The sequence below is a fragment of the Leucopleurus acutus genome (assembly GCF_964270905.1).
Source record: "Leucopleurus acutus genome assembly, chromosome: 11".
NCBI classification, from domain to species: Eukaryota; Metazoa; Chordata; class Mammalia; order Artiodactyla; family Delphinidae; genus Leucopleurus; species Leucopleurus acutus.
Window position 1 is genome coordinate 44,374,990 of NC_139152.1, and position 62,228 is coordinate 44,437,217.

General features: G+C 44.3%; 3 protein-coding genes across 7 annotated transcripts; 1 reads left to right on the forward strand and 2 right to left on the reverse strand.

Moving 5' to 3' along the window:
* Positions 1-10,317: 10,317 nt before the first annotated feature.
* CBX5 (chromobox 5) lies at positions 10,318-43,671 on the reverse strand. Of its 2 annotated transcripts, XM_082849871.1 has the most exons (6): positions 43,562-43,615; positions 28,479-28,583; positions 26,743-26,921; positions 21,908-22,094; positions 18,787-18,887; positions 10,318-17,132 (listed from the first exon to the last, which is right to left on the reverse strand). In XM_082849871.1, exons 3-6 carry the CDS (start codon positions 26,877-26,879, stop codon positions 16,982-16,984), a joined length of 576 nt encoding a protein of 191 aa, XP_082705997.1. In that variant the 5' UTR covers positions 26,880-26,921; positions 28,479-28,583; positions 43,562-43,615; the 3' UTR covers positions 10,318-16,981. The 2 variants fall into 2 exon arrangements, with proteins under 2 accessions (XP_082705997.1, XP_082705996.1); XM_082849870.1 differs by lacking the exon at positions 28,479-28,583 and having other exon boundaries at positions 43,562-43,671.
* A 611-nt stretch (positions 43,672-44,282) lies between these two features.
* On the forward strand, positions 44,283-50,703 carry HNRNPA1 (heterogeneous nuclear ribonucleoprotein A1). Of its 4 annotated transcripts, none has more exons than XR_014326584.1 (11): positions 44,283-44,389; positions 44,949-45,065; positions 45,333-45,479; positions 45,625-45,835; positions 45,919-46,011; positions 46,098-46,190; positions 46,436-46,510; positions 47,398-47,553; positions 47,824-47,889; positions 50,287-50,354; positions 50,567-50,703. XR_014326584.1 is itself a non-coding variant. In XM_082849863.1 (11 exons), the coding sequence occupies exons 1-10, from the start codon at positions 44,375-44,377 to the stop codon at positions 47,877-47,879; spliced, it is 1,113 nt and encodes a 370-aa protein (XP_082705989.1). In that variant the 5' UTR covers positions 44,283-44,374; the 3' UTR covers positions 47,880-47,889; positions 48,124-48,837. The 4 variants fall into 4 exon arrangements, 3 of the variants coding, with proteins under 3 accessions (XP_082705989.1, XP_082705988.1, XP_082705987.1); XM_082849863.1 differs by lacking the exons at positions 50,287-50,354; positions 50,567-50,703 and adding exons at positions 46,714-46,863; positions 48,124-48,837; XM_082849862.1 differs by lacking the exon at positions 50,287-50,354.
* Positions 50,704-53,020: 2,317 nt separating this feature from the next.
* On the reverse strand, positions 53,021-60,021 carry NFE2 (nuclear factor, erythroid 2; the record flags this gene model as incomplete). Its single annotated transcript, XM_082849271.1, has 3 exons — positions 59,953-60,021; positions 55,206-55,374; positions 53,021-54,022 (listed from the first exon to the last, which is right to left on the reverse strand). Exons 2-3 carry the CDS (start codon positions 55,317-55,319, stop codon positions 53,021-53,023), a joined length of 1,116 nt encoding a protein of 371 aa, XP_082705397.1. The 5' UTR covers positions 55,320-55,374; positions 59,953-60,021.
* Positions 60,022-62,228: the final 2,207 nt, after the last annotated feature.

Below are 62,228 nucleotides of genomic sequence, written 5' to 3' on the forward strand. Positions count from 1 at the left end.
TCTTTACCTTTAGCCTTGTCTCCTGCATCATAGCCAGACCTAGGCACACAACAGCGTGTGCTTCAGTTACACAAAACTGCAGGAGAGTCATTAAACTCCTCAGGAGCTCTCCTCCTCTGCCTGGCCTTTACCTGCTCCTCGTTTCCACCTAGACTGCCCCTCCCTCTTGTCTGCTTGAGTAACACATCCTTAAATCGGTGCTAAAACGTCCCCTCCTCTGGGAGAAATTAGTTCCCTCCCTCATTTCTCTCACCTTTGGCAATTTGTGATGACATCTGTTAACACTTACAGTATAAACGTTTGGTCAGTTGCACCCACCAGATTGCTAAGACAGGGACTATGTTCGTTGCTGTGTCCCAGTTCCCAAGTTCCTGGCCCTCCTGCCCAGGAGATGTTCAGAAATACTGAATGAATGAATGAAGCTGCAATTGCCCCAGGCACTCGGAGTAGGACACAGCTGAGACACCGTGCTGGTCCCAAGCATCCTTTACATGACATCTGTCAGCCCACAGGAGAGTTCCTGCTCCCACCCTATTCCCTTTTGGTCCAAGCACCTCTCCAAGCAACAGAAAGATTGTGGGGAGTGAGAAACCAGGATTCTGAGAGGAGAGCCAGTGCAGTGAAAGAGCAGTGGACTCAGAGTCATGAGGCCTAGGGTCAAACTCTAGGGCTGCAAGGCCTCAGCAAGTAACTTCCTCCCACTGAGGCTGTTTCCTTAACTGGGAACAATAGGAATAATATTGACCACTTAATAGAGACTTCATAATGATTGAACGAAGTAGTTCATGAAATGCTTACTCTGTGTTAAAAAGTGTTGGATTCCTTGATATTCCAGGCAGATGAGGCGAGGATCCATCTTGTCCCTTCCCTGGGGAAGAGAGCACATTCGCTAACAATCTAAGCCAAGAAGCTTAAGGGATGGAGGTTTCCAGAGCCTCTGACTTCACCAGTGTGCATTCTGCAGGAACGCTTGGGACAGCAAGACCTTCGGCGAAGCAGGGTGGAGGTCATACCAGCCTGTCTGATGAGGGCCCTCCTCACTGCTGTTCCCCTAATGGCTACCAGGGGGCAGCACAAACCCCCAAATCACATCAGGCTGCTTGACTACTAGAGGCAAGTACCCTCCCGGGCTAACCTCAGAACTGAGTCCTGGTCCCTGACTCTCTTGTCTGTTCTTACCATCCCCTCTCCTGTCTGCCCCGCCCCTCTCCCGGTGCCTCCTGTCTTTTTTGGTGGTTTCATGCTCTCTTGGTCAACTTACAGCAGGCTCCCAGGCCCCCTAATTGCCCGGCCTCCCCTTGATCATGGCCAATCTTGCCCTGAGTAGGCATCCCAGGACTGAGGAGGGCACAACTAAAAGCTCTGGGAACAAAACACAGCATGAAGTTCCGGGGAAGACAGACCTGGGTTCCAGGCCTGACCCTATCACTAATCAACTGCGACACCTCAGGCAATTCACAAAGGGCTTGGTCTCCTCTCAGAGTTGTGAGGTGTCAATGCATTCATTGCATGGAAAGCTCTACTTTGCTCTGTGGGTATCTTGTTCAACAACCCCTGGGCAGAGTCAGAAGGATCCCTCATACCAGCCCTATTTCCTGTCTGGTCTCAACTTCCTTGAACTGGTGACAAGACCCATCATCTTTCTGACATCATCTTGCATACACATTCCACAGACAGGACATTTGGCGAAGTTGTCCCCATCAAGACTCTCATCAACTTTCTTTTATGGCGATGGTGTCCAGGAGGTGCTGGACACAACTAATGTGCCCCTCCCTCATGTGGTGCCTTTCCTTCGCTCTCCACCGTACCTCATCCTTCTCACCTTTCTTTTTACTCTTTTCTTTTCCTCTCCTTTTATACACCCACTTTTCTATTTCCTCTCTTCTCTTTCCTCTGGGACTTAGTTTCGACTTAGTTTCTTCCCATCCTCTAGAAAGCCTATCCTCTCTCCATCCCAGTGTTTCCCCTGCTCTCCTAGGGGAGCTCTCCATCGTCTCCCTCCAATACCCACCTCTGTCCTCTGTGCTTCCCTTCCAGGCCTGAGACACCACCAGGGCACTAAGGATTTAGGAGCCATTTTGGGAGATTCCAAACTCAGAAACCAACATTTTCTGGTGCTTCAAGGGACACAATGTGCAACCTCACTGCTGGGACAGCCTCACTGATAAGGGTATTGAGACCGAGACAGTCCCATGCAGAAAGCAGCAGGGCATGAAGGAGGACTGGAGCTGGGGCCAGACAGTCCAGGCAGTGAGGGTCTTGCAAACCACGATGGTGTTCTTGGTGAGTTTCACACTTGCTGGTGACGATGGAGACAAATCCAACCCACCTCGATGTCATATCATGTCATTCGTTAAATTATGTTCACATCCTGTTCACTGTCCATCTTTCAGAAAGTCAGTGTGTGATGACCATCCTCCAGCACCAGCCGTGTCCTGGACTGTGAAGTCAGAAAGCAGGGACGACATGTACTCCACCCGTAGAGCTCTTTGCTTTGAGAAGCCTCCGGGATACTCAGGAGGAGGCAGCAGGAGGCACGTGGACACAGAGGGGACAGAGAAACAGTTGAGGCCCAGACTTATAGGTGTGGGGCTCACGAGCCTTATCATAAGTAATGGTTGAAGTTATGAGAGTGCTTGAGCTATCTCAGGAGGAGGAAACAGATGAGAACAAGTGTTGAGGGTGGAACACGGGAACCACCACTAGTTCGAAGGTACGAAGCTGAGTTGAAGCAGCCAGAGAGGTAGAGAGGGGCCTTCCAGACCCCAGGTCCTGATAGAATTCATATGTAATACATTCATAATCATTTTATTTTTATTTATTTATTCTTAATTAATTAATTTATTTTTGGCTGAGTTGGGTCTTCGTTGCTGCATGCGGGCTTTCCCTAGTTGCGGCGAGTGGGGGCTACTCTTTGTTGCAGCGCGCGGGCTTCTCATTGTGCTGGTTTCTCTTGTTGCAGAGCACGGGCTCTAGGTGCACGGGATTCAGTAGTTGTGGCATGTGGGCTTCAGTAGTTGTGGCTCGCAGGCTCAGTAGTTGTGGCGCACGGGCTTAGTTTCTCTCATAATAATTTTAAACAATAATTGTTAAGAATACATAGTGCTATTTGCATCCCACCTGGGCTACCAAAAACGAAAAAGAAAAAAGAAAGAATACATAGTGCTATGGAACTATTTTATGATAAGTGAAAACATATAAAATGGTACACAATGTAAAAATAGGAATTTGTCTCCTATGGACAAAGATCTGATCAAGCGCACAAACATAGAAATACGTATTGTATTAACGTGATAGGATTATGCTTTTTCCACTTTTTTCTTTTATCAACTTTCTGTTATGATTATAAGAAAAGATAAACTATTTAGTGAAAAATGAAATAATTATTCAACATTTCAGCTGACTCTTCTCAGGAAACTGACACCTAGAAGGGAAAATTAACTTAACCAATATCACACAGCCTGTGAAAGACAAAGCCTGATAGAACTCTCACCTAATGATTTTTTTCCAGTGCCCAGGCTGTTCCTAGGCTGGTGCTTTGGCCCCAGAGCAAGGTCAGTTGTGAGCTTCTATTGCTTCCTAACCTCTCTCAATCCACACTTTATCCTGCCACTCTCTGTGCCCTTGACCTTCCCACATGCTTACTAGCCTTGCACTAGCATGCTGCCCCTGAGGCCCTTACTGGCCTCCTTGCCTTTCCACCTGAACAGACTCAGTGCCTGCCATTTTCTGCCTCTGATCTGTATGGCTGTCCTGGTGCAGAGCTAAGAGCAGCTTTCCTTTGCCGCGATTAATGACTTCCTCCTCTTGGCCCACAAGGCACCTTCCAAAGCCCGTCCCTAGCACAGTCCAAAGCACATTTCAATCATATTCATAAATGGTTTGGGGGTTATCTGCTGCCTGGAATTACCTAGGCCATTGCTTCCCCGCCGTTAGAGTGACTGAAGTTGGACGCCATGGAATTTAACACCTTCAGATGAGCAAAAACATATATTCAGAGAGTTATACTCAAATTAACACATCCCCCCAACTCTCATACACACACAAACCTGCCATTTCCTTGGGGGCAAAATTGGAGCTGTTTGCCCCATCCCTTCTTTGGAGGTGATAGCAATAGCTATTCAGTTCTGAATCTCTAATGAACATTAGTGCACCCCTATCTGCAGCCAATGGGGCCCCTGTATGGCCAACCCCCGCCCCCCCACCAGCGCACTCTCCTCTCAGACCCTTCCTGGGACCGCCTGAAGCAGGATCGGGGATTGAAGGGAGGAATACCAGGATTGCAGGCCCTCCACCTCCCATGCCAGTGTGGAAACAGAAGTCATTCGGGGTGCAGAAGGGCCTTCCGAAGTAACTGAAAACATTTTCAGGGTGGTCATCCAGTCTAGAGCAAAGACTGTTCTAACTCAGAACACACGAGGGTAAACACTACATTGATTCACTGCCCAGAGCTCTTCAGAAGTGAAGTTCCAGCCAGCTGCGTCAGAGCGAAGAAGACGATACGCCTGGACACAGGAGATGCAGCTTCGGAGGGCCTTGCAGGCCCCTCTGTGAGCATCCACATTCCTCGCATCTGTTCTGGCACATGGCACATGCGCCCCCTGCACATCATGTTTTTCCAAGCCTCTCATCTCCCATCCTTCCTCATTTCATTCCAGTCTCCCAGTTTTTCACAAGGACAGCCTTGTACCCGCTTCTCTCCCTCCCTCCCTCTCTCTCTCTCTCTCCCACCTCCTCCATCCAAGCTTGCAATTTCACCCCCAACCATCCCTCCTAGCCCAGCTCCTTAATCCAAACCAGAAACCCTCTTCTCTGATCCAAACCCTCAAATTCTCAATGACTGAAAGAAGCGTGGGGTGAAGTAAAGGGAGGGGATGAGAGATCAGATCACTGCTCCTCGCCTCCCTCTACAGGCAGACTGGGCTGCCTTTTAGGGTGAGGAAGGGAAACTGGGAACCGATCTGGGTTTGACCTGCCCCATGATCCCCTAGGCTGAGGAATGGGGCAACGGGAGTCCCCCAGGAAGAAAGTTTTTACTCCCATGCTGAAAGGCTGCAGCAAATTCACACAGAAATAAGGATCCAATTGGCTTAGCTGGACACTAAGAATCAGTGACTTCCTGCCTCGTTACAACACCCCAGACTCCAATCATCTCAACAGGGTTATGAAATTCTCAAAAGTGATCATCTTAAACATTCTAACGGAAACATATCACACGGGGAACTGACTGTAAGGATGGCAAGGTTTTCGCTCATCTACAAAATCATAAAGAAACAAATAAAAATAGAGACTGTTTTTCAAGGTTAGGAATCCCTGTTTTAGACATCATTGCTGAGAAAATCAGAAGGGCTGAGGGTGGAGACATGCTTCAATCCCCAGAAAGAGAAAAACGGGCGATATTCTTCATCCCCACACCTCCAAAGGGGAAGTGGAAAAAAAAAACCTGTGTCCTTTTCTTTCCCTCTCAACCCCTTTCCTCAAGCCCCCTTACTTCTACTCTTAGTAACATGGAAGTAAAAAACAGAGAAAAAAGGGAAAAGGAACTGATGATAAAAAAGGGAAAAACAGGAACAGAGAAAGGATCAACAGGAGAAAAAGTCAGAGAGAGGCAGGTAGTTGGGGAGAGGAGAGAAGGGTAGAGAACACATGGAGAGAGAGCATCCTGTGTCCTGGTCTAGGAGCCGATGTGCCTGCACCCTCCCCATCCCCTCTGAGGAACAGGTAGCCCCAGCCCTGCTCTCTCCCAGGGCTCAAAGCAGCAGCTCCATCCCCTCTACCACCCAGCTTCTCCTGCAGAAGGGACTGGAGTGGTAAGGCAGGAACTAGAGAAAGGGTGTGTGTGACAGAGGACAAAGGAGCACAGTCAGGCTCAGGTCTCTGAGAGCTGGCTCTCCAGGCTTTTGCCCGGAAGAGTTGAAACAGAAAGGAGCAGAGGGTTACAGCAGGGGTGAGAAGTTAGGGCGGAAACAGGCTGCATAGAGAGGTGCTGCATGGTATTGGAAGTAGCAGGAAGGAAGGGTCCATGCCGTTCCCACACAGCACAGGCAAGGGGCTTGGCGCCCCTGCCCTCCTCCCCTTCCCTACAGAGCTCACCTGCCCCCACTCCCACCCTTGCTGCAGATGTAGATGCAGAATTTCATAAGCTGCAGCAGCTGTGGCCAATACCTCGGCTCCCCACCAGCTTCCTTCCCCAGAAGACAGCAGTGGCAGGAAGGGGGAGGGAGAGGAAAGGGTGCAATAATAACCCCAAAAACCTTTTCATCTCAGCAGCCCCCATATTTACCAGCAAGCTCAATTCTCGGCAGCTCTTTCTCTCTCCTTGGCTCATAACCAAATGATCGCACAAGGCTCTGCTGAGAAGGGGCATGAGGCCGCTGAGCCGGCCTCACCTCCCCCAGTCTGGGAGGGGGCATCACATTATACGGAGGGAGAGATGCACCTGTTTCCAGAGGCGGTGTGGGGTAGAAAGAGCTCGTAAAGAGTCCCAGCTTGTTGCAAGAAAGATAATAATTTGATGGGGTTGAAATTAAATGTCCAAATTGAGGCTGCTTATGGACTTTGAAGGGGGTGGAGAGAACATGGGGTGCGGAGACCAGAAATGAGAAGAAAAAAAGACAAAGAGAAAAACACACACGATGGGGACAAAGGGGAGGAACCATAAAAAGAATACAGACGCACAAATAAAGACAGAAGCTGAGAGAGGAGGGAGCTGGCACCTGGAAAGCAAGATGTTACAGCTGCAGAGGCGGTGGGGGAAGCAGGAGAGCAAGGGGGAGGATAAAACAAAGGCTGAGGAGCCACGGAGCTGAGAGCCAGACCCTTCCATTCACGTGTCTTCACCGTGTCCACGACTTTAAGCAGGGGAGTCCGTGAGGGTTCTCACTCATCCTTTACCCCCGCTCTGCTGGAGTAGCAGAGGGCACCGTACTGTGTGGCACGCTCGAACACCAGTTGGCCCAGCTTTGCTTTGTTTATCCCCCATCCACCCCGCAGGTCACACCCCAGGCTCGGGGATCAGCTCGGCGTATCCACAGGCTGTAATGGGCTCCCCTCTGCGTAGCCGCTCTCAACAGTGGGGCTCTCAGCCCCCAGCTCACACTTCCTTCCAAAGGGCGGAGGCTGCCTGGGGGGCTGCTTCCTCCTAGCAGGGCGATTTCAAGCCGTGCGCTAAGCGCAGACTCCCACACTGCAGCCCTCCATTTAGGCTGCCTGGGCCTGCCTGGACTTCCATGAGCTCTGCGAACCTTTAGCGGAGACAAAAGGGAAGGCACAACTGGCTGGCGGGGGCCTGGCCCAGCACACAGAGGCAGGGTTCCCGGGAGAAGAGGAGCGGTGCGGAGCTCATCTGAGTGACGGCCAGGCAGGCATACCCCCTGACACGTCAGAGGGAAACAAAAACCAAGACACAGTTGCTTAGGAGTGGGAGTGGGTGTCAAAACCCCAGAGTCGTGCTTCCTGATGAGCCCAACGCAAAGTGGCACAATGGTGAGAGGACTAGAAAAAGATGGAAAGGGAAGGGGGTGAGCAGTCCCAGGCTTCAGAGTTAGGAAATAAATAACGTTCAGAAAGGTCTGGCTCTGAAGTGGACCAAATGGCTCTCCTGTCCCATGTTTATGGGGTCATGGACCATTAAACTAGCCAACCTACAGATGTCTTCATAAGACTTTACGAGATTAGACTGGGGAGACCCTATAACTCAGCAGCAAGAAGGGAAAACAAGAGGGAGAATTGCAGATAAGAGATGGTGGAAAACGAGCGGAGGTGCCTCCCGGGAGGATGTCTGGGTTCTGGGATCCCTCCGTCTTCACTTCTCACTCCTCTGTGAGTTTTTGCCCACGTATCCATTAGATTCAGAACGGCATCAGGCTTGTATCACCCAATAAATGCTTGACTATCCACACACTCTTTTTCCTTCCTAATCCAACCTCCAACTGCCCCCACCATGACCCACAGTCACTAGATCCTCAGTTTCTTTGGTATTTGTGAAATCAAAATCAAATCAAAAGCGTAACAGCTCATAAACATAATTCACATGTATTGGGATTTTCAAACCTGATTCAGATTGTTTGTCCATGTGGTTTTCCACAAATTCTAATAACCAGGGGCTGACTTTTCTAGGGGTCCCCTGGGTTCCTAAGGGTTAATGTTTATTCTCTGAGCCATTTCGAGGAGACACCAGCTCCAAGACCAGGAAGGCGTACAGTCTGAAGGGGTTACCGGAAGGAGCAGGGAACAGGATACACGTTCTTATTCCCTCAGGCTTGCGCCACCCTGTGGCTATCTGCCAAAGTCAGAGACCGACAATCCTCAGAAAAAAGCCCTTGCTCTCCAAGCCTCCCAGCTCTTGTCACAAACGCATGCGCAGCCACTGGATGACATTTGGGGCCCAAATTAACCAGAGTGTAAGACCCAGACTTTGGAAACCACCACTCAGTATCCGTATTTGAAAAGCAACCATTTATTAGAACCAATACAAGAGTATGAAAAGAGGGAAAAGAGGAGAGTGGAAGAGGGGGAGAGAATGAGGTCTGCATCAGATGTCAGTTGTGGAAACACATAAATTGCCTACTTTTAAACATTTACATTTAAAAGGCGAACATATATATATATATATATATATCACTTATCCTAAAAAAAAAATCAAAAGCAGACATGTTTGGCTGAAATAAAACCCAGAAACACAACCAAAACTCCCCCACAAACCAAAAAGGTCCATAGAGAATTCAATTTCCCATTTTACCATTCAGAAATCTGGCTACAAAGTGTGATCTGTTTTGCTACTCAGGATGGTACCGAGTGCTGAAAGAAACCCAGCCTCTGGAATCTCTCAGATCCCATCCTGTGGGAAGGGGTGAGAAGGCCTGTGGCCGTGGGCAAATCAACTCCTGGCTACTTGGCAGGATGGCAGACCGTGCTCTCTCCATCCTCCAGGACTCCACAGAACCGCCTGGTGCCGCCAGTGCAGTCAACAGAGGAGCAGAGTTCCACTAAACACTGAGAACCAGAATGTGACCGCAGCAAGGGGCCAGGACCTTGTGCTTTTTCAGGGGTTACACATCTAGGGCCAAGGAGAGGGAAAGGAGAAAGAGCCCTGTTGGGGACAGGAGCCAGCCGAGCCCCTGAACTGAGACGGAGAGCAAGGCTCTTGGGCCCACACCTGGGCAAATACAAAGTGTCCAAAGCTTTCCCAAACCAGAGGGAAGAAAGGTCAAAGTCAGGTTCAGACAGTGGACACCGAGAAAGAGATGACAGATGCTGAATACAGTGAACTGGATGAAGCTTTCAGGAGCATCACTGCCCAATTCCGAGTGTTAAGCTTATCTCTAGAAAAAAAGTTTTCCAAGATGTGGCTCTTTTTTGGTGGGGGATGGAAGAAGTGGTTATGCTTATTGAACCAGCTGGTTCCTACGGGGAGGCAAAGGCTCGGGTACAGATACCACAAAGGGGTGAAGTGACCCAGCCGTCCTGGGATCGGTTCAGGGAGCAGCAAGCCAAGATATAAATCAAACCCACTGCGTGTGCTCTGCTCCCGAGACAACCCAAGTCTGTCCCAAGCCCATGGGGTATGGGACCTTAATTCCCAACCAGCAGAGAAAGCAGCAGCAGCATCCCTGATTCCCTAATCCAATGCTCTTGGGTCTCAAACAGCCTCTCTTTGTGGATGCAAGACATAAAATAGACTAAGTGCTTTCCCCCGTAACATCCTAAGTTAAGTCTGCACTATTAGGACTTCAACATTCATGGAAACACTGTCAACATCTGAACTAGCAGCTTTGATGAGGGGTGGGGGGCAGAGAATTTGCCAAGGTCACTAAGTAGTTCCAACCTTGGGACAGCTCAGTGAGGACAAAAGCCTATGGCAGGCCTAGACCTCGGCTCAGGGCATCCCCCGTCGAGGACCCTAAAGTATTCTAGCAACTTTGATTTACAATGCCTCACAACACCCCTGTGAGGTAGGTCAGTATTATTATCCCCATTTGACAGATGGGGAACTGAGGCATTGAAAGGAGTGACTTGCCCAAGGTCAGCCATTATGAATCAGTTGAGGAGGTTGGCACCATAGTCAGCATCCACTCAATTCTTGTCCATCCCCGGAGCATTTTACATCTTAAGAGTGCACTTGGGAGCAAAAGGAAGCCAGTAGCACACCTCACCCTGCAAACCAGATGAACTCAATCAACCCACAAGTATTAACTGATGGCCCATTATTTATCTAGCACAATGCAAGGAACCTTGAAGAAAGAAGTTGCTTCTGAAAGTCATGTGTTAATGGGTGTCTTGAAAATAAAATTACAGTTTAAACATTAAGGGCATGAATTCTTTTTTTTTTTTTGTGGTACGCGGGCCTCTCACTGCTGCGGCCCCTCCCGTCGCAGAGCACAGGCTCCAGACGCGCAGGCTCAGCGGCCATGGCCCACAGGCCCAGCCGCTCCGCGGCATGTGGGATCCTCCCGGACCGGGGCACGAACCCGCATCCCCTGCATCGGCAGGCAGACTCCCAACCACTGCGCCGCCAGGGAAGCCCAGGGCATGAATTCTTTTGTAAAGAAATACTCACTTTACCTTAAGAGGTGAAGGACTAAGTCACACCAATTTCTCAAAGTTCTATACCGAGTAACCCAAATTCCTAAAATTCAGAGTGAAGCAAGACCACACTCAAGCAGAAAGCTAAGAACAATTTCCTCAGTGGTGGTCTGGGTAGTGATCTGAGCTCCAAGGTTGGTGGGGAAAGGCCAGCCACTGCGGTGGCAGCAGCAACATTCTCTACAGGCTAAGCTAGGAACCCTAGCACCACCAAACTCCCCCTGCTGCTACTCATCCCTCCCCACAATACCCAGGGCCAGCATCTTTCCAATCCTTCTGCCTCAGCTCAACCTCAGGAATTGCAGTATCTTCAAAAACAGTTAAGGATATAGATGGTGACACTTATTCTTCCATTCAGGGAGAGGGTATAAAGTGATCTCTATAACTAGTCAGAAGACACTTGTCATATTCTTACCTCCTGCCAGAGGCATAAATTTTTAACAAAAGAAAGGCAAAAGAAAAAACATGTTCCCCCCTCCTTAGGATTTACACTGGATTCTGGGAGAAATCACTATGACCCTTACCCTAAAACGAAGGGGAAAAAAACTTAAAACCACAGACAGTCCTGGTTTAGAATCAAATCCTAAAGCTCCTGGAAACTGCAAAACAGTGACTCGAGCCTTAAAAGGGCCGTGACATGATGAAACTCTATCTCCTAAGGTCTTCTGGAAGGATCTCCAGGCAGGAAGCCCCTCCTTTCCTCCATACCTACTTGCAGTAGCCAGAGCAACAGGACCCTACGTACCTCAGGAGCTCGAAGAATGATTAATCAACACACACAGTATAATGTTCACCAGGGATGCTCTAGTTCCAGGAAGGACCAACCGTTCCAAGACCTAAATATAAACCTTTTTTCATTGATGGCTGATCACATTGGGTGAGACCAGGTGATGAGAAAGTTCAAGACTGATTAAAGCAGCAGTGACAGTTCAGGTTCAGTCTGTGTTGGAATTTCTCAGAAATCATGACAAACTGGCCACTGGGGCCTGGGTCAACTGTGAGGGTCACACCTGCCAATGCCAGGGGACATCGCCAAATTAAAAAAAAAAGAAAAAAGAAAAAAAGGAGAGGAGAGAGAATGGCAAGAACTTCATTGTATTCAATTTGGCCTAATTTCTTGATAATAGTTTCCTATTAGATTTTCTGATTAATACTGATGGCTCTTACCTAGGCAGTGATAATTAGGTTTTGATCTATTGTGACATTAATGATCACAATCAGTTGACTTTGAAATTGTTTTAATTAATGGTTCTTCCCCTGTCGGCTGCCTCCAGTGCAGGTTCTGTCCCTTCCCCCACCACCTTGTTTTAACTCCTTCTCTCACTGACCTCAGAGACAAATATAGCATTGGAGGGTCTCTTTCTTCCCATGAACCAAGATTTTAAACTATCTTAAAATATTTCTCTGACAGAGGAGCAACATGTGATGATGTTAGGTGAAATGAGGACCAGGATAAAAAGCAAGAAAACACGCTCTCAACGAATAGGAAACATTCCATCTTAGAAAACCACCACAGTCAAGCATGATGTTAAAGTGGCAACGACAAGCTGAAGTAACTCTAAAAAGACGAGATGAGGTAGTTTAAAATCCAAGAAATCCAGCGCAAGCAAAAAGAAACTAGAATTTTTATGAAGCTATCCAAGGAACCTTCACACTTGAGTCAACTTTCAATTATCCAACTCTCAATTATGCAGGCAAAGTAGCATTTTTCCTGTGATCACATGGTCAGAACTAGGACATTTCTTAAGGCCAGACTGTTTCTTCACAGGGCTAGGCCTCACCCTGGACCTCCCTAGGCTGATTAAATCCGAAACTCTGGGTCATGTGTATTTCTGGGAGAGGTTTCCACATAAGTGCCACAAGTCTCTGCTTAGAAATCCCCATCTTGAGGTGTTAAATAAAACTACACTGCCCAGAATAGATGCCCAGGTGTTACCAGATGTGCCCCAAGCCTTTTTTTTTTTTTCTTCTTGGCAAATCTTCTGTCATTGGAAAGCATGTCCCTGTTTTAGGCTTCAAGCCAGCCTCATATTAATTCCTTCAAAAGGGATGAGAAACTGAAAAAGGTGTGAGCAACACTGATGAAGTATCCATAAGGAATACATTTTACAGAACCCACAATACAGCAACAACACGTAACTGGATCTGCAACATAGTTAATACCTTCCACAAGCAAGGATTAACTACCTTTAAATACTTTGGCAAAGAGCCTCAAATAGGGACTGAAGCCAGGGGTTCTCAACCTCCACTCACCTTTCTCTTGTAGTAGCATTTCTAACCAAACCTGTTATCTTTATTTTCTGGAATAAAACAACCCTTTGTTGTGGTCCATCTATGGCCAGTTAGTTCAATTCACCCAAGATCACGTCTTTTCTACACACGAACCAGTTGCCACCCTCCTACTTTAGGGCCACAAACTATACCAACCAGTCAGTTGTCTCTGCCCTCAAATATAAAATGTGTGCCCATTTGTAGCATTTACTACAATGAACTGGTAGTAGTTCATCCCACACCTGTATGAAAATTCTTTGCGGTCAGGGACTGCATCTGTTTGAACTTGGTATCCCCAGGGCCAAAAAACGTCCGTTGAATGAAATGCATGTTGATGTACACTAAGGTGGCCGGAATGTGGATGGCTCAATAGAAATCCACCATGATTAATTGGGGGGCAGGCAATTCCGAGCATGTGCTCTTGGGGGCAAGGCTGGTAACATCTCTATTTTTGAAAACTTTTATGATTAGTGGTAAAGCCAAAATGAAACAAATACACTGGGTCCAGACCTTTCCTCTCTCTGACCTGACACAGGTATGCTTGCTTGGTGGTCTAATTACAAAGGTACAGATCTCAACACTCTAAAAACCTAAACCAAAAGGATGGAGTCATGGGTGCAAAATGAGCTTTTCCTTTGACCTAATTTGTGAGAAACCATTTCCACATTTCAAATCTAATGATATAACCCTTCCTGAAGTTCTCAGGTCACTGTAAACTTATTTTAGGCCCTCAAATTTGAACCCTAAAGGCAAAAACAATCACTCCCCAGCCCAAACACGGATCCCTCACTGTACCTTAGGTAAGCTGGGCTACACACAGATCAGACAAAACCACAAGATGAAAATCACAGGCACCTTCCCTGAGGCCAAAGGATTTGGCCTAAAGATAAGGAAATTGGATTGCAGGGAGGCTACAGCACAAGTACGGAAGAGTTAAGAAGAATCTAAAACTGCAGGAACTACAGGAAAAAGACCAACTTTTCTTCAACAAAAAAAAGTAGTACGGATATACGGCTGGGGGCCAGCCGAGGACCATAGACTTTCGAGCATTAAGGAACACCACAGGTCCAAATGCTCCCTTGAGCAGATGAAAACCGGACTGCAGGAGGAAAAATGATACGGCTCTCTCCAGGTTAAAAATGGGTGCTTCCATCAGGGCTGACGTTCTCTAACAGCTGATCTTAATGTGAGGGGATCCGCCCAGCCCAGGGCTCAGAAAAGCAGCTATGCTGACCTTGGTAGACTCTGCTGGTCAAAGCTCTGCTACATTCTCTGGAAAGAGAAATCCTTGAATGCTGATTTCAAGAAAAAATTCAGCATTAGAAAGATGTTTTGAAAGAGGACTTAACATAAGAAAAATATACTTTGAGCACCTGAGACCTAGATGTTTAAGAGTGCTTAGCCCAGGGCCACTGACTTTTCTGAGAGGAGAAAGCCCCATGAAAGCAGGTTTCTCTTTGAGGCTGCAATCCTCCAAGGGCCTGGACAGCTACTCAGCACTAACAAATGCCAGAAGAACAGGCAAGCATCCGTCTCCTTTCTGCTGAGGGCTGAGATCAGTATTGGCCTCTGGCTCCCTCTGTTCCTACAGAAGTAGCAGTGGGTAGGCAGCGAGAGAACAAGTTGTTTGGGCAGCACTCAGTACAAGATCATGATTCAGTAAACTGTGGACAGAAAAAGATGAATGGAGCGAAGACTGGGGTGATGAGTAGTAGACGATACTGGGGTTTTTTTGTTAAAAGAAATCTGATTTTGATGAATGCCTTACGTATTACCTACAACCCTGGCAACCATGTGTCCCACGTTTCTCAAGACCAGTCTTAGTACCAAATAATTCGGTTGTGTTCTTTGTCCACAGGCTAGATTTGGGCTCTAAAAATATGGTCACTGTACTTTGCTTACATACCCACTGCTCCTGGGAGACACACTCTGGCTACATGGATAAGCTATCATTTTCTCCACCTGCCAACTTAAGAGACCCGGATTACCTCCTCCGTGGCTCTGGCCTACTTCTGTCCTATTCTGGTATACCCTAATTGATATCCTTAGTTACTTGTATGAAAAATCTCTTTTCTGACTATCCTTTCTTTCAGATGCCCATCAGATTAAGTACTAACAACTGTCAACTATCCAGCACTTGACCTAGGCCTTTAATTCCTTCAGAGTTAAGGAAGATGGAGATAAAACCCCTACCCACCTGAGGTATGGGTTATGCATTCTCACCCAATCACATTACCATTCAGAAGGATTTTCCTGGATGGCTGAAACCAAAAGCTTCATTGTTCCAGTCTGTCATGTCACTGCAGCAACAGCTGTCTTCTCAACCATGCAGTATAATTTTTGACATAATTTATACAACCACACAGAATTCAATCAGCAGCTGAGGAGGGAAGCAATGTTAACAAATGCTATGAATGGGTATATGATTTGCATATTATTCGGCTCATCTGTGGACTGGAGCAATCTCTCCATTCCCCTCGTTACTCTGAATAATCTAGAAATGGTTGAATGCTCCTGGCCAGACAGCTATATATGTTTTAAAAATCAAAAGCAACCACAAAAACCTCAATGGCTGGTGAACTCTAGAGTTAAGGCTATTTCAAGCATTTATTCTTATCTCCTCAGCTTTGGGCTGGGACAAGGATGCTCAAAACCCTGCTATTTCTTTACTTTTAGTCTTGATTCTCTAGCCCCCTTCAACTACAAGAAAAAAAGGTAACGAGAAGTAGGGTGTTTCCTGGGGAACAAAGGCAGAGGATATAATCAGAAAAATAATCTCTCAATATAATGGTAAAGCAGGAAGAAGCCAAAAGGGAAGTATTTTGCTGAGTAGGAAGAGGTCGTGTCAACATGCTACTGCCGGGGCCTGTCACTCTCTGAGGTTGATAGTCTTCCATGGAAATGTATTTAAAAAAAAAAAAAGATACAACTAAGAGTTTGAAGGTGGAGAAAGGGAAGAGCGTTAATACTTTGGGGACTCTTGGTGGCAAATCCAGGAGTCATCAAAGCAGGACATTTATGATTATAAACACTATGAATACTTAAAATTGATACTGTGGCCAATGGCTCCCCTCTAAGAATTCCCCACTGAAAATGGCATGGAGGGAAACTTGGGTCCACTGAGAAGTGAGGGTCAGGTTTGAAGCCTCTTTGGTAACAGGAATGCTTTGGGAGGCCACAAAAGTTGGCAGGGCTGGAGGGTGCCTAGCACCTTGGCACAAGCAAGCACCAGGCAGTCACTCACACCTACATAAATAGATAATCCAAATGGGAGGGATGGAAGGAAATAATACATATATACCATATGTGATCATAAAGACAATTGTACCCTACCCCGTCATCCTCATGTACTAATAGCTACAAGTCTCCACAGTCAATAATCTTGTCATTTTATGACAGCCTACACCAACTTGCAGAAGCAGAATCAGGGATCGCTGAGAGACAAGGCCAAAAGTCCTGGGGCTAAAAGGAGTGCCTTGACAAATCTGAATGTAAAATTTCAAGCCCTCCAAAGGATGGAGCTATTCTGGGAGGATGGGTGAGGATGAACAACAGAGGGTGGCCCAGAAGACCACACGAGGAACCCTGTATTCTCCTGGGTACAGCTGAATGAGGCTGGGGAAGCCCCAACACGTAGGCAGTTGCTACTGGCTTTTTAAAAAGATGGGCAACATCTTTTCCAACCCAACATCTCAAAACAAAGCCTAGCTGGTCATCAACATGTTCCAACAGCCAAAGAAAGAAACCAAAATTCATCATCATTATAGCAAAATCCCCCACTAAAAAGCGACCAACCCTGAAAAGATCAAGACTCTAAGGTGATTAAAAAGTTATAACTCATCTTGAGGTCACAGGGGAGCAGAAGGAAGAGAGCAGGGCAAAGGAAAAACTGGTGAGAATTACACACAGTATGTAAATGCCTGGTCTTCACAGAGAGACACCTATCATGAATCAGACCGTCAGTTATGTTACAAGAGAACCAATACCGACATTTCTCCTGTGGAGCACAGTGATAAGCACATTTTTTATGGATGTGTTTAGGATAGAAGGGGGTGGGTAGAGGGAGAGGAGGCAGGGAGGTGAATGTATTATGTACAAAGAGAAATGGCAGAGACCACCCCCTCCTTTAGCTCTTTGCTGTTTCTTTCTCTTTGTTTTCCGCATCCTCAGGATATGCATGCCACGTCAGTCTCTCTTCATAAAATGCTATCACAATTTGTGGACATTTAACATTAGCTTCTTTTGCAAGAACCAGGTCTGCTTCATCTGTGTCTTTCCTGGAGAGAAAGAATATGAGACTTCAGAACGAGAGGAAGAGCGAGAGTCTGTCCAAACATAGATTTATGTTATTAAATTATGATTTAGCTGACTTGATTTCCTCTCCATCTTGATTTCAAAGGGAAAAGGATCCTAACAGTTCCACACTTTCAAGGAGAAATTTAAGTAAATGAATCAAACTGTCAGTAAATATCATTTAACCACTACATCAGAAAGAAACAGAAGTCTGCAGCTAGAATAGATCGAAAACAGCAGGCTTCAACAAAAGGCTGAAAACTAAACTACTGTATAAATTCTGCTCCATAATTTTTATTTGTGTGTACGAGCATGTGAATGCACACACGATCAAGCCTACATTCAGCCCTATTGACTATGCACAAATTGCTCAATCCAGTTTCTGCATCATCTGGATCGTGAAACGGTCCTAACCCCCATCTTGTGGCCTTTTTAAACACTCATCCTTTTGGTCAGAACTGTGGATTGGAACAATAAGAAAACAGAAATTTAAGTCATCAAAGAATGTAAAATCTAGTCACTAAAATGAAATGTAGGAATTAGCTGCAAATTTCAAGTACCCAAGTTACACATGCTCTACTCTCCGGTATAACAAAAAAATCTAGCAAGTTCCTTAACTAACCAGGATTCCAAAACAAGAAAAAAAAAATTTTAAATTTAAATTCCACTGAGATGTGAGCAAAGACAACTAACTCCTTCTCTAGAAGACAGAGATGTTGAATTCATAGAGGTGAGCATTATGGATGAGAAGAGATGGGGGAAAACACAGCTCAGAGCAGCTACCCAAATTTGGACAGTGGTCGAAAAAGCTAGTTAATATGTGAATGTAAGTCATAAGTCCCATATATGGCTGAGTGGGAAAAGCAGTCAATACAGCTCCTTACTTCAGAGAGAGTATAGTGATTCTTTAAATATAGACTTCTGGGTAATTTACCAGCAAAATTTCGATCAGATAAAATATTAAACCTCTTGACTATACAACTTTTAATGTAATTAGCTTCCTTTGTGGCACTGTAGCACGAACCCTCTATTTAGAGACCAAACTTAAATCACAAGCCCAGAACACTTGGAAACAGAGAGGTAGTGAGGGCCACACCATAAATCACTTCATCTTTAAGAAACCAAACTGAAGGGAAGTAACCACACTTTCCTTTAAGAGCCATTCCCTCTACCGGATGAAATAACTTGTGCTTTGGCTAGTGTTATTTTTAATGCTTTTCTTTAAGATTATTTTTCTCTTTTAGACATTATTCAGTGGTCTTGGACTTCAACGATGGCAGAAAGCCTCACTCAACTCCTATCCCATGGCCACAGGCTCATGGTGTGACGGTAAATGATTCAGAACTGTGTAAATAAACGGTTAGGTCACATTTATATTGCTTCCTACCTCAATTCTACCATTCTCTGGTATGTGGGCTAATATAATTAGGCTTCATACCAAAGCTTTACAATGTCTTAAATCCATTCTGAACCATAATTCCCATTTAATACTGACAGTTGGTATCAGTTAACAATTTAGATCACTGACGATCAAAATTCTTAGTTGGGGAATACTCCGTCTTCCCTCCCTATCTTCCATACGAACTCAAGCCACTGGTAAGGAAACACAATCACAGAGTGAGGCCCAATCTCTCTCACCATTTCATTAGGAACATTAAATCGCCACAGGAATCTGTCGCCCCAATGATCTTTTCTGGTTCCAATCCTCTCTCAAAGCCCCGAGCGATATCATTGCTCTGCTATAAACAGAAGATGAAGAAAGGTTACAGCTTGGAGATAAGAGTAAAAAACCTCCCCATTTCTCAGCTCAACAAAGCACAATCTAAGTTAATATCACCGGACACCATTTTTGTCACCCAATTCATAAAGTTCTTAGAACTTAAATACTGGGTCAGCCAGTGACAATGATGCTAAAAGATATTTTTGCAGGAAGATGCAGTTGTCCTTCAAGTATTCCTTCAAAGGGTTAGGAGTGGTCCCTAAAACTGCGAAATATCCCTTAAAATATTCTGGAGTCATCATCTAGTAACTTCTCTAATCCCCTAATCTAATCTTGATATGAAGAACAGACTACCCCTAAACTGTTGCTTCTGAGATGATAAACAAGCCCACCTGAACTAAGTCCTTTTTCATTTTATAAACTTCAAATATAGCACCTCTCAATCTTTATTTTCTAGACTTTTAGTTCACCTAACACTGACCAATATTTTTAATACTTCTTTTCACATAGTCATCTATATTTATGAAAGAACAGAGATAAGAATGATTCAAGGCACTACCATAAAATAGAAAATTTCTTTCAGAGCTCACATACTGTAATACCCACACACTTGGGGAAGAGGCCCTGATCTGTGCCTATCCCCTCCTGATGGAGATAGGTCATCAGCTTTAGAGAGCAGAACTGGACAGTGATTTAAAACAAACTGATAATTCCGTAGGGGATTATCCAAACTTGGTCAAACTGCAATCTAGATAAGGAGCATAGGGTCTGATTCAGGTGTGATGGCACTGGTGAGAGCAAAATGGTGAAATTTTATACAAACCAGGTAATTTTAAAAACCTCATTATGGAGGATAATGCCACTTATCTAGTGGCAACACAAAAAAAGATTCAGAAAGACTGCCTAAGTGAACGAAATCTCTGTCTGATTTTCATGATAAAATCTCTTTGATCTGACATTCACCTTGCTTTCTTCTGACAGATACATTCAGCATCCAGGTGGTCCCCAAAGATACCAGAACCCACACTGGGAAGGAAATTCCATGCATGAATCAGGGGACACACAGACTCAAAAGCATAGCCTCTTTTGGGGGGTGCTGAAAGGGAGGAGGTTCCCAGATGTGCGCACAGCTGCTCACAGCTGGAATGCTGGTGCACAAACCAAGTCGTAAATCGTAGCTGGCGGCTGGAAACAGTTTGCCACATAGGGAGGGAAGGGAAGAAAACTGTTCAAGCTGCTGAAAAGGAGCGAGGTGAGGAAAATGCTAAAATCATTACACAGGCGGTAATCTTACATCAGGCATAACGCCGGCTAACAAAGTTCTTCTGCAGTGGTCTAAAGAAAGAAACGAAATCCCCTCCTGCACCTTTAAGATACACAATCACCTATCTTCCCAGCTGCCTACCTGACAGCCGCCAGCACTGCTGAGAATGCTATGGGCCCCCAGATGAACATTACAATGTAAGGGACACGTGGGGTGGTTCTCAAGGTCAGCAGCAACAGAACCTGGCCTAGGAAAAAAACTCTCTGCACTGGCCAGCGTCTCAAAGCCAGGTCGCTTCTTTTGAAAAGGACAGAAGCCTTAGGTTGAGCCAATACACACTATATGTCACAAATAGCTACAGAAGTCTTATGCTGCGTTATTTTTTGGTCTTTTTACTTAGCTAGAAAATGAATCAAATGACAAGAGCCAGAATACAAAGGGCTAAAAAAAAAGGAAAGAAACAAGTCTTAGCTCCTTAGAGAAGGGAAAGCATTCTCAAATTATTTACCAGTACACTGTATCACAATGATATACACACCTCACCAGAATAGGGCAGTTTTGAAAATAAGACTGTAAAACATAAAATTAACTAGGGAAACAAATAAGGAGACAAACAAAAACCTAGAGTCCACTTCCACTGGCAGCCTCCAATCTTTCACTCTTATTTCAATTCTTTTTGGAAAGCTGGTCTCCCATTTTCTTTCCTCGGGAGACCAGGAATCACTTGTGTTAAGTCTCTAGAAAATACTGATGCCTAGGTCTGACCCACAGAAATCTGAATTTAATTGGTCTGGGGTGCATCTTGGGCACTGGAGGTTTTTGAAGCAACCCCCCAGTCCCCTGCCATGATCCTAATGTGCAGCCAGGGCTGAGAACTGATGCTCTAGAAAGATGGGTATCCAAGGAGAATGAAGATAAATAAGGATGCTTATGGCAGTGATGCTAGAAGATTCAGAAGCAGACTTACGCTTTTATTTTATTAAACTTTAAGGGTACAGTACATCCTTCACCACAAAAGGCTTCACAACCTTGAAATAAATGGAAGGAGTGGAAGCTGAGGGGTGGGGTATGTGTATATGTGTGCCCAGAGGGAAAAGATATAGACGAAAAAAGGAGAGAGGCAATAACTGCTTATGGCTAGTTACTTGAGAGCTAAAATTCAGAAGAATTAAGGCAACTGAATCAAACCAAAATTTCATAAACAGACTTTTCCAAACTGAACAATAAAAAGATTCAAAAGGAAGATGAAAATTTATTTGGAGTATGTAAAAATATAATAGGATAAAAAGAGAATATACATGCCACTGAACTGTTCACTTTAAAATGGTTAATTGTATTTTATGTGGATTTCACCTTAATTAAAAAAAGAAAGAATATAAAGGGTTGAAAGTAAGTGCTACCTTTGGAACAAAAGAAAAGTGAAGCTTTTTAAAAGCTTCTTTATATCCTTAAAAAAATTCACCAAAGACTCTCCCTCTCTAAGATAATTATCCACTTATTCTTGGATAAGGCACAGAGTAGCTGAACGTTTTATGGGATTTATTTTTGCCACCCTAACGCAATTCAGCGAACACATATTACGTTTCTCACTCATCCAGGAGGGGGCGCTGTGGTCAATCAACATGTCTCCCTGGAAGCTCTTTTGTTCAACAATTTACCTTGCAGGCCATCCTTAGAACAGAAATAACCAAAATAATGCCCTTGTTTTGGAAGAAGGGGGATTGGGGGAGGCAGAATAATAGTTTGCGGGGGGAAAAAGGAGAAATAAAGCTTACCTCTCTCTTTTTTTTGGATTTGATATCATCAGCACTGTTTGAGAAATTGGATTTCCTCTTGTTACCTTCTGACTTCTCCCTGGGTTTGTTATTTTCACCCTCCTTCATCTTCTTATACTTTTTCATAAACTCAGAAATTAGCTCAGGGCAATCCAAGTTTTTCTCGGGTTCCCAAGTATTGTGCTCCCTGGGCAAAAAGAATGGAGAACAAAGGAAAGAAATGAGGGGGGCGGGGAGGAGAGGGAATCCAATGCCTTTATTTTAAAGACGACAAGTAGGCAAAAAGGAAAGAACCTTGGCTTAAAGGAGATAACAAATTTGATCCTAGGAATCTAACCAAGAGAAAAAATATACCCACAAAAAAAACTTGCACACAATTACTTATAGCAGCATTTTAACAGCCAAAGACAGAAAACAATTCAAATGTCTATCAATTGGTGAATAGATAAACAAAATGTGGTATATCCAGACAATGGAATACTATTTAGCAACAAAAAGAAACACAATATTAATATATGCTACAACATGGAAGAACCTCAAGAACATGCTAAGTGGGCTTCCCTGGTGGCGCAGTGGTTAGGAATACGCCTGCCAATGCAGGGGACACAGGCTAGAGCCCTGGTCTGGGAAGATCCCACAGGCTGTGGAGCAACTAAGCTCGTGCGCCACAACTGCTGAGCCCGCACTCTACAGCCCGTGAGCCACAACTATTGAGCCTGCGTGCCACAACTACTGAAGCCTGCACGCCTAGAGCCTGTGCTCCGCAACAAGAGAAGCCACCGCAATGAGAGGCCTGCGCACCACAAGGAAGAGTAGCCCCCCCTCACCGCAACTAGAGAAAGCCTGCGCATAGCAACGAAGATCCAACGCAACCAAAAATAAATAAATTTATATATATATGTATATATATAAAGAACATGCTAAGTGAAAGGAAACAGATGCAAAAGACTATACATTGTCTGATTCCATTTACATGAATCCTCTAGGAAAAAGACAAATTTAAAAACAGAAAGCAGAACAGTGGTTCCCTGTGGCTAGGGCTTGGGATTACATACAAATATTTAGGTTCAAGGGAATTCTGGGAGGTTACAGAAATGTTCTAAAACTTGAGCATGCTGATGGTTGCATACTCTGTAAATTTACTAAAAATCACTGAATTTTATACTTTCAATAAATAAATCCTATGGTATGTAACTTATACCTCAATAAAGCTGTTAAACACTCAAATATAAGTTCTGCTTTGTAAGTGGCAAAATAATGTGATTTCATACATATAATCATCTATGCAAATGCTGAAGAGAAGACAACCTAATTCTAAATGCACTCCAGTTTATACTGTCTTAAATATGTTACTTATATTTTGAAGAAATGCCAACAAGTTATTAGAAGATTAAAATAATTAGAAAAGAGATAGTAAGGGCTTAAATCATTAGAATACAGACGAACCATAAAAAGGAAAAGACTCAAAACTGGAATTTGGAGTGCATTAATTCAATGCTCTGGATTCAACCTATCGTTACTAGGTATACATTTTTCAAAATACATTTTTATATTAATAAGCAAAAACAATCCAAATTAAAAAAATTGTGTCTAATTAAACTTGGATCAAGGGAGTCCTACTATGAGGAAAACAAATAGTTGGTATTCACAAAGTTGTTCTCTGTATCCCCAGCATAGGTTTTAGAAAAGCAAACCAACTACCATCTGCAGTTTATGGAATCAAAGCAAGAAATGTCTCTACACGGGAAAAACTAGACCAGGCATCCTCTTCACTCCTAGCCAGTGGCAGAGGTTCTTTTGGTTATATAGTAAGAATTAGCTACATTAAGATATATCTGTAAATATATCATAGCAGTTTCTATAATCCCTTCATTGACTGAGGAAAATTTTTTTACGTTTATGCACCATTCATTTTAGATCCTTCATTGTTTCTGTTTTTTGAATAAGGTAGCTTTAAATTGGAATGGTTTGAACATATGCCATAATAACTAAGTAGCAGAATGATGGGAAAATCTGAGATATTTACTCTAGACTTCAACTTTCTGCAAAAACAGCTTAAGAATGAAACAAAATTTATTTCTAAAACATTTGAGCCAAAACCGGAAAAGCCTCTTCCTCATAGCTCTTCTTTCAGCAAAAAAAAAAAAAAAAAAAAAAACCAAAACAATTTCCTCATACAATAACTTTCTCCTAAATCCCCAGTATATGTAAGTTTACTATCCCAGGAGAAATTAAGGCACGAAAATCAAGAGACATGCCAACACTGTAGCATAATAAGTAAGCAGATGCAGAGGTAGGAGAGAATCTCTGTTGCTAGCAAGGAAAGTCAGTCTTCTAATGAGATTATCCCTTTTCCTACCATATTGGTATTGTTGTTTCTACATCAATCAATTTTCACCCAAAAGATAGCACAGTATAATTTATAAAGAATCTGGGTTTTAGCGCCAAAGAAATCTGATGCTGGGTCCTTGTTTCAGCACGTACCAGTTCTGTTATCTTTGGCAAACAACTAATTTCCTCATATGTAAACTGAAAATACCTCTAAAGGCTGTTATGAGAATTAAAGAGAACACATGAGGTAGAATATGACCACTGCCTAGTAAACAGTAGGTACTTAGTTGTAGACAATGCTGAAGGGGCACAATCTGTTCTGGTCTTTAATGATAAACTCTGGATATTTCTGACAAAGTAAGGACAAATGTTTAATCTGGGACTTCCTTGGTGGTCCAGTGGTAAAGAATCCGCCTTCCAATGCAGGGACACGTGTTCGACCCGTGGTGGTCGGGGAACTAAGATCCCACATGCTGCGGGGCCACTAAGCCCGTGCGCCACAACTACTGAGCTCGCACGCCTCAACAAGAGAGCCCGCGTGCCACAAACTACAGAGCCCACATGCTCTGGAGCCCACGCGCCACAGCTACAGAGAAGCCCACGCACCCCAATGAAAGACCCGCATGCCCCAACTAAGACCCGACACAGCCAAAAAAAATAAAGTAAATACTAAAAAAAAAGGTTTAATCCATCTACCCTAAACCTTTTCTTTTCCTCTTTTATGTATGTAAGGTACCAGTAGCTGAATTATAGTCTTGAAATTCTTCAAAATGCCCAACAATTTCCAGTGGTGATTCACTGGGCCAAATAACACCCTCAAAGTATTTAGGTGTATTTTAATTCCTTTCTCATGGTGCTCTAGGCCTCTCAAATTTATAGTTCACATCTCTAGAAGATGTTGTGATACCACTCCTCTTTAGAAATATGGAGGGAACATTCTGATTGCTGTGCTACCCACGTTTAGTGCTGTGTGTGTGTGCTACAGATGCTAAGCATCGTGCAGTGCGTAAACTGCCCCACCTAAAACACCAACAGTGCTCCAGATGAGAAACTTGATTCACACAGTAAAATAACCTTAAATATATTCTGAAGGCTCCTGTTCATAACTTTCTCCAAAGGTACTGGCAAAACATTCAATCTTTTATCATATTTAAGTCTCACACTTCAAAGTTGTGATGTTCAGTATGGTAACTACTAGCCACATGTGGCTAATGAGCATTTGAAATGTGGCTGCTATGAACTGAGACGTGCTACAAAATGTAAAATATACATCAGATTTTGAATTCTTAAGCATGAAAAATAATGTAAAATTTTATAACTTTTGTATTAATTAATTTTGAAATAGCATTTTGATGTAGTGTGCTTAATAAAATATATTATTAAAATTAATTCCACTTTTCCTTAATGTAGCCACCATAAAATTTGAAATTACATATGTGGCTTGCATTACATTTTTATTGGACAGCACCACTCTAAGGAGCCTAAACCAGTTCCTAAAAGCTCACTGGGGTCACAGAAACCCATTCTTTGTTATCAGGCATCCTGAGAAGAGAATTAGTGAGAAATTGAGGCAAAATGCCTAATGATTACACAGCTTCATGTATTTCACTTTTCAAGCTACCTCTCCTATGCTTGTGTGTCTAGTTCTACTTATTCCAAAGGAAAGAATAACCTACTTTTAGCACTTCAACATAAAGTCAGTTACTGCCTAATTCTGAATAGTCAACACTTCAGTACCATTCTTAAAGCTCACTGACCTAAAAAGAGGGTTTTATAATAATAAAAGATAAATTGAGAGATAAAGGGATAGATTATATTAAAATGTTAACTGTAGAAACTAGGTGGTGTGTATCTGAGTGTTCACTCAATTTCTTTTGCCTTAGCTGTATGTATATTTGAAATTTTTAAAAATAAATATTGGGGGGAAAATGAGGTCTCAGATTTAAGTCTCTCATTAAGATGAGTGTTTCATCCTAGGACAATCTTGAGGTCCAAGGATCATTATCGAAAGCTATGGGCTATGGGATCAACTACGACTTCTTCTGCTTAAATGTATGTGCTTTAGCTTAGTTACATCCAAAGGAATAGTAACAGCAGCAGTTTATACTTACATTGAGCTTATGTGTCAGGCTCTACACATCTCCCCAATGTCTCTATGATATAGACTATTTCTAATCCCTATTTTATTGAGGAAGAAAAAAGATTAAGGAACTTCACCAATGTCACCCAGCTCATATCATAAGTGGTAGAGCAAGAATCTGGACCCAGGCAATCTGGTCCCCAGTCTATGCTCCTAACCAGTTCATTATACTGCCTCTCAAAAGCATTCTCATTAGAACATCAGCTCCAAGAAGCGGGAGATTTTGCTTAGTTTATTGCTGTGTCTTCTGACTCTTAGAAAGGAGTGCAGGTGGTGAAAGAAAAAGATGGTGATGGTTCACAGGGAAATGCCTGTGTCTGCGTCCACCTGCGCAGAGTCCCAAAGCCTGAGAGAAGGCACTTACTCGGAAAAGCCTTTCCACTTCAGTAGATACTCCACTTGCCCCTTAACCACACGCCTGTCTAGCACCTTCTCCACGACGTACTCCTCCTCATCCTCTGAAGAAGAACTGTCAGCTGTCCGCTTGGTTTTCTTTCCCATGTCTCACGCTGTTCCACCTGAAGGACTAAGGCCACCGGGTTCCTGCAAATGGGAAGGACAGAAATGGTCAGAATCCATGTGAGCAGTTAAAACTGTCTGTTCTGGATGGGATGCAGGGGGTATAACACAAGGTTGCCATGTACCTTTTTCTTGCATCTTAAAGCATCCTACAGATGAGGCCTAAGAGTTTAATCAAAAATGGGCAGATCCCCACTTTCTCTTCAGCTGACAAGATCAAAATTATTAGATGGCACAATTATCTAACTCCTCTAATTTCAGATTCCATAAGACAAGTAATGTGTGGGATTTTACTCCTAGCTAATTCTATAACTGTTTACAAGTCATAAACTCAAAGACAAGTATGGAAAACCTTCAGTTAAAAGAACCGTGATAGAATTAACACATTTCCCTCCAAGGTTAATAAGGTTTTTTATAAAAATGGAAAAAAAAAAGTAATAAGAAAAGCCACCAAAATCTAACTTTCCTCTGCTCTGAGCATCCTGAACAGTCTCTTAGCAGCACAAAAAAAGTCCTGCTCAGGCATCTTTCGCCACATTTTCAGTGACTCAGTACATTTCCCTTAAACAAACTGAGCTTGTCCCTTCTGAGCATCCATCAGCTCACAAAAGCAAGGCTAACATCTCAAACACATTAAGCCTCCCCTTTCATTTGGGGATGGGAGGGAGGCAGGAAGGAGAAAAAGATTTTTTAGTCCTAAAAATCAAAATTAGTCATTGAGTTGTTCAATAATTCTTAAGGCTCAACTAATCCAATTATTAAGGAGGTACACCTCTCCTCTTAACTGGAGTTGACTTTGGGCCAAAGGAAGAGGAGGAGGAAAAAGAAGTCTGGTCCCAGACTCACATCAACATGAAGCCTCAAAACACAGAGGAACCATTCATAGGCCCAAGGAAAGCTGAAGCAAGGCAACACAAATGGAAATTGAGTTAAGCTCAGAAATATGCACAACCAGGGGTACTCAACAGAGAGTCTAGTTTTTTAAATTCCCACAATCATTTTTAAGAATTCTTCCTTAACCATGTTAAATGGTGCCTAGAGTCTGGATTACAGAGTAGCAGGAATTGTTTTCTTAGCTGAACTCTATTTTTATTTTGCTGTAACCTTTAAAGCTTTTTTTCCAGCACTAAAAATATTTCCATCCTGATCAGAAGACCACCCCAGGAATAGGGAAGGTCGCTACTGATCTCGGAATTTTGTTCGAGTAGCATAAAAAGTTGCATTTATCAATTTACTTCAAATTAGCAAATTTTAGGGAATTATTCCCAGAATATATAGTTGGAAACCATACCTCCAAAACTTACTAGCAATACGTCTGCCCACCCAAAAAACTGTTTGTACCCATTACTGACTCGTAATAAAACTATGTCTTCATTAACATACTTTATTTGGAAGAGGGGGTGGGAGGATGGGGTAATGTAGGTGAGGGGTTTCAAAATAATTTTTCCATGAATTCAGGGGAAAGTCCTAAGCTTCAAGAAAAAAAATCTGATTTATTTAAAATAAAAGCAGCCTCCAACCTCACCAGAAACAGGAAACGTCATATTCCAAGGAGAGTAACCCACCCCCGCCCCCACTCACCTTGGAATTTCCGGGAGCTGAGCAGCTTAGGTCAGAGCGCCAGGGTTAAAACCAGCCCCGGGTTAGATGCATGCAGTGAAGCATTGTGGCTATGGCCTCCCCTGCCTCACAAGGAAAAACAAGGATTTACATATGTGCTCTTCAGTTTGAGGGAGAAAAGAGGAAAATCTACCTTTACACCTTCATGCAGAAGAGGAGCCCCAGAGGCAGCAGATGAATGGGGGTTCCCTCCTTTACCTACCGGATCGCCCCAGTTCTTTCTTTCCCTCTGGGCTAACAGAAGGGGCCTCCCCTCCCAGGTCTGGGGCTTGGCGGGCTGGCAGCTCCCCCGCCCCCACCCAGCTGCCTAGGCGCCACTGCGCAGCTGTCCCAGTCCGTTGCCATGGCAACTGGCAGCCTTACTAGACTAAGGGAGGGGCGGGGGGGAGAGGCAAACGGAAAAGTTAAAAGGCTTAACTTTTCTTTTCAGTGAAGACTGGGTGGAGAAGTTGGAAGGTACCTCCCTTGGCCTCAAGGCTAAGGCATTCAGAGCTCTAGGGAATTGGCGCTTGGATTTTAAACCCAAAACTTGTGCTTATTCCTCTAAGAGCACTGGGAATTAATCAATAGCATTTTAAGATCTAACAGGATTATAGCTCAACTGGGGGGGGGGCGGGAGGCGGGGAAAGGCTAGCTCCTTCTTCAAGATCAGTACAAACTACCCACCCCCTAATCCAGCCCACCAGAAGCACTTTAGACAAGGCCTTTTCTACCATCTGTCACTGAACAGTTAATTAAGATTGCTGGGGTGGGGGTGGGGTGCAGGGACTAACCGGAGAGGGGGAAGGGAAGGATTTCAAAGATGCTATACAACTTTCCCTTTGGGGGGAATTACTGGATACAGAAACAGAATGTAGCGACTTGAAGCACTACCAAAGAACCTTTCAGGTGAAATTATAGATAGAAAAAAATTTAATTCTTAAGTAGTTTTAAAAAAGAGAAGGGAGGGAGCAGTCCAGTCACAACCATTACTATTAAAACCACTTCTCATTAGTTGTTCTTGTAATGTTATAAAACAAATTTTCAAATAATTACCCACCTGGAACATTAATTATACAGTATAGTAATTTAAAACTTTGTATATTAAGAATCCCTAATACTTGAAAAAAGGAAGACTGAAATAAAGAAAAGAGAATTAAGACTTGCAGTCCCATGAATTCCTTTCTCCTGGCCCTAAGAACATTTTAGAGAGCTCCAAAACTCTGCTCTCTGCTTTACAGATACGGGTCTTTTAGAGATAGAGGCTGCTGCCATAGGAGATTAAGAAAAAGGGACAATCAAAAGCAAAGAACCCGACTGAGGAAAAAAAAGAATGGTGGTTCTTTTACAGTTTAAGGGCTAGAGCCTGGGCCAGATAAAGCATCAAGACTGGTTATTATTTTGGTTATCAAACAGAAGAAACTGTAGGGTATGAGGGCAAAGTGGACAGTTTTCAACTACGAGGATTTCTTCAACCTTGAATAGACCCATCAGGAAATCGGAGTAAAAACTGCCTTTCTCGATTCTTCCTAACTTTTTAAAACTTTTTGTAGTTAAAGGATATGAAAACAATGCCAAAGGAATTAGATCAGGGTTGTGATTCTGTGATTAACTTGCCATGTGTGATCTTGAGTAAATAAATCTTAGCTCTAACCCCAGAATCACTAAAGTGGGCCAAATAAATCCCCACTGCCTACCACCTAGGGAAAGAGTGAGTTTATGTTGAAACCAAAGGGCTGTTACAGTCCCCCAACGAGAAGCTTTTGTAAAAATATTACAGGGCCTAATACAACAGCAGCAGGAAATATGTGACCTTCCAAATTCCTAAGCCATTAAACCATATCACATGCAGTAACTCCTGCAGTTCAACATGTTAGAGAGCAAGAAAGGAGGAACTGTGTCTTTGTTAACCAGGTGCTGGTAAACTAATAAACCTTCAGAGAAAATGCAGGTAACCCTTTCTCTCAAGGGCAAAATTCTTACTCCTTAAAATTCAGGAAAGCATTGGAGATGGCAGAATGAAAAGACTTAACAGCAATTCTGTAAAGGGATAAAGGACAGGAAAGAAGGACAGCAATGCTAACATTTTAGCGAAACCTTTCAGGCGAAACAAGGGAATTCAAGGAGGAAAGGGACAAAAACATTCAGGTGTCCATCCTTCTCCTTAAAACATCAGGAAATAAAGAGCCAGATCAATTCCCTCCTTCCCACTCTTTTAAGAACTGCCTAAAAGGCACATGGCTAAGATCCCTTTCTCTTTGGGAAATGGGTTTTGTAACAGCTGACAAATCAAATTGGGCCTTATGCCAGGAGTCAGAGTCCAACCATAATATTCTGTAAAGAATGGCATGCAATTGTCTTGTAAATCTCCTGGACAGTCACAGACCAGAAGCTGGCAAGGATGACGACATAGTTCTGATGGAATGTGTCTTATCTTAACCTTGAAGTTACAGATCTGCTCAGGAGCAGCAGTAAATGAGAAATTCACTCAGACACTGGAGGGGACGTAATTCTCTTTTAGACAGTGCGACCCAGTGTATTAGGGTCAAATGAAACACAGAGTCAGACGGACAATTTAAGGGCTAGAGCCTGGACCAGATAAAGCATCAAGACTGGTGGTTCACACTGAGCTTGGACGGAGGGAGCATTCCAGTGTGAGAAATGAGACACGGCTGGCAGGATGATGGCTTGATTAAGGTAGAATCCCGATACCATGACAGAGAAAGAGAGGCTGAGCCTCTGAGCACAACCTTATTATCCTTATGGAAATCTCCATGGGAAGGGGTGAGCTTCTCAAGTTTCTAGAGTCTTTCAGACATAACAGCTCTCAGCCTTTTCTTGAACATACACAGGAACTCTCTGGTAAAGGCATCAACAACCACAGAATCCAGCAATTTAATGGCCCATCAGATCACGAGAAAGAGCAGGCCCACCAACTCTTCATATCAACGATACAAGGCAAATTCACCTTACAGGCCTCTGAGTGCTGGGGGAAAAACACCTAAACCAGGGGATCTGGTGAAAATTCAGCCTTGGACAAACATCAAAGAGCTTTGTGGTCAGGCACAGTCAGAACCCACATTCCAAGTCGATGACAGGAAACTTCTTTAACACATGAATCTTCCAGAAAAAAAAAGGGGGGGGGGGAGAGGTGAGGAGGTGAAGCAGAAAGAGAGGGACAAAAAAAGCCCCACACATTATACGGGTAAAAGAAAAAAAAAAAGGTAAAAACTGCCAGTGCCCAGAAATTACGGAGAAGGCATTACTGAGAGCCGGAGCAATCCAGAAGAACAAGAGACATAATGATTAGCTGTTTGCATCAACCAGTCAATCCTGGAAACAGAGAACCACCCACATGAGATCCCTGGTATCTGTCTACTCTGTCTAGTTCAGGCTCTGCTCTAGTCCCTCCAGTCACTACTTTTCAATGTCAACTGTCCTGGTGGCTTTTCTTAGATCTCGGTGTAGCACGCTGTATTTTCATCACGACTTAAGAGCAAAAGCATATATATGTATTATATATATTCTAAGTTCTTCTCTAAGTTTTCTTTGTATTGTTTAAAAAGTAATGAAACCGACGGCTAAGCTGCCTCACTGAACTACCTACTAAACTGACATTAGTCAAACCAAATGTCAAAATGCATAATCAATGAGCTTTTTATTTTAGAGTTTCAATATAAATTTTATAAGCCCACTAAAAAGGCAAAATCTTCTATAAAGAAAGTCATTCTAAAGAGTAGGAAAGGGCGAGGGCATATGCAAAGGTCCCTATCACATATATTAATATGCCACTGATGGGTGACTTCAGTTGGTCTAGGCTTGAGAAACTCCCATTTCTCCCCTAAGGCCCTTGGGGAAAGCTGGTGGCTTATGCGAAGATTAAACTGTCAGCTACAACATTGTCTTCAAGGCATCCTCTTTATAGCTTTATTGCAGCAAATAAAACAGATGAAAAGCAACCAAATTTACAGAACCATTTTAATCTGGTTTGTGTTCTTTGCTCTTTATAGATCTAGAAGTACCAATGGTTTTAGGTTTGTAACACATACAGCATAAAACTAAAATACCCTCTATAAAGATGTTTTCTTCCACTAGATTTATGATTTCCAAAGTATAAGCCATGTGACATTTTAACAAAAACACAGCATAGGGACGGCACATTACAGCTGTCCCGGCTGTCTCAGGTTTTGTTAAATGGGCTGCTAACTATCACTCCACCTCCACCAAAAGCCTATGGGCACCCAACTCAAGAGGAGTTAAAAGCTTTCTAAATGTCTATTTAAGAGACTGGATTAGGAAAGAGTTGAGGAGGAAGATTAACTGTGGTCGTTAACACCCCTGTCATTAACAAGCCACATACAGAGAACACAAACTTTATTAATAGAGAGGAGTGTGGAAAGAGGAAATGGTTCTCCCTTGGCTAGCAGAAGCTCCAGTTCATGATCCTTCAAAAATCAGGCCAAGGCACTGCTTCAACCAGTCACAGAATTATTCTGGGGGCAAAGTATCCTATCTGTTGATTATCTAAGCCTCCCGCTCCAGCGAGCAAGGGAGTAAAGAGCCTTTTGTTCTTTTAGATTAAAACATCTACATTATAAATGGAGATAAAGGGTGCCTTATAAATTTCATTTGACTGTACTGTCCTCCAAGCTCTGAATGCCATTAAAAAATATAAATGAATGTGTGCTATAGCAATTCTCAGAACTGCTCAAAGCGTTAAGTCTGGTTCATTGGTATATTTACCACTAACACACAAATTCTTGATAACTCATTACCAGATCACAATTCCACAAAATAATAATTTTACATGAGATTTTTCTTTTTCCTTTATTCAAATCTACTGAATTTCTTCTCCCAAGTGTCCATCTTCTCTAAATTTAGTTAGGGCACACCTAAACCCATCGCTGGGCAAGAGGTTAGATAGTCAATTGTTCCAAGATTCATGAGAAAGTAGAATTTGTATCACTATGGGCAAATGTCTTCCAGATGGTGCTTCCAACAACTCTATCCTTGGAATGTACTGAATTCATCTCAAAGCACCACAGTCTCTAGTGAGTGTTAATCTCACACCCATTCCTCTCTATTAATTAAATGTGATGAAGCATGAACTAGTAGATCTTGTCACCTTTCATGAAGAACCTAGCAATTTCATCATAAATCTTAAGAAAAATGACTAAGAGCAACGTTTGAGTAGATTACCACGAATCTTAGATTTTTACATACCACTTTGGCAATTCATGTTCACAAAATATGGAAGGGTTAAAAGAGAACTGAAGTATCCACACCAAATAAAATTATGGTCATAGAGCAGTTTCTAAACAGCCATAAAATTAAGACTCACACTTATCTAGCTTGTACAGATTTTGGCCATCAGCAGTTTAAGGGTTACAAGGGCCCCTTCAGGTCATTTCAACAAAACCTCTATTTGAAGGAAGAGCTTCTACTATAGCAAACAATTTACATTCTAACGTAGTCTTAGTTTTGCAAAGACATTCAAGAGTCATAAAAATTAATTTGCATAACCAAACTAAAATCTCTTAACTGTTGAGATGGTATTAGACTTTAAATCAATATGCTAAAACCTGATTAATACATCCTGACAAAAAAAGGAGTTTTTATATAATTGGAATAAGAAAGATATCTCAGATTGTAAAACTTCAGGAGTAAAAGAGAGCATTCCTTCAACATATGGCATAGTTTTGTGCTCTGCCATTACCTTGGTGTATTAGCAACATGAATTATAGTGAAGTCATAGCCTACAATTTAGATAAATAAAATCAAGCCAGTATTGAACTTTTTCCCATCCCATACAACGGTATCCTTGGCAGCTCCTTGGCCATCTATTATGATCCTGACCAATTTCTCTCTGTGGCAATTTAAAAGCTGTAAAAAAAATACATAATGGGTGGTGACAGGAGAAACAAACCTACACCAGAAATTATTGAACCTTTTACGTCTCTGCAAGCGTCTCTATTGACATTTAAGTGTGAGTTACTATGCCACAATATCATAAAAGTGTGCTCTACACTTCAGATATCTTGATAGTTAAATGCAAAGAAAGGCCATCAGATAAACAGCTAAAGGGATGGCCAATCTCAGACCACCCAGCTCTTCCACTGAGCACTCTGACACATTGCTTATGCCAAATAAGATGTTTCTCTCTTTTTGTCTAGCTTCCAACCATCATCCCAATTTAGATCCTATGCCAAAAGGATGATACAGTAATACTGATCCTTGCTCTAAAATTGGTTATGGGACATTTATTGAGGGCCAAATAGGTGTCAAGCATTGCATAAGCAGTGAGCCTAGCCCAGTCTTCAACTTAAGGACTAAGGATTTTAAGATTCTCCTTAGTTAAGTCAGCACTGGTTAGCACCATCCCCAAAGGTTATTACAAAAAAGCTACTAAAGGGGTAACTAGTTAACAGTGGCAATATCAGGACTAGGAATAAGGAGATGTGGGTCCTATCCCAACTAGATCACTGAAAGGTTGAACTGGACAGTTCACTTAACTTTAAGGGTGTTAGCTATTTGCCCTACTTATCTCATAGGTCTGCTGTGGGGGTAAAAAAAACTAAACACTTTTAAAAATATAAAGCAGGGGCTTCCCTGGTGGTGCAGTGGTTAAGAATCCGCCTGCCAATGCAGGGGACACAGGTTCGAGCCCTGTTCCGGGAAGATCCCACATGCCGCGGAGCAACTAAGCCCATGCACCACAACTACTGAGCCTGCGCTCTAGAGCCTGTGAGCCACAACTACCTGAATCCCGTGCACCCTAGAACCCATGCTCTGCAGCAAGAGAAGCCACCGCAATGAGAAGCCCGTGCACCGCAACGAAGAGTAGTCCCCGCTCGCCGCAACTAGAGAGAAAAGCCCACGCGCAGCAACGAAGAGCCAACACAGCCATAAATAAATAAATAAATTTATTTAAAAAAAATATATATATATATAAAAAGCAGGGAAGTTAATAGTAGATGAAGTTAAAAATAATGAACACGTAGTTAAAAATCATGAACACGTTGGTGTTTCCTCCTCTTCTATTTTCTGGAACAGTTTGTGTAGAATTTGATATTATTTCTTCCGTAGAAGTTGGGAAAATTCAACTGTGAAGCCATCTAGACCTGGAGTTTTCTTTGTGGGGAGGGTGTTAACTACAAATTCCATTATCCTTGATACACATAGGGCTAGTGAGGTTCTGAATTTTTTCTGAAGTGAGCTTTGGTAGTTTGTCTTTCAAGGAAGCCATTCATTTTACCTTAGACATTGAATGTACTGGCATAGTTGTTCATAATACTCCCTTATTACCCTTCCACTGTCTGCAGGATCAGTAGTGATAGCCCTTCTCTTATTCCTGATATTAGTAATTTGTGACGTTTTCCCCTGATCAGACTTGCTCGTTAATTTTATTTATCAACTCAAAAAACCAACTTTCAGTTTCATTGATTTTTCTCTACTGGTTTTTCTTATACTTCATCAACTACTTACTGCTTTTACCTTCACTACTTCCTTTCTTCTGCTTACTTTGGGTTTAATTTGCTGCTTCTTTTTTTAATTCAATAAATTTGACATGTAACACTGTAAGTTTAAGGTGTAGAGTGTGTTACTTTGATACATTTGTGTATTGTAATATGGTGGACAATGTAGTGATATTTATGTTACATAACTGCAGTACAACATTATTGTCCATATTCACTATACCATGCATTTAGGTCTTTAGGATTATTTACTACTTGTTACAAGTTTGTACCCTTAAACACCATCACTCGTATCCCTTCTTTTTCTAGGTTCTTAAGATAGAAACAGACTCTAGATCTTTCTGCCTTTTTAATTAAAGCATTTAATACTATAAATTTTCATCTAAGCACTGCCTTGGCTATATCCACAAATTTTGACGTTATCATTTTTTTTTGACGTTATCATTTTTATTCAGTTCAAAGTATTTTCTAATTTTCTGTGTGTGATCTCTTCTTTGATCCATGGGTTACTTAGAAGTGTGTTTAGTTCAAATATCTGGGGATCTTCCAGATGTCTTTCAGTTACTGATTTCTAATTTAATTCCATTATGGCCAGAAAACATACTTGTATGATCAAATCCTTTTAATTTTGAGATTTGTTTTATGACAGAAGATGGTCTTGGTAAATGTTCCCGTGCACTTGAAAAAAAATGTGTATTCTGCTACTGTTGGATGGAATATCCTATGAATGTCAATTACATCAGACTGGTTGATAGTGTTGTTCAAGTCTATTCCGTACTGACTTTCTGTCTACTTGTTCTATTAATTACTGAAAAGGGGTGTTGAAATCTTCAATATAATTGCAGATATCTACTATTTCAGTTCTATTGTTTTTTTAATTAAAAGAGGGTGTTGAAGTCTCCAGCATAATTGCAGATGTCTATTATTTAGTTCTATTGTTTTTTTCTTTCTTGTACTTTGACACTTATTATTAGTTGTGTAGAGTTATTGTGTCCTCTTTTTTTTTTTATTGTGTCCTCTTGATGAGTTGATCCTTTTATCATCTAACCTAGTGTTAGCTATTTGCCCTACCTACCTCATGTCTATTACTGAAAAAGAACAAGAAAACACTTGAGAATATACAGGAAACAGAAGGTAAAATGTTGGATGTTAAAAATAACTTTAATGAATTTGCTTACTATCTGTAAGTTTCACCTATGCTTGTCTCTAACTACACATATGAGGTTTGCCTATGTTTCATCAGATTCCTAGACATAATTTATTGTGAAATACTGAACAAATTAGCAGTATATTACCCTCCACAACTCCCTGTGAGGTAGTAAGTGAGTCTTACTAATTTAGGGATGAGAAACAAGGCACAAGGATTTGCCTCAGAAACCAAAGTTAAGATAGATTTCCCAGCCTATTGGCTGATCTCTTTAGCAGAGGGCATTTTATTCCAACATAATTATGCCTGCTGGCTCAGATATGAACTTGCTTTATTCTAAGAATTGTAGATTACAATCAGAGAAATACTTGAATTCAATTTGATTCCTCCTCTCCATGGAAGAAATAAATAATGAGTGTGTTATGAAACTTGATCTTAAAGTAGTCCTTTCAGTGACACCATCTCAATCCTATGCTTTCTGGTGTCCTTCCTAGCAATGAAACACAATGGAACAGGCACTTAGTAAGTCTGAAGAATAAGACTGCATGTTGGGACTTCCCTGGTGGTCCAGTGGTTAAGAATCCGCACTTCCACTGCAGGCGACACGGGTTCGATCCCTGGTCAGGAAACTAAGATCCGGCATGCCAATTGGTTTAAAAAAAAAAAAAAGGACTGCATGTGAAAAATTTTAAAACTAGGTCCATGACCTATTTTCAGTTAGAAAAATCTGTCAGTGCTATTTTCTTTTCTTAAAATTCTGCTTACTCCCCTCTCTTTAAAAATAATTTTAAATTGAGGTATAATTGATTGTAAGTGTTTAAATTTGATGAACTATTCTTACTGGATAGGAAATCCAGACTACACAGTCCACAGCCTCATTAGAAAGAGTGAAAAGTGGCCCAGCTAGTCCATTACATTCTTTTTAGAAAATCACACACAATTAACAAGTACAGTTTGTTATCCTGTGTTAACATCCTGAGAAGTTGACAAGCAGCCAACGAAGTCTTCTGTCCCTCAAGTCCTAGGCAAAACCACCAGTGGACTACATTGGCCCAAAATATAAGAATGAGTTCTTGATTTGCATTTAAAATTAACTTCAAAAATAAACTCCAAGACAATTTAGGAGTCACTTCATAAAAGTCCTAGGTCCAGAAGGCTATTAGTTCTCACCTATCCAATTTCTTCCATATAAGAAACTAAGGACTGGGACTTCCCTGGTGGCACAGTGGTTAAGAATCCACCTGCCAATGCAGGGGACACGGGTTTGAGCCCTGGTCCGGGAAGATCCCACATGCCACAGAGCGTCTAAGCCCATGCGCCACAACTACTGAGCCTGCGCTCTAGAGCCTGCGAGCCACAAGTACTGAAGCCTGCACACCGGAACGAGAAGCCACCGCAATGAGAAGCCCCCGCACCGCAACAGAGTAGCCCCCGCTCACAACTAGAGAAAGCCCATGTGCAGCAACAAAGACCCAACACAGCCAAAAAAAGAAAAAAAAGAAAAAAAAAGAAACTAAGGACTGAAGAGGGCAATTGGCTCACTTGGGTCTCCTGAGCCTTCCCCCGCCCCCCAGCTGCCCCTCATTTTTAAAAATAACCTTTCCTTTTTGAATTAGGTAAAATTTATTTGGATAGGGGTTAGAGAACCAGGGTATAACAGTCTGAATGATGGCCCTCCAAAAGTTATCCATGACCTAATCCCTCAAACCTGTGAATATTACTTTACATGGCAAAAGATGTGATTTAAAGATGTGAAAGGAGAAATTTATCCTGGATTATCAGTGGGCCTTAAGTGCAATCACATGTATCTTTTTAAGAGAGGCAGGAGTTCTGAGACAGACACGCAGAGAAGGCAACATGAAGACAGAGCAGGGAGAGATGAGGCCATAAGCCAAAGAAAACTGACAACCACCAGAGGCTGGAAAGGCAAGAAAGGGACTCTCCCCTAGGGCCTCCGGAATGGGCTCAACACCTTGATTGCAGACTTCTGGCCTCCAGAATTGTGAGAGAAGAAATTCCTGTTGTTTGAAGCCACCAGGTTTGTGGTAATTGCAGCCACAGGAAACCAAGACACAGAGGAAATAAAATTTTAAAAATCATAAACCAGACATATATAAAACCAATTACTGATACAAAAAGAATTGTGCTTTAAATGACCCAAAGAATGCCTAAACCCTTTAATCTTTCATTTCAAAGGGTAAGTTGAGGCAATCACAGGATGCAATTTATCTAAAATGATGGCAGATCTGAGAAGATAAATTCAGAAAGATCTAATATTTACATAGCTTCCAACAAGAACAGTGTAGGTCTTCCCCCAAACATGCTATCTGGTAGAGCTCCCGAACAGACTAAACATGGGCAACAGTTGTCACTGTGGGTGTTCTGCCAACACAAGTGTAAAGTTGTCATCAGAAAAGAACACGTGGCTTCGAGTGGCTTACAGAAATCCAACAAATCTGCGTCCTGGACTCTGCACAAGCCAACTCTTCTCAGGATGACCTGGACTCCTTCCCATTAGTACGATGATCAGCTAAAGCCATCCTCTACAAGGAGGGAAGGAAAATCAAAGTTTATGTCAGGGAAAAAAAGACAACTGCCCAGAGTCCAAGTTCATAGATAACAATGTGTAAATATCAGCCATACTAAGTCAGTTGTGATATCTCACACTGTAATTTATTGCTTTTTAAATCAACATCCAGAGCATTTAGGCCCAGTTTCACATAAGGTAAACGGAAATAAAAATAGACCAAGTAAAAGGACAAGAAAAAATGCTTTACCAGGGGATGTTAAATGGGCTATTTCAATAAGATATATAAATCATGCTATATGGTAAAATAAAATACCTTGATAAAAGCAAAAAATAGTAGTCTTCCTTGGAAACCTTTGTACCCTGGATACCTTTCTCTCTTTTCCAGAGGCACTGTCAAGGGCAGTGAAAATCACCAGAACTTCCCTAGATAATATAAAAATCCAGTCACTTCAGAGGTATGTTCTCTTTCTCTTTCCCCAGTTATCATCTTGCTCACCTCCTGCCCAGACAGAAGCTTTCTACTTACTGTATTTCAGACAGACCAGCGAAGATGTGTTATTTTCCCTTTTAGTGAATAATATTTCATGTTTGGATGCAATAATATGCTTCTAAATTCTAAGTGCAAGTGCCTGAAATTTAATTTTTGTAACAAAGGCTCAGCATTTTATATTGTTAACAGAGAGGAACAAATTAACAACCAAACCAAGTTCTCCAAAGGCAAGAAATAAGTCTAAACTTAGGATTTTCAATGTGATAGTCTCAGAATTTCAATGAAAAATTACCCACCAAAAAGAAATGTTTATCAGACCTATTAACTGTGACACTGTAAGGGAAGTTACAATAAAACAAACAACTTTTATTTGCACACCACAGTAAACCAAAAAGTCTAGCTTCAAGTCCTGAAATTTTTCAGATTAAAATATACCATTAAAAACATCAAATAAGGGGTCACTGATTACAGCCAAGTAGGTGGGGCTGGAAATGAGATGAATCTACTCGGAGTAATCTAGGGTGGCATGATTTGGTTACCTATTTTTCAGTCAGTATTTCTTTTCCCCCAGTGTACAGGTCTCTACACAGCTGAAAAATCAGATCAGCAGAAATCGACCTGTGTTTTTAAGAAAATGAAATAGAGTACTATAGATGAGAAAATGCCAGAGAGGGGCTTCCCTGGTGGCGCAGTGGTTGAGAATCCGCCTGCCTATGCAGGGGCATGGGTTCGATCCCTGGTCCGGGAAGATCCCACATGCCCAGAGCAACTAAGCCCGTGCGCCACAACTACTGAGCCTGTGCTCTAAAGCCCGTGAGACACAACTACTGAAGTCTGCGTGCCTAGAGCTCATGCTCCGCAACAAGAGAAGCCCCCACAATGAGAAGCCCACGCACCGCAACGGAAGAGTAGCCTCCGCTCACCGCAACTACAGAAAGCCCGCGTGCAGCAACAAAGACCCAACACAGCCAAAAATAAATAAATAAAATAAATTTTATTAAAAAAAAAAGAAAATGTCAGAGTGCTTTGCACATTTATTTGCATAATGAAACTTTAAAGGAAACAGGATTAAGTCAAATGAGAATGTAATAAGCACCTGAAGCAAAGTCTACCTTCTTCAAAAACATATTTGCCATTATTTTAGGAAGCCAAACAAACACAAGATGTAATCAACGTTCAAACTGCAAGAAATGGTAAAAACCTTAATGAAATTTTCCTTTTATCCAATCAAACAATGATCATGCTATATCTGAAGACATAATCATGAGGATTTAGTGATCCATTTACCAAAGGACACTTCCTAAACACTTCACCCATCTTCTCCCTCTAAATTCCAATTGGCAAAATAAAAGATTTTGTCAAGATAATCAACTCTACCATCTGTCATTTCAGTCAATGGTTTTTAAGTGGAGATTTTGCACCCCTCCCTCCCAGGACATTTGGTGACATTTTGATTGTCACAAGTGGCGGTGTGGGGGGAGGTGAGATGCATTTATCAGGCTCAAAATATCAATAGTGCTGAGCTTGAGAAACCCTGTAGTAGATCAAGATTGTATTCCTTTCAGACCTAAATAAATTAGGGACAGATACCCTTAATCTATTTCACTTTAGTTCTTATAAACTAAGTAGCTGCATTATTAGCATACCTACGAATAGTTTAGAAGCAAATACAAAATAGGTTTTCCTTTTGCAAGTGCCAGAGAACACGAAAATCTCTCCTCTGGTTCACGATAAGCTCATCTAAAATCATCTTCCTTTTGTACAATGTCAGAAAGGTCTCTACTCATAAGAGAACTTCATATGTGTTTGAACTTATTACAGTATTTAAACATTTTTCCCTTGACACTAAATAAATCAGTAAATATTAGTACAGTATAGACTCTGATATAGCCAATATGCAATGAAAATTTCTGTTTTACTAAAATACACTCGACTGATACGAATGGGCATTACTAACAAGATATGAACTGCATATAAAATACTTTGAAGGAAATATAATCAAAAGGCAAAAATATAACCCAGGTGATGAATGTGTCCTCCTGTCTCCAACACCCTAAGTATCATTCTCCTTAAGCAACTTCCTTTTTATCCAAATCCAGATATCCTCAATAGAACAGCAGAAAGGGCTTAGGAGATCTGTAATGGTGTAAAGAAAGAGATATATATGGAGAGAAAAGTTCCACAGAGAAGAGCCTAAGATAAAGGCACTGGGGACATGGACAATACTTGCAAAGCATTTAGCATAATGCCTAGCAGGTATCAATACTAAGTACTCAAAAAAAGCTACCTTTTTTAAATTTGTATTTTTAAACAGAGGATCACCTTAGTTCTTAACTGAAAAATAGAACTTTTTTGAGGTGTAAGGAGGTGTTGAGAAGTACTTGCTTATAACTGAAAACACAAAAACAATTGGCTTTTAAATTTAACTTGCATCACAAATTATTATCCCTGAAAAGATTTAAACATTAGAAATCGGACCTGTCTCCATCCCACTGTATCCCTAGAGGTAACACGCTTTGGTATGTAGCTTTCCAAAACTTTTTCTGTGGATTTACAAATCTCTTTGTCCGTGAAAATATGCATTATTACAATTATGTTGATTTTTCTTGGGTACCTTTCCACAACAATACAAAGAGATTTATCCTATTCGCTCTAACATTTCAAGTCCGTCTTCCTAAAGAAGCGAGTTCTCAAAGTCAAAAGACCTCCCTTGTTGCCCCCCCGCAAAACCTAAATATTGCTGGATGGTGGGATGTACCTACATGGGGAAATAAAGCCAAACTCGAGAACTATAGGAGCAAACTTACAGGTTCCCTACCAGAGAAGTGTGTGGCCTAGAGACCCAAAGGCTTCGTTCAAGTCATTGTGAATAAAATACCCACCCCCTCGCGCCATCGCAGGCAGTGACTCCCCATCCTTGCATCCCCAAATCTAAGACCTCCCTCTTTTGGAGCGCTGATTGGACGGCCAGCCCGAGCGCTTTCCGTAAGCTGTCCGCCTACTGGCTCCAGATTTGGTCCATCCATTTAACCGCCCGACTGCCGCATCCCCCATTGGAGTCAAACCGCTGCCTCTTGGAGGAGCCCAACCTACCGCGCGCTTCGTGCTCATTGGCTCAGTGAGCCGCTGCTCAGGAAGAGAAAGCCCGCCTCCCACATACCGATGGCCCAAGGACCGGTCAGTCGGCTGCTAAAGGAGGACCCAATTGGCCTATTCACTCGCCAGTCAAACTCTTCGGCTGCAAAGCTCCACAGAAACTACGGGAATAAAACATCCCGCCCCTGTTCTTCCATTGGTTGGGTGGACCCACCGCTCCCCCTTCACTAGCCCCCACCCCGCGGTCCATTCATTTCACACAATAACGGGGCCAACTGGAGTCGGTTCAAGACCTCGTATGCGTAGGCAAGACTGTCCGCCACTTACCCGGGATCGAGACCGATCACTCACGCTAACGTCTCCCCTGTTCCTCGGTGGTGAGGCCGGACCACAGGCCGCCGCTGCCGCCGCGTTCTGCGTAACGCCAACCGCCCGCCAAAACGGATCCTTCCCTGCGCCTGCGCGACCAATCCTGGGACTGGACCCTTTCCCCGCCCATTACGCCTGCGCAAAAAGGGGCCCAACTCCCGCCACTACGCAGGCGCCTTAGGTTGGCCGCTGTCTCCTGCCCGCCATTTCACGTGTTCCAAGCGCCAGGCGGAACTTCTTAACGCGCCTGCGTAAACTCGCCATTTTACTACACATGCGCTCAGCAGGCAGTCGCTGCCAAAAAAAAAAAATTGTTACATGCTAACTACTTTTCTGATTCATAGTATCAATCATGGTTTGACAGATGAGCTGAACGTAAAATTCGTAACGTAGAGAATTAAAAAGTTACCTAAATAACCTAAGTGCATTCAAACATGAATGATTGGTTGACTAGCCTATCAGACTAGTTAATAATATTACTCGGGAACCCATAGACCACCCCCCGAGGGGTGGAGACTGCGTAGAACGCCCAAACGGATGACGTTACACAGCTCTGCAGTACCAGAGACCAATAGTAGGGGGGGAGCAATTTCAAGTATCCAATCAGAGCTACTCAGGGGCGGAGTCTACCAATGCTGAAAGCGAGGAGGCGGGATAAAAGAGCGAGGCCGAAGGTAGGCTGGCAGATACGTTCGGTAGCTTACTTCTTTCTGCTCGTGGACGCCGCCGAGTAAGCATCGTTGACGTCTCCCCCCACCCTCCACTGCCGTTATGTCTAAGTCAGAGGTGAGTAGGACGCTCTCTCCACCTAAATTTTCTTTTTCGCGCCTTCCTGAGTTCAGTAGGGTTCGGCCTGGTTTGGCTGCTTGCCCCAGCCGGTTCAGCAGTTCTTCGGTCTCTGCCAGGGCCTACCCCTCCCTAAGTTGAGGTCGCCATTTTGTCCTCTTCGCCATGAGGCTGCCGTCCTGCAACCCTTAGCTATCACGCAGGCTCGGTCCACTTTGCAAAACTCTTAAGTACATTAAATATGTTTTTTTACCTTGTCTCAGTGGGCGACTTTCTTAAAGAGCATTTATAGTCGATATTGGCGATGTACTCCTCCCTCCTAGTCCTTTTGTTGCGCGTGCGTCGAAGAGAGTGAGGGACGCATGCGCTCGGCGCCTCCCGGCCCACCCAGCACCCAACAAACCTCCCCCAGTGCGGAGAAGCACGTGGCTTGCTGCGACCAGAAGGAACAATAAGTGTTTCGTACGTTGCTATCTAGTTTTAGTTTTGGTTCTTGTAGCTGGAAGGTGTTGTGCGTTATAGCCCCACTTAACGCTTTTTTTCCCCCTACTCATAATAGTCACCCAAAGAGCCCGAACAGCTGCGGAAGCTCTTCATCGGAGGTTTGAGCTTTGAAACAACCGATGAGAGTCTGAGGAGCCATTTTGAGCAGTGGGGAACGCTCACAGATTGTGTGGTAAGACTTGAAAGAGACAAAGGACCGTAGAACTCGTTGATTTCTTTGGCTTAGCTTGCTGTATTACCGTCTGAATGTTAATGGGATTATAGTTTCAAGTAAGGTGTGGCTTTAACTGATTAAAAAGCACCCAATTGATTAGCTTTAGATGGTTAGTGGGAAATTGAAGGGCTTCATACAAAGGGTTGGTATAAAGTCTTCTTTTGCCTTACTTAAGGTAGAAAAGGCAATAGCTTCTGGGGGCTTACCACGTATTAAACATTAAAGGTAATGAGGGATCCAAACACCAAACGCTCCAGAGGCTTCGGGTTTGTCACGTATGCCACTGTGGAGGAGGTGGATGCGGCCATGAATGCAAGGCCACACAAGGTGGATGGAAGAGTTGTGGAACCAAAGAGGGCCGTCTCAAGAGAAGTAAGTGATCTTTTTTTCCCCCCCTTTAGTCATTTGGAAGTGTGCCACTAGGGGGACTTAACATTTAGGGGTGTAACAAACTTAAAATTCTTAACTTGGGGATAGGTTTTGTTAATATAAGTTAACTTAATTTTTTTCGTGTTAGGATTCTCAAAGACCTGGTGCCCACTTAACTGTGAAAAAGATTTTTGTTGGTGGCATTAAAGAAGACACTGAAGAACATCATCTAAGAGATTATTTTGAACAGTATGGGAAAATTGAAGTGATTGAAATCATGACTGACCGAGGCAGTGGCAAAAAGAGAGGCTTTGCTTTTGTAACCTTTGATGATCATGACTCTGTAGACAAGATTGTCAGTAAGTATCGGGTGACTGGCATTTGCTAAGGGTTTTGAAATCCATGCTGTGTTGGTGTTTTCTTTATCTCCAAATTTTTTCAGTTCAGAAATACCACACTGTGAATGGCCACAACTGTGAAGTAAGGAAAGCCCTATCTAAGCAAGAGATGGCTAGTGCTTCATCCAGCCAAAGAGGTCAGTTTGTTACTTAATTAAACCTTAAACATAATTTTGAGCAATTCCAATTTGTACAGCCTAACACTTAAAACTCGTCTGTTCAGGTCGAAGTGGTTCTGGAAACTTTGGTGGTGGTCGTGGAGGTGGTTTTGGTGGGAATGACAACTTTGGTCGTGGAGGAAACTTCAGCGGTCGAGGTTTGTGTGGTTATAGTTTACTAATGAGAGTTAATGGTAAAATTATAATTACCCCCAGATGTCTTATCCGAAGTTACATTTTAATCCAGATGTAGTTCTGGCTTCTCACTAACCGGTAGTTAGTCTTGCATACGGAAATAATTTACTGATTTAACGCTTCCTAAAATTTAGACTTAGAAGGGGGTAACTTGTATGCGATCCACATACTTAAAACCTGGTTTTTGTTTAATTCTGCTTTTCTCCAGGTGGCTTTGGTGGCAGCCGCGGTGGTGGTGGATATGGTGGCAGTGGGGATGGCTATAATGGATTCGGTAATGATGGTAAGTTTTGTTTTATTTAAGGAACCATAGATTAAAAGTTTTGGCAACCTTTAGAATAGGCTAATAGAGATTAAAAGTCTAGTGCATGATAAGCTCAATTCTGACCTAATAGCATGTTGTGAGCAGGCCTTTAGCTGTCATGCTATCACAGAATTTGACTGTTGAATACTTTTGTCTTATTGAGAAGAATTGTATTCTTGTAGGTGGTTATGGAGGAGGCGGCCCTGGTTACTCTGGAGGAAGCAGAGGCTATGGAAGTGGTGGACAGGGTTATGGAAACCAGGGCAGTGGCTATGGCGGGAGTGACAGCTATAACAACGGAGGAGGCGGAGGCAGCTTTGGCGGTGGTAGTGGTAGGTATCCAGTGATGCAAGTACTGGTGCAATAGCTAGATTAGCCTTTTAGTATGGGGACTTGATGCTTTTGTGTGTTACGCTGCATGGTACTTTTTTAATTAACGGGCTTGCAATGCTACCTCCTCCTAGCTTTAAGCTGGGGCCGCCTCACTCCCAAATAGATAGATGGATAAGTGGATAGTGGTGTCTTCAGTTGGAATTAGATTAGATTCTAGCAGGATTTAGTGTCTTAACTCTTGGGGTCTTAGGCACTTAGTTGACTTATCCAGCATGTGTTTGCTGTGCCCCTGAATGGGTAAAGGTCTTCAAGGCAAGAGAATATATTTGCAATACAGTCGTGAGTTGGGTAAATTTTTTTTAATTATTGGATTATTCAACTGAATGCCTTGCCCAGGAGGGATAAAATACAAAGATAAACATTGGAGCCACCAGTTTTGGGAGCAAGGCAGATCAAGCAACTTTTTTACTTTGAAGACCAGAGTTTATCATTTTCCCCGAGTAACAGATAAAGGTCCTCTCTTCCATTCTTAGGAAGCAATTTTGGAGGTGGTGGAAGCTACAACGATTTTGGCAGTTACAACAATCAGTCTTCAAATTTTGGACCCATGAAAGGAGGAAACTTTGGAGGCAGAAGTTCTGGCCCCTATGGTGGTGGAGGCCAATACTTTGCCAAACCCCGAAACCAAGGTATGGTGTATATGTGGTATGGGAGGGCTAACCTAATACCATTGAGGAAAATATTAGACCTTTAGGCAGGGCAGGTGCAGGAAAACTGACAATTTAAAATCTTGAGGAAATTTTGAGTGACTGGTAACTTGTAGTTCAGTTAGGAAAATCATGTGAGCCCAAACTTGTGAATTTGAACTTATATAATACAAATATGAAAGCCCCAAATATAAAAAGTATTACTGTTATTATTCATACTCCTAAAGCTTAAGGGAACAAATTTGTTCTTAGGTGGCTATGGTGGTTCCAGCAGCAGCAGTAGCTACGGCAGTGGCAGAAGGTTTTGATTACTGCCAGGTAAGTGAACAGCTTTTTTTGTTTTCACTTAATTTTCTTGTAATTGATAATGAACACAGTAACCCTAATGTAGCTGAGCAGTGAAACATAGTTAACATTATAATTACAGTAAAATTGTGGATATTAAGTTAATATTCAGATCAGCAAAATTTGTGGGAAACAACTTGCTATTGGATTGTAGCCTTGAGTCTTAATATGTTTAGATTAACAACTTTATTCCATATTGTTCAACAGGAAACAAAGCTTAGCAGGAGAGGAGAGCCAGAGAAGTGACAGGGAAGCTACAGGTTACAACAGATTTGTGAACTCAGCCAAGCACAGTGGTGGCAGGGCCTAGCTGCTACAAAGAAGACATGTTTTAGACAATACTCATGTGTATGGGCAAAAAAACTCGAGGACTGTATTTGTGACTAATTGTATAACAGGTTATTTTAGTTTCTGTTCTGTGGAAAGTGTAAAGCATTCCAACAAAGGGTTTTAATGTAGATTTTTTTTTTTTTTTTGCACCCATGCTGTTGATTGCTAAATGTAATAGTCTGATCGTGACGCTGAATAAATGTGTCTTTTTTTTAAATGTGCTGTGTAAAGTTAGTCTACTCTGAAGCCATTTTGGTAAACCACCCCAACAGTGTGAAGTTAGTATTCCTTCAGGGTGATGCCAGGTTCCATTCAAAATTTATTTACAACCTGCTTTGGTGGAGAAGCTACTGTCTTCTGAAACCTTGGTGTAGTTGAACTGACAGTTACTGCGTTGTGACCTTGGAGTTCACCGTGAAAAAGGGTCACCCAAGCCAAGTCATGGAGTTTTTTGATTATTAATATATGATTGTTGGCACATCCTATGCAATATATCTAAATTGGATTATGGTACCAGATATAGATGGGAATGAAGCTTGTGTATCATCCATTATCATGTGTAATAAATAAACAATTTAATATCCTCTTGAATGGAATGACAACTGTATGGATTTGGGACTGGCAGAGCTTTGGACCTTCCCTACCCACTACCCCTGATAATGTTGAATGCTTCTATCACAATTCAAGTTCAAAACTCTGCCAGGGAATAGAAACCAGATGCTGGCTAATGCCACCCCATAAATCCACAAATTAGAAGTTTTGGGGAGACCTTTTTAAACTGACCAGTACCAGTAAGGAATTTACTCATAACACAAAAACAGGTTTACATTAAAGGAAAACTGCAGTTTTTGTTCCGGTTGGGTGGGTATATATAGGTTTATGGATTGACACTAGTAATTATCTGTATGTAGATCAAAATTTGTTATGGTGAGGAGCCATGTTATTTACTTTAATTCATGCTAACTGCAGTTTTCCTTTAAATACGGCACAAGATGACACAAACATTCTAAAATGTTGATTGTATAGAAAATGACTTCTAAACCTTTATAACAGTTTACTTAATATCCAATCATTGTTATTTGTACATAGCTTCCTTTGAGCCCTCCCTTTGGTACCCTCAATTTCAGTGCCATTGTACTTAGTAGAATAGAGATTTGTTTATCACTAGGACTGTGTATTCCATCCCATGGGTGTGTTACTTGGAAGTTTGGGGAGGGGTTTGGGTGGGGTTGGGTGGGAGGTGGAGGTGGGTGGGAAAGTGTGGGTAATAGTTCCATGGGCTTGATACTGGCTGAGTTTGCAATGGCAGGTGGAACCTTAACTATTGAGGGAGTTTGCAGATACCTCAGGATTCGTGACAATGCCTTTAAAGATCCAGGAGATGTTCAGCTACTAGGAACTGCTAGCAAGTATAGCGCGAATGGCTCCGAGGTCAGACACTCTACAGCTGAGAGTAGACACTTGTGGTATGTGGAGTACAGATAAGCCAGGGGCAGGCCACGGCACGCTCCATGAAAGCTAGGAGGGAGTGAAGTTTCAGTGACCATCGCAAGGAAGGAGGCAGACAAGAGTAAGGCACACCTGACTCTTAGGACTAGCAGTCAGAACCAGGAGAAAAGGTTTTATTGCTATGCTGGTAGGTAAGAACAGATTTTACTTACATCCATATAGCTCTCTAAAATCCAGCTTTCTCTTATATTTTCTTTAATATATTGAGCCAAAACTAGTCCAGTTAAGCTGAACTTGGTTTTTCTGGAAATGAATTGCTTAAGTTGACACCCTACTCTTGGCGGCTCCCAACTGAAGGAAGTCAGCACTTTAATTACTTCTACAGTGATACATTTTTACCCTTTAATTTCTATATTTCCTATCTTTTGACCTATTAACTTAAAACAATGGCTCAAAGTAATATATTAGAATCTTCCCCAGAATGCTGGTGGGAGGGTGGGCGGACCATTAGTGGGGGGGTGGGAGGGTTTAGCCTGAGATGGACCTTGTCTCTGAGAAAAGCTAGTTCTTAAAGGCTGTTTACTTTTCTAGGGAGGAGTGTGCTACCACAGGCTTAGCAACTCTTAAACAAAATTCCAGTTCAAGCTCATGGCTAAAAGGTAGGTTTTTATAAAGCAACAGTGCTTAGTATTCCTAAAGTAAAATGCCAGGCTGTGCCTCAGAACTAAAAAAAGTAAGATCTATTGTTCTATTATCTAACAGACTGTAGCCAGCAAAAAGCTATTAAAGCAATTGGATTCTCAGTAAAGAGAATGGATGTAGTTGTAGAATCTTTCACCTGCTTATGTATATGCTTTTTTCTTTTTTGCAGGACCATCCTTATGAGGACCTTTATCTGAGCCACTGTGCACTTCATTTTCACTGCCATGCAGTAGCCATTAGCTGCTGCGCAGCTTGAATTAATCATTCAGTTTTGTGAATGGACTTTTTAAAAATAAAATGCATTTAACTTGGTTTTAGTTCTTGTTTTCTATGTCTTCTTCATGATGTTTATGGTAAATAACTTGAGATAGTGCATGTTCTTTACTAGGTCAAGTTTGAGAACGGGAAATGCAGGAGTTAATGGTAAACCAGAAGAATTTTACCCTCATTCCTTACCAGTGTTTCCATGTAGTCACTGTAAGCTGTTTAAAGAAAACTGCATTATAAATGTTTCAAGCATAGCCATGTGTTAATTCAGATGGAGGAAGTACTGGGTTTGTTGGAAGTGTTTCTAATACTATGTATTGCTATTTTTTAAAGTTTGTCCCATCAGCATCCACGGTTTAGTGAAATCAGAGAAACTGGTTTAATTTCACTGCAGGAGTAAATCTTGACCCAGAAGTGAGCTGTTCGCTACTGCTCCTCTTGAACAGGTCTTTTTTGTAGCTCTCCTGGCAGGGGAAAATGGAGTTGTAGTGAAGGCCAGCAGATGCTGTTGAGTTTGAGTCTCTTCTGGAACTGTGCTTATCTGTTCAGTTCCTGAGGGGCATAGTGGATCTCATCTTGGGTGAATAAACATTTAATTGGTCTGCTGTTTCAGGCTTCAAAAATACTGAGCCAAGGGTAAGAAGGTAAAGGAAGTCCATACAACAATGGTTTGGAGGGATAGAACAATTGAGACTACCAGTTTGCTTAAAAGTAAATTCCCTATTTTTTAAATGAGGAAATAACCTGTAGGAAGATTAATACCTTGTTCAGATTCTTGTGACCACCCTTCCATCTTTGGCCTTAGGTACTGTTAAATATGTGTATCTGAGGGTCTTGCCTGCTATGGTGTACTCCATGAGAAGTGTCTCCTGTTGACTATCCAGTGCCTAGAATGATACCTAAGCTTATTGGGTGCCCAGTAAATATTGGTTGAATGAATGAATGTTTAAATTTGCCTCTGAATTAACCATCTTTGTGAGTTTGGTTAGAAGGAAAAACTTCATTCTGATATCCCTTAAGCAAACTAGTCAAATTGAACAACTAATCTCATTACCACTTGATCCCACATGTTCAAGTTGACAGGTTGGACTGTCTTCAGATCTATTAGGAAGCTTTCATTCCCTAGAGACCACTTTTTTTCTGAATCTGTAGGCATGAAGATTCCAGTTTGATCACTTCTGTCTGCTTTTTTGTCTCAACTAATGAATATCAGAACTTGGAAGTAAGGTTTCTCTATTGAAATGGAGCTAGTAAAATGGAATAGAAGTGTAAAGAAGCAAAATGTAATTTATATAATTCAGTGATTGGGAAGAGTGGGAACCACCGCAATTCCAAGCAAGGAGATGAAGGTGTGTGGAGGAGGTTTGACTGGACTTTGATCCATGTGGCTAAGAATTCTGAAACTTAGTCGTGTTCGAAGAAAAAATATACTAATAAAAGGCCCTAGATCTTCAAGGATCTAGAAAGGGGGGCGGAGGCACCGAAACAAGTATTGGGTAACTTCTATCTAATGTAACCAGGGAGATGGAAGATTTCACTGAAATGCATACTGTGCTCCACTGTGGAGCAGACCTGGGTGTGAAATCCCCTGAAACTTGGGTGTCCAATCAAATTCTCTCATTCCAATCAAGAGCAGCTCACTCAGTCTTCTGAGAGAGCTCTGGCATATCAGGGCCCAGGCTGAGGGAGTCCTGTAGAAGTAGGCATGAGGAGGGGAAAACGGCCTTTGGGCGTTCTAGGATTTCCAGTGCCCCAAAGCTTGCAAAAGGAGTGGCCTAACACTCGGACCTCTCACAGAGGGTCTAGCCGGCTCTGGCAACAATCCCAGCTCTATAAATAGGGGGCCACCCGAGAAGGTGTGGTTCCACAAATCGTCCATGGCCCCTGGCTCTGAGAAGGGGAGTGAAGGTGGTAGATATCACACTGCTCAGGCCCAAGCGTCATGTATCCACACGTCCTCATACAGAGCCGTAGGGGAAGGAAGCAAGCTCAGCAGAACTACCTCCCTGCCAGCAGCAGGCAGTGAGCTCTGAGGGCACCCCCTTCATCACCCTCCCTCGAGAAGGAAGACACAGCGGGAAGCTGTTTCTGTAGAGTGCTTTATATACCAAAGCTCAGACAGATTGGAGACCTGGGAAACGGAATCACGGAAGAGAGATTCCAGCCCTCCCCTCACGTCCTCGCCTCCGGGCAAGCCTCACTGAACACACCTTGGACCTTCCAAATGCCAGGTTTCCCACTGTGGTCCCTCCCGGTCTACAGAACTCAGCTCCTTCTGGGCCTCACGGTTGGGGAGCACCTTTATCAGAAGAGAATGAACGAAACCTCCATCACCAGCCCCAACCCTCCTGCCAGCTCAGTCTGTGGCCTCCATCTTGGTCCCCCGGGGCACCAGGAAGATGGCGCCATCAGCAGCCTGGTGCAATGCATACTCTTCAGGGGAGTAGCTGTTGCCTGCCTCATCCCGCAGGTGCTGGAAAATGTCACGATACAGCTCCGTCAGCTGTTGGCGCATGACTTCCAGGGTCCGGTCGGCCTCGCCTCGGGCCCGGAGGAGGCGCTCCCGCTCACTGCCCAGCCGCTCCAGTTCCCGCTCCAGCTGCACGATGGTCTCCAGCTTTCTTTTGCGACAGTTCTGGGCGGCCACCTTGTTCTTGCCCCGCCTTCGGATGTCCCGGACTAGTGCCAGCTGGCTCTCCGTCAGCGGGTACCGTGCCAACAGCTCGTTGAAGTCATCTACTGGCAAGTTGACGATCTTGTCCGTAGGGAAGGGGATCTTCATGGCCAGGGCTCGACGCTCATCCCGACTCCCCGCCTCCCCCCGTGCAGTGGGCTTGGCCCGCACGGGGCCCGAGGAGGGCTCTAAGGCTAAGGGGGTCTCGGCAGGTGGCAAGGCATAGTTGGGGTGGGCCAAGGAGTTGGGCATTAGTGAGTAGGGGTACTCCACTGGGTACATCTCTACGTACTCGCTGCGACGCCGACCAGCCTCCGTCCCCTCCAGCTCGAGAGATTCAGCGTCACTATAGTTGAGGGATAATCCTGAGTCGGATTCTGGGTCTTCCTGGGGCTTGGATGGCCCCGCTGACAAACCAATGTCCAGGAGGGCCAAGGGGTCTGGGAGGGGCTCACTGAGCAGGCCCGAGAGGGTCAGCGGCTTGGAGGCTGGTATGGTCATGTTGCCATAGGCGTACGGGGGGTCTGGGACATGAGATGTGGGTGCTGGGAGCTCATAAGGTGGTGAAGAAAGGGGAAAGCCAGCCTCCGGGTGGATTGAACAGGGACAGTAACTTGGAGGCAGTGGGGGCCCAGGGTATGGGGCTGGGGGCTCGAAGGATGGCTCACTTGGAGCGTTTAGGCCCTGCAAGAAAAGACACCAAAAGGTTTGGAGACAGGCTGAGGAAGAGAAGAAACCAGCTGTCTCTCAGAACCAAGCTGGGTCCCCTGAAAGACCCAGTGAGATAATCACAAGGGAAGAGAACGGTGCTGAGTATCATTGAAAGCTTCTGGCAAAGTTGTGATACAGTTCGTTCACGAGGAAAGCGGCTTAAACAAGAAGGGAAGTCACGCAACAATTATGGAATCCCCTCCTCTTCAGGAGAAGTTCTTACTGTATTGAAATGGCTCATGTCCCTTTATTTCCTTCAGGAAGACAAGGAGTGTCTCCAGGATGACCCTCGGAACCCTTTTCCTGCTGCCACTATCTAGGGTCAAAGGGTCAAGTTCAGACCCTGGCCATGCCCTGGGTGCCCAGCAGAGGGAGCTGCTGTGTGGGAAGAGGGCTTAGGGCAGATCCTGAGGGCCCAGGCATGGTGGCAGGGAAGAGAAGGGGGTGGGCACAGAGCCAGGTCTGGGGCTGAGAGTTACCTTGGGGAGCCAGCACAAGCTCTGCCCCTCTCCCCTTCAGTCCCTCTGTCCCTGCCCAGGTGCAGAGAGGAGGAGAGAACGTGCTGGAAAAGGGCCCCCAACCCACATCGGGGAGCCACCCTGCTCCAGCCTAGCTGGGGACAAAGGCATCATTGTTAGGCCAACAGACACCCCTTTGTCCAACTAGCAGGAGGAGAGGACCCCGGCATAGTCTGACCCCCCCTTCCCAAGGTCAGAACTACAGCTCTGCTACCTGAGGGAAAGGGGACCCCACCCCCACCCCGCCCCGGCTGCTGAGGGCAGGGGGAGGAAATGAGGGAAGAAGATGGGCAGGATTGGAGGAGGTCAGAACAGAAGAAGGTGAGGAAGGGAAGGCGGGACAGGAGGTGGGGCAGAGAGACGTAAGCAGAGTGACTGCCAAGAGAGCTTACACCCCCAATCAGATCCTTCCTTCCCCACCGCTCCTATCTCCTGCTCATCCACACTCCCTCCCCCTCAACGCTCCGGTCGTCCATCCGGATCGCCCTCTGACTCCAGCCCTTCCTTTCACAGTGCCTGCAACATTCCATCCTGAGACCCTGGGCTCTGCTTGCTCCAGCCCCCGGCCTCAGTCCCAGCCAGACTCCCTGTTTCTCTGCTTTTCCCTCCCCCCACCCCTGCCCCCTAACCCCACTCACCTGCAGCTCAGTGATGGACATGATCTCTTGCCAAGTCAATTCCATCTCACCCAGCTCCAGAGTGGGCAACTGTGTCACCCTGTTCCTGCTCTGCTGGGGAGGACACGGGGGCATCCTACTGGGCCAGGGCCTGGTCCAAGGTCCCGAAAGCCCAAATGGTCCCAGCAGTCTGTGTCAAAGGAGAAACAGGAGTTAGGGCCTCTCTTGCCACAGGTCGGCAATTTTGTCCTCCTCCATGGAAAGGCTCCCTCCAGCTTCACCTGAGGGAAGGAGATGCCTCATTCCCCGCCCTACCCCACCCCCATTCATGCTGTACTCATCATCGGACAAACTCCTTAAGCTAGAAAGCCTTTTTCTGCCGTGTTGTCTGTATCTCACCCGCTATGGCTGTAGGCAGTTCCTTTGGGAGCACAGTAGGTTTTTATCTTCTTTTCAGACAAGATGCCTTCACTTTCCCCTACTTCTTACTCCTCAAAACTGTATCACTGGCCAGGACAAAAGTCACATCATCCAGTGTTTTTTATTTTTCCTGTTTCCTGCAGCAACATCAGGGATCACTCCTGCTCTCCTCCTCTGCCCTCACTTTTAGGATCTCAGTCTTTTCTTTCCAAGATGAGAGCAAGTGCTTGGGGATCCCCAAGGAGTGTGTTGTGGGAAGAGCCAAGCAGACAGCCCCTCCCCTTCTCTAAGATATGGCCCAGGCCTGGTGACTGATAGCAGCCCTGCCCTCTCCTCCTATCCTGGCCCTGGGCTCCCCTGCCTGGGCCAGATAAGAGGTTTATCAGCAGCAGGCAGCAGAGGAGGAATGGTCTCTGGAGACACTGGACCTCTGCCCTGTGTCCCACAGGGTCTTCTTGGCTATACCCCACTCCACACAACCAGGGGTCTTTTCTCTCCTGAGGTCATATAATAACCACAGCAAAGACTTATTTGGCATTTGTCTAGAACCGAGCTGGTGGTTTATAAGCACTCGTTTATGAGATTGATTTCCACAAAGATCCTGTAAGTTCCATTCAGAAGTTGAGACTCAGGCTGATAAATAGCAGAGTCAGGTCTGGTACCTAGAGTTGCCGACTCCACTAGCCCATCCCACCTTCCAGGCGCCTTCCCAATCCTGCTCCCACGTCTCCTCCATACGCCGAGACTCTATTGGCGGTCGACATCAATCAACTCTTTCTGTGGAATCTCAGACTCTTTTTTTTTTTTTTTTAATTTATTTTTGGCTGCACTGGGTCTTCGTTGCTGCGCATGGGCTTTCTTTAGTTGCGGCGAGCGGGGCCTACTCTTCATTGGCAGTGCACGGGCTTCTCACTGCAGTGGCTTCTCTTGTTGCGGAGCATGGGCTCTAGGCGAACAGGCTTCAGTAGTTGTGGCTCACGGGCTTAGGTGCTCCGCAGCATGTGGGATCTTCCCCGATCAGGGCTCGAACCCACGTCCCCCGCATTGGCAGGTGGATTCTTAGCCACTGCGCCACCAGGGAAGTTCTGAATCTCAGTCTCTTTTCTCTTCTAAGGAATATTTCTTTAGAGGCTTGAATACACACTTCCCTCCAGCCCCCTTTCTTTGGATCTGGGCTCTAGCTGCAGCTCTGCCACAGGGCAGCAGCATGATATTGGGCAAGCCATCACATTTCTCTGAGCCTCTGTTTCCTCATTTGTAAAACCAGGGAGTGAGACAAGTTGAACTTGGAGGTCCCTCTCTGCTTGGATAGCTCAACGTTCTCAGTAACCCTTCACCCCACCTTCATCTTCTTCTCTCTGTCAACCTCTCTCCTCATCCCACCTCCCTATTCCCTGACACCCATCTCACCCTCATCTGTTCTCCCTGCCTTCGGCAAGAGACTTCAAGTAGATGTGACAGGGACCTCCTGATCTCTTAGGGCCAGACACCACACCCTACCTTTGCCATGTAAGTGAGGGCAGGCAGGCTGGGTGGGTGAGGGAGACTTATAGAAGGACAGAGCATAGGACTGGATGACCTTAGATTACCACAAGGTTGGCCTATCACAGCTATTTAATATGGGATCCACTCTTTGACTCACCACAAAGTTGGTGAGAACTTTACATTGTCCTTTCGAAGGAGGATCTCCCCTAGCCCCTGCCCCCTAACCCTAACCCTAACCCTAACCCTTGTTATATTGCCATCCCCAGAGCTGGGAGTTGGTATAGGCACAGGCCCTTGGCAAGTGGGCAGAGGGTGGGGTGTTTATGTCTGTCCAGGATGCCATTTCAACACCGGAACCCCACCTTCCCCCACCCAGGTTCTGGCGGAAATTGCCCAAAGGCAAAGTGAATGGAGAAGGGGTTTAGGGGGCAGGGACGATGACTCTTGCCTCACAGTCCTTCACACACACACACACACACACACACACATCCCATTTTGTCTCTCATAGTTTCCCGGATCTGACTCTTAGGTGCAGTACAAAGATCCTGTCCTAGGAGGCAGGAGACCAGGTTCTCTAGCCTTCCAGATGCATGATCTAGGGCAAATCGCTTCTTACTCAGACTCTCCTATTAAATGGGGACAGACTTGGAGAACCTCCTTGCAGTAGATTGCATCTGGCTCAGGCAGTCACAAACTTTACTGTGGCCTGCCTTCACCTGGGGTGCTTGTGAAAATACAGAATTCTGAAAGCCACCCTGGACCTATCGAATTGAATTCATAGGCGCAGGTACCCAGCAATCAGCATTTTAACAAGTGGCCTGGTGTTTTTGATGCCAGAGGCCCACCCTACTTTGAAAACTACTAAACTGGTCCAAACATATGGACTTAAAAGAATGCAAAGGCAGAAGAGCACCTGGCAAGTAATCTCCAGACTTCTCCTGGCTTCACACCCTTGACCCAGGCAAGGCTGGGTTCTAGGCTGCCCTAGTCTCTGAGACTAGATATCAGCCCCTCCTCATAAAGACCAGGAATTTAATCTTCCCCTCACCCTGGGACAGGGAAATGAGAATCCAGAAGGGCTGCTGGGGGAGGTGGGAGGTTAGGAAAGAGGCAGTTAAGGAGAGCCTCAGGTTCAAATGCAACCAGCTCTCTGGTGCAGTGGCAAGTTTGCACCAGGCCAAAAAGGCGTAGTCTGTTTTTCCCTAGACACTCAGAGATGGGTGGTGGTCTATACAACAGGCAAGGTCAGGAAGTCTACCTTCAACAGGTCTTAGGAGTCTCCCTTCCTGAAGACGGGCCAGGGGGCTGGCAGCCAGAGGTATGAGAGTATAGTCAGAATTGGATCAAATAGAACATCACAGAGGGTACAGAAGCTGGAGAGATACTGGGAAAGTGGAACATGCTTCCCTGTGTCCCTTTTCTTTTACAACAGACGGTTCCCACTTTCCAGTTTAGCCCACACTTTGAGGTCACACAGACATCTTGCTCCCCAACATTGCACATCAGGTAGGACGGACACAATCTCCAGAGACTCTAACCCACCCTCTTTCCTCTCATCCTGATGGGATTACCCGGAAAGATCTCATCACAATCCCTGAGTACACACAGAATGACATGGGAGCTTTATGTTTCAGGATGCAGAATGAGGGCCATTTGGGGAGGGATGCTGGGGAAGGGAAGACATTTGGCCTCATCGGCAGCCCAGGGCTCTATAACACCTTGACAAGGGGGAGAGACAGAGAAAGGGCTCGCCTCTGGGACGCTGTTGTTGTTGTTTGTCTGGGACCCTGTACTGAGGCTTACTAGACAACCCCTCCTCTCCAGGTGTCAACAGAGGCAGGGAAAGGATGGGGAGGGATCAGTAAAACTTGGGGTGCGGTAAGGCAGATGAGCAGCCTATTTAGAAAGGTTAGGAAGAATCCCCAAGGAGGGAGAGGTACACAGAAGTGAGAGAAAGAAATAGCCTGGAGGGAAAAGGGGCTGGGGAGAGAGGTGCGGAGGGAGAGTGAACGGGGTAGGTGGGGGGGGGCAGTTTTGATCACAGTAAGGTTCAGTCTCCTGGGGACATACATGACTCAAACAGGTGCATGGAACAAGGGAGAGAGGGACAAGTTTCTGCCATCCTGTCACTTGTTCACTAGACCCCCCAACTCCAGTCCTTCGGGGGCCAGTGACTAGAGAATCTCAGCCCCAGCAGATGTGATACCTGACCTCTTCTCTTCCACTGTTTCCCAGCCCTCTACCTCCCAAGCTGCCGAGATTTCCAGTCAGAAGAAACTATGCTGGGGTGGGATGCCGTCCTCTCCCTTCCAGTTCCAGCTACTGCCCTAGGCCCAGAGAAGAGAACGGGCAAAGGGAGGCGAGAACTCAGCACCCTCTACCCCCAGCAGCCCATCCTGCTGCAACGACACCTCCCAGCAATCCAGGCATCCACTGTCTCGGATTCCTTAGCATTCCCCAAACCTCCCAGATGGCTGGACAGGGCAGTGGGATAGGACGGAGCAGGGGAAAGGAGGGTACCATATACCTGAGAGTCTATTGGCTGCCCCAGGGCAGCCAGCCTGCTGAAGGGTTACTCAGTGTCACTCCCCAGCCCCTCAGGCGTGCCTCAGGGGACCACTGTCTGGTCCCCATCCATAGCCTTTCACCCCCAGAATCCCAGAGGGCTCAAAAAGCCATCTAGGTCTTCTCCCAGAGAAATTCCCAAAGATGTCAAATTCCTGAACCAGAGGCAGCCTGGAAAGGTCTGAGATCTCCAAGTAATGCACGGCAAGTGGCTTATTTTCTCCCGCTGCCTCCTTCACCTCCCCAGCTTGCCCCTGGGTCCCCCTGGAATCCTCCTCCCACCCTGCCCCTCAGGCACCTGTGGCAGGGTCCAAGCAGGGTGAGGAGAGAGATGTGGCTCCGGGTGCTGTCTCTGGGGAGGCTGGGCCTGGGCTGACACCTTCTGGGTGAGGATCTCTGCTACCTCTGAGAACCGGGGAGGGCCGTGCCCTGCGCCCAGGCCATCGCTGAGCGCCCAGTGTGTAGGCTCGGGCCCGAGTGAGGGGACCTCAGGGGCCGGCACACCAGCCTCCTCTCTGAAGCCCTCAGCCTGAGTTCTCCGTCCTTCCTCCAACCCTCCCCTTTCCCCATGGCCCTCCTCTCCTCCTGCCCCTTCTGGCCAAGAGAGGAAACTTGAGCCCGGTGTGGTTTCTGCCCGCACCCCACCCCCACCTTGCTCCCAGCCAGCGGGGGCACGCATGGCTCCAAGCCTCTCCCAGCCCTCCTTTTGAGCCCAGGAGTCCAGCCAGCTCTGCGCTTCTCCCATGCATCTGATGGATTCCAACCTGATGATCCGTGGCAGAGTGACCTCTAGACTTTATACAAGTTGTAACCTCCTTCTCTTTGCCCCCTTGACTCTCTGAGGGGCAGGGAAACTGAGTCCTGGCAAGGTGGAGGGCAGCTGAAGAAAAGGACCAGATGTCTAGCATCCCAGCTGTTAGGCAGGTGGGCATTCAGGGCACTGCTTTAATTTCAGGAAAGCCTGGGCTCTGGGCAAGGGGTAGGGGAGCTTTTGGGGGGAGGAGGGGCCGGCTGCTTTGATGTGTCCTTTCACCTGTAGCCTTCTCCCCTCCCCCTGCAGCCTCAGATGTCCTAGGACAAAGGCCTCTTTCTTGGACAGGTTTGTTGTCAGTGTGTGAGGGGAGTTGGGGGTGGGGGAGGCTCCCGGCAGGGACATTATTCACCTCCCTTAAAGGGGACCCTAGATGCCCTCTGTCCTTTCTTCCAGGCAAGGCACCCCAGCCACATGGCAGCCACATACACTGGACAGACCAGGACACGTGTGTAGGATATCAGGTCCATCCCCCAGCACCCACGGCAGCTCTGGGGCAGACCAGTAAGTACACCCCAGAAGTCACTCATTCATCCATTTGCCTCAAACTCACAACCTAAGTCCCAGGCCAAACAGATCTCTCTGCAGAGACTAGGAGAAAAGCCTTGCTTCCTCCTAGCTTTTAGTGGTTTTCAGCTCTAAGGAAAGTCCTTCCTATGTCTAGCTTCACTCCTTATAGCTGCAGCTTACACTTTTTTTCTATTTTTTCTTCTTATGATGTTCAAGTTAAATTGGAAACAGTTAAAGACTGGGGAGGCAGGCAGGTGCCACCCTAAGGCAGAGCTGGCATTCAGCCAGCATTCTCTTATAGGGTTGCGTTCACTATTAAAATAATGAAAATATTCTGTCCCTGTTGGTGAAGAATAGCTTCTGGGAGTCTTCCAAGTGTCCCCACCATTCCACCACTATGTCAGCCACCCCGATTCTCTCTCAGGACCACCCCCACAACCCAATAACCCAACCAAGCAACTCAGGAGGCAGTGTGATACCCACCTCTTTGCAGCCTCCTTGCAGCCTGTATGGGGGGGTTTGAGCAACACCCATGCCAAACCCATGGTTCAGTGTTTTGAATTCCATCCCCATCCCAGGAGATCATAGTTCTACAGGCATGATCTGTGTAGGGCAGGACGTGACCCCTGGCTTCACTGCATGTTACAAGTGGGTTCAGAATCTCTTGATGACCTGGGTGTGAATCTGGGTCACATACATGAGCATTCAGATAGCTTTCTCATTTATATACTTATTTGGGCCCCTCAGAGGGGATGAGGGGTGGAGATAGTCACACTTGTGACTGATTCAGTAATGATATCGGGTTACAGCTAGTCGACAAACATTTACTGAATGAAAGCTACCAGTTCAGGACGTTATTTGTGGCATTGCAGATACAACTATGGATAACACAAGTTGTTCAATGAATGAATGGATATTTACTGAGTGTCTACTCGTTCATTCATTCATTCAACAAATATTTATTGTGTATCTACCATGTTTCCTACTCCAGGAACACAAAGATGAATAAGACATAGTCTGTGTCCTCATTAACAGTCTAGGCAGGGAATTCCAGTAATAAAGGTCTATATAAAGTGCTGTGGAGCTGAACTGCTGCTGGTGAAATTCATAGCCGGCTTCACAGAGAAGATGACAATTGAGTTGGGCTGTGGAGAATGACTCAGGGTTCACCAGGAAAAGAAGGGGAGAAGGGTATTCCAAACAAAGGTGTGAAGACATAGAAGCATCAAACACAGAGGAGTATTTTGGGTTTC

What these genes read in the sequence shown, in the direction of transcription:
- CBX5 (XM_082849870.1), bottom strand. Translation starts at nt 26,879, where the DNA reads ATGGGAAAGAAAACCAAGCGGACAGCTGACAGTTCTTCTTCAGAGGAT. An exon ending in AAGTGGAAAGGCTTTTCCGA is followed by an intron (nt 22,095 to 26,742) that starts GTAAGTGCCTTC and finishes CTTTTTGCCCAG; the next exon opens with GGAGCACAATACTTGGGAAC. An exon ending in TTAATGTTCCTAATGAAATG is followed by an intron (nt 17,133 to 18,786) that starts GTGAGAGAGATT and finishes CTTTCTCTCCAG; the next exon opens with GAAAGACACAGATGAAGCAG.
- HNRNPA1 (XM_082849863.1), top strand. An exon ending in CTCTGTAGACAAGATTGTCA is followed by an intron (nt 45,836 to 45,918) that starts GTAAGTATCGGG and finishes AAATTTTTTCAG; the next exon opens with TTCAGAAATACCACACTGTG. An exon ending in CAGCTTTGGCGGTGGTAGTG is followed by an intron (nt 46,864 to 47,397) that starts GTAGGTATCCAG and finishes TTCCATTCTTAG; the next exon opens with GAAGCAATTTTGGAGGTGGT.